Source organism: Salvia hispanica, unplaced genomic scaffold (genome assembly GCF_023119035.1).
Source record: "Salvia hispanica cultivar TCC Black 2014 unplaced genomic scaffold, UniMelb_Shisp_WGS_1.0 HiC_scaffold_699, whole genome shotgun sequence".
NCBI classification, from domain to species: Eukaryota; Viridiplantae; Streptophyta; class Magnoliopsida; order Lamiales; family Lamiaceae; genus Salvia; species Salvia hispanica.
This window is the reverse complement of record NW_025952464.1, coordinates 13,631-85,719: the sequence shown is the minus strand read 5'-3', so window position 1 is coordinate 85,719 and position 72,089 is coordinate 13,631. Positions and strand designations below refer to the sequence as shown.

The 72,089-nt window shown below is 35.9% G+C and overlaps 1 protein-coding gene, 1 long non-coding RNA gene, 1 other non-coding gene and 10 pseudogenes across 3 annotated transcripts; 2 read left to right on the top strand and 11 right to left on the bottom strand.

The window, feature by feature from the left end:
- Positions 1-484: 484 nt before the first annotated feature.
- On the bottom strand, positions 485-2,066 carry LOC125199827 (annotated as a pseudogene).
- Positions 2,067-4,118: 2,052 nt separating this feature from the next.
- On the bottom strand, positions 4,119-6,950 carry LOC125199826 (annotated as a pseudogene).
- Positions 6,951-10,279: 3,329 nt separating this feature from the next.
- On the top strand, positions 10,280-11,336 carry LOC125199825 (annotated as a pseudogene).
- Positions 11,337-16,793: 5,457 nt separating this feature from the next.
- Positions 16,794-18,662, bottom strand: LOC125199824 (annotated as a pseudogene).
- A 1,113-nt stretch (positions 18,663-19,775) lies between these two features.
- LOC125199818 (5'-3' exoribonuclease 2-like) lies at positions 19,776-23,085 on the bottom strand. Its single transcript, XM_048097711.1, has 9 exons — positions 22,944-23,085; positions 22,635-22,760; positions 21,966-22,046; positions 21,783-21,871; positions 21,586-21,660; positions 21,331-21,392; positions 21,174-21,245; positions 20,703-21,062; positions 19,776-20,172 (listed from the first exon to the last, which is right to left on the bottom strand). Exons 2-9 carry the CDS (start codon positions 22,755-22,757, stop codon positions 20,093-20,095), a joined length of 942 nt encoding a protein of 313 aa, XP_047953668.1. The 5' UTR covers positions 22,758-22,760; positions 22,944-23,085; the 3' UTR covers positions 19,776-20,092.
- An 8,879-nt stretch (positions 23,086-31,964) lies between these two features.
- LOC125199820 lies at positions 31,965-32,573 on the bottom strand (annotated as a pseudogene).
- Positions 32,574-38,392: 5,819 nt separating this feature from the next.
- TRNAT-AGU lies at positions 38,393-38,466 on the bottom strand. Its single transcript has one exon. It is a non-coding gene; the product is annotated as a tRNA-Thr (tRNA).
- Positions 38,467-42,003: 3,537 nt separating this feature from the next.
- Positions 42,004-42,740, top strand: LOC125199813. Its single transcript, XR_007172631.1, has 3 exons — positions 42,004-42,123; positions 42,280-42,367; positions 42,448-42,740. It is a non-coding gene; the product is annotated as an uncharacterized LOC125199813 (long non-coding RNA).
- A 2,438-nt stretch (positions 42,741-45,178) lies between these two features.
- On the bottom strand, positions 45,179-47,798 carry LOC125199819 (annotated as a pseudogene).
- A 4,276-nt stretch (positions 47,799-52,074) lies between these two features.
- LOC125199823 lies at positions 52,075-57,929 on the bottom strand (annotated as a pseudogene).
- A 958-nt stretch (positions 57,930-58,887) lies between these two features.
- LOC125199822 lies at positions 58,888-62,270 on the bottom strand (annotated as a pseudogene).
- A 1,796-nt stretch (positions 62,271-64,066) lies between these two features.
- On the bottom strand, positions 64,067-68,887 carry LOC125199828 (annotated as a pseudogene).
- Positions 68,888-71,520: 2,633 nt separating this feature from the next.
- LOC125199821 overlaps positions 71,521-72,089 on the bottom strand; it is a 2,727-nt pseudogene continuing 2,158 nt past the window's right edge.

Genomic DNA, 72,089 nt, shown 5'->3' with positions numbered 1-72,089 from the left:
TCGATGCCTAGCGGGCGTGGGTTTGATTGAGGCACTTCTATGCCCTAGGAAGATAATTGTCTTACAAATGGAATGTTTCTCCTAGACTTGACTTAAGGTTCTTTTGTTTAATCTGTGGTTTACATTATTGTTTTCCATTTTTGTTGTTTTGAATTTCGTTTCCTTTTAAGAGTATTTCAATTAATTTGTCATCCCACACACACACAAGAAGCATTGTTCAAAAGTTATTTCTTTCCTCAAAATCGACTTCATAAACATCACAAATGAAAGCATATCAACACCTTGCAGAAAATACAACAGATGATGTCCTGTTATTCATCAGCATCTCAGTTTTAGCAGAGGCCAAAGAGGAAACGAATATCTAAACAGCACGACCTACTTATGTAAGAGCTCATCGAAGCATCATAACAAAAACATTCAAAATGGATGTTCATCAATAACATATGCAACTAACTAACAAAGCATCATGAATTCAAGAAGATACTTAGCAAGAAGGAATCCAGTTTTGAATAACATGAAATGAAAGGGCGGAGCTGTTAGCTACTAGTTCAACACCTTTGGCATACGACATAACAATTCATCAGCATCTCAGTTTTAGCAGAAGCCGGAGAGAAAACAAATGTCTAAAGAGCACGACCTACGTATGTAAGAGCTCAACAAGGCATCATAACATAAAGGTTCACAACGGAGGTCGACCAACAACTTATGTAAGAACTAACAAAGCATCAAGGTGAAACTGCACAAGAAGGAATCCAGCTTTTAATACCATGAATCGAAAGGGCTGAGCTTTTAGCTACTCGTCAACGCCTTCTTGGCAGCGTCCTCTTCTGCTTTCATCTTCCTCTCCCACCTTCTCTTCTTGTAATCATCCAACATCTTGGGCATCTCTTCCATCAGTCGAGCAGTATTGGCTCGCTTCTCGGCAGCCAACCTAGCAACCTTGTGACCTTTCCTCTTCATCTTCATCTCCTTCCTTTCTGAATCAAATTCCCAATCACCTCCAGCAAGGAGGACCTCTTTGCGGATCTGAGCTCGGCGGCGTGCACTGATAGCTAGAGGCTTCCAAGCACCAAGCTCCCAGTAACCCCACACCCTTTGACAGCTCATCCCTGTATTTTGTCAGCTTCTCTCTCCATGGGAACTGGTATTCCCCAACAGCTTTTGCAACAGATTTCACTGCTTTCCCAGCCATGACTGAAACCATAGTAGTCACAAATTTGTACAAAATGTGAGTGGTTCGTGGTGTGGCATCATTGGACATATAGACAAACAACTATTCTTCACAATGAAGCATTTAAATCATGTTAATGAAACTTCAATCATAATGCAGCAACATGTGGCTCTCTAATTAACGCTATATATATCATATATGACACACATCAATTTGACATTTTCACAAACAGCTTAGCTGCATATCTTCACAATCTACCATTTCAACCACAATGAGGAAAATTCAATCATAATGAAACAACATCAACCATTTCTGGCTCTTCTAATTAACGTTATATATATGATACAATTCAATTTGACATTTTAAAAACAGCTTAGCTGCATATATTCTTAATCAAGCATTTCAACCACAATGAGGAAACTTCAATCATAATGAAACAAAATCAACCATTTCTGCTCTTCTAATTAACGCTATATATATGATACAATTCAATTTGACATTTTGACAAACAGCTAAGCTGCATATATTCTCAATCAAGCATTTCAACCACCACAAGGAGCAGCATGAAGCATTTGTGGCACTTCTAACTAACGCAATATACATGAAACACTTCCATTTGCGTTCGATTTTAACTATTTTCCCTCTGATTTACCAGATAATTAAAAAAAAGAAGAAGTCAATGTCGGAAACAATACGAAGCCTTTTAATCGTACATCAAATTTCAATTAATCAGATTCACAACAAAACAATAAGAAAAATGAAAGATTAGCTGAAGATTAGACCTTGGAGTTTAAGAATCGCGAGCTGAGGAAGATGGAGAACAGCGGCTCTGTCACTTATATTTGGCAAAATCTTGAAACCCCAATTTATTAATCGAAACAGAAAGGAGTCTATTTCTCAGAATTATAGCAGTATGAAAAAACTAAAATACTTGAATATATTAGTATAAAATTACATACCACAATATTATTAATTTTATTTTTAAAACAAGAAAATTAGTCTAGGATCATTGTATTGAGGCATAAATATTTTGCATAAGTTCTGTAATTTAATTATTAATTGGGGTAAATATGTACTAGTTCATTATAGAATTAAAATAGAGTATCCATTCGATTATAAATCAACATTTCAAATATAGAAATTTTAACTAATTATAAAAATACTATGTGACAATATTTAAATTCATTACTACTTTAATGATTTAATCCTATTATATTTGATAAATTTCATTGTCAAAACTAGGTTTTATGCAATGTTTTTTCGATAAGGGAGAACAATTCACATAGTAGAAAGAGTAGTATTTATAATCATTTAGGTGCAATGTCCGGGAAAATTACACTCCATCGATCTCATTAAGATCTCATTTCTGACGAAAGTCAAGAACAGTTAAGAAAAGTTGATAAAAAAGTATTAATATTAAGTATTCACTTGTATATAACTTTTAAATATAATGAATAGAATATAATGAAATATGAGACTCTATATGGAGTACTCCCTTGTCCGCCATTAGGAATCTCATACCTGAGTGGCACGTGTTTGGTAAAGCAAGAAATGTGCTAAAAGCTTATCGAATAGGGTCCCACTCAGATATATTAGCTTTTAAACGAAAGTGAGCTGAATGAGTTACTGTTCTGAACCTCTATTACCATTTAGATAAGTTGAACTAACTCCTATTCGCGGACGGCGGAATACCATTTATGGTAAAAAAGTGAACTGAGACTCCTATTATGGACGTACTTAAATAAAAACGCGACTCCTATTCATCTGACGGAGAGATCAATTAGTCCTATTTAGGACGAGGGAGTATCAATTAGAGTGAGACAAGTAATTTGTAAGGAAACATGTGAAACTTCAACAAGGTAATATATTTGGCAGTTGATAGTGGGTGATAACTCATCTAGGGATGGAATTTGGAAAAATGTCTAGATGAGTTATCACCCCTACCAAAGTGTTTTGGAAATAAATTGAATGATGGGTGGTAAATATAAACCAAACACATTTTTACTTTGACTATTGAGCCAGGGAAGACGATATTATGAACCTCTTCCCCAGATTGTTCACACTTGTTGTTCCATAAAGATGATCACGTTGGGGAAATGGAGATATGGGAGGATAAGGTTTGGAGATAGAGACTTTGTTGGAAAAGGAACATGTTTGGTCAGAAAGAAGAACTTGTATCATGTTGTGATAAAGAGTAAATAGGGTGAGCAAGGGTGTTGTCTTCCTATAGGTCTAGTTTATTATATAGAGGTATCTAGCTTTGTTTTACAAGTTGGTCGATGTGTGGATAATCAGTCATATAGCGCAAGTTTGAGATAACTAATGTGATTAATTTCGTGGTCCCTTGAAATGATTTGCTTGTGTGCGCTTTTTCAGTACTAGTTTCAATATCCGTTCTTGTTACCTCATGCATGCGTTTGTATTACCAGAATTTAATCAAGATAAAAACATATAGACTTAAGTATGATATGCCCAAATTGGAAGCCACGAAAGAATATTCAAAAATAAGTTAAGAGCACAAATCATAATGGCATTCAAGAGTCATTTGCAAAGTATCAACAAAACCACGAAGAGCTCACTCTCAATTTTGGGCAAAAAACCAATATCGCTTTTTGTTCACGAAATGCCCTTTAATGAGGAAAGTGCACCTCATATCATCTCTCGGATGCTTCAAAAATCAATTAGTCAACAGGAAAAGAACAATCAGTTGTTCATGTTGTGCAATAAACTAGGGTCAGCTCCACCCCTATTTTTTCTCCAGTCTTCTTGTGTCTTGATAAATTACAAAAACTCCTTCATCCCGCTCCTTGTGCTGCATAGACATTACTGTGTTTAAGGGGAAAAGACCATCACCAAAGCACAAATAGGGCGTAATGAAGGAGTAAATAACCAAACCTTGGCTGTGAAAACTTTCTTAATGAAAGGTCACAAGCTATTCGAATGGTCATCAGCGTGGTCTCCATTCCCCAAACCCAGACTGGATGGTCGAGTCCTCAGGCAACTGACCATCAGCCATTTCCAACCGACCTTCTCTTGCATCATCAAGATTGCCATTTACATGGGCTGTGGATATCCAGTGAGACCTCATTTAATGAGGTTGCGAGCATTTTCCGAGCTGAAATGTTGCCACTGGTGCTAGGATCACCATTTGAACCTATCCACAAACTCCAATCGTTACGCTCCTAATCATGTCCCCCCTGTGAAAAAAAGGAAAAATTGTTGTTGCTTTCACCCGGTCAGGGATTTTCAGATTAAAAGATTACTTGGTAACATCAAAAGAAGTCAAGAACAGAGCTGGCCTGATTTTCCAAAAGCCTAGAAATGATGTCTCAATGATTCCACAATGAGAGGGATATCATTTGTTAAACGCAGAACCTGAAAAGGCAGACATAGAGAAAACCTTGATATTTGCTTTAAAAACCAAAAGAAAACCTTAATATTTGCGTTTAAAAACAAAAGAAAACCTTGATATTTGCATTGAAAACCAAAAGAAAACCAAACCTAGTGAAAGATTTATGTGATCTCAGAGGGGGAAGATGTAACAACCACAGCTTGTCCACTTTCAATATACTGAGTAATTTAATAACCAGAGAGTTTCTTTCAAATATCATGAAATCTCTTTAGAGGATGCTTTGCAGCAAAAGGTCAGAAAAATAAGCAGTAAACATTCATTTTGAACAGTCAAATTAACTTTCATTTACAAGAATATTTTTTGCAGCAAAGGGTCAAAAATGTCTTGGTAAATTAATAAAATATACAATATGCATTCTCCAATTGAAGAAAAGTTCATCATAAGACTTTGTTTCAGAGTAATTAATGTGAACAAATTTCATTCTTGTTTTAAGACTACAGAAATAGACTTTGTTATAACTTGAGAAGGTATAAAATAGGTTACATAATACATAAAACAAAGAATAAAAACCAATAAACTTACTCGTGGAAACCGAAGTTACCAAAGAGATGGGCCCCCGGCCATTATCATCCATCTGAGACAAAAAAAAGGGATTTTTCACCAAATTAGCATCGCTGAAAAAATCCTTTGATTCAGCATCATTTGCATAGTGAGTTCAACTTTATATAAGTTTTAAATGAAAATAACCTGAAGTAATAGTCTATTTTTTGACTATCATTTTTGGGTAATGGATTTGGAGATAGATTTGGATTTGGAATGGATTCTCATTAGCAGGAGGGAAAATCACAGGTGGCGGAGGGGGAACCCCATGGGCATAGTCCTGAATTTTTCCCGGGTGGCATAGGTGGAACATACACAAAGGGAGGCTCCATATCTGAAAGTTGAAAAAAAAACGTTAAAGAACATAAAGAGTCATACTGTAAAAAAGAAACAAAAACCACCCCGGGGGGACTCACTAAAGCCCATTTGTCCGGGAAAAAAGATCAGGGTGGTGGTGCCATAAAGGGGGCAGCACCAGGGGGCAGTGGAGGGGCATATATCCCATGGGTGGGGGAGCCAAAAAGGGGGAGGAGGGGGGACCGATTTCCCCTGCGGTCATGATCACGCTTCCACCATGGTTGTTTTGGTACTGTCCATCTCCCGAGGACGAGGGCCAAGTTGTTGCTCCTCCTTGTGTTAATCCTCTGAGTAGGATGGTCATTTCCGAATGAGATGGCCCAACCTCCTCCGAAAGGGCCGGGCCCCTTTAAAAGAGTTATCTAGAACAGTAGGAATAGCCCCAAATGGTACTTCAGGAAATGGGGGTGGGGATTGGGAGAGGTAGTGGATTAAAAGGACCCTGAGATGGTCCACTCACTGAGAAGCTACCCCCTTTCCACCTCCACCACCACCTCCACCACCACCACGATTCCTCCTTAGCCTAGCCGGGTTTGGATTATTTTCCGGAATTACCATGAACATTATTAGCATTATTATGAGGTGTTCCCGTTTAGGAGGTTTTGATATTATGGGAGCCTGTTGAACAAAGTAACATATCTCAGATTAATCAAAAACCCCCCTCAATTATCATAAAATAATATAATCATTCCATTTATTGAAAGATAAAAGGTTGTAATTTCAAAAAGGGCATATTTACAGAGCATTAGACACAATTTCAAATAGCATAACTTGTGAAGAATTTTATAACTTGTGTAATTTCACTGAAACCCAAAGAAGATATACAGATTAATCAAAAAAGGCATTTTTTATCATACAGTCAAAATTTCAAAACTTTATACAGATAAAATTTTTCCCCAAAAATATACATTAAAAAACCAATGCACAAATTAGGTAAAAGCCTTTTTACTGAAGGTGTGAATTGATTAATTTAATGGCAATGCAAAAAATTAGGAAAAATCACTTTAAAAACGAAACCCAAAAAAAGATGAATTAAAATCAAAACGTACAGTAACCTGTGAAGAGGGGACTGATCCGTCAGAGACGACAGAAGCATCCGAGGACGACGACCGGGAACAGAGGGGGTGGTTTAGAGAGCGCCGGCCAGGAAGGCCCACCCATAACAGTAACCGGCTGTTTTAGGGGCCCCGGTTCCAACCGGCCCCCTGAAGCTGTCGCCTTTTTCCCGGCTGAGATTCCGAGTTATCAGAAGACAAAGCCTCCATCGGCGGAGAAGCCCGGGGAGGCTGAGGCGGCGGCGGCAGACGAAGATTCCGGAGAGGTAGAGCGGCGGGGGTGCGTTTGGCCGGGGTTCCGGCACAACCGAAGCCCAGGGAGAGGGAGGGTGCGGCGGCGGATTGGGGACTGAGATGGCCTGCCGTTGGCGATGGGGTCGGTGTCTGATGGAGGGGGCGAGGAGTCAGTCACCATCAAAGAGCCGAGAGAAATTTGGGAAATTTTTAGAGGAAAAAACCCAAAACCCAAAAGCGTGAATGTGTGGGGGGGTCAATATATAAGGGATGGAAAAGAAAGAGGGCGAGGAATTAAAAACGGTTAGGGGGGGTGATCGGGGGTGAACATTAGGGGTTTTGGGGGCCTTTCTTTCTTTTCTTATTTTTTTTTTTTTTTCTTTTCTTTTTCCATTTTTTATTTCCTTTCTTTTTTATTCAACCCTTTTTACCAGCCTACTATTTCAATAATTTGTTACGCAATCTGAGCAAAATTTAGGACCCTAACAGATTTGCCTATTAATTTACAAAATCTAAAACATTTTGTAGATTTTATTTACATAATCCAATGGTAAAATATTTATCGAGGTTATGTTTCTTTTCCCCCGTATCATGCACACATTCTGTTTAAAAAAAACGATGAGATAGATTAATTAAAATGGGGTTACTTCTCAAACCAATGTCCCTTAATTTTGATTTTAAAACGTGAATGGGGGGTCTTTTAAAATAAACCAGCTTCATACAAGCCCCTGACATGAAGAATATCGGGGGCAACCCGGGGATAGGCTTATACGAAGGTTTTTGGTATTTTAATTACAACCGGTAAGTGGTTGAAACCGGCCCTTTTGGAAGAATATCGGGCAACAAAAAGGAGCCACCCCGGATACAATTTTTATCCATATCGAAAATCAAACGAGGCCCAAAGTGTCCATCTAAGGTCATCCCCTGGTAACACACAAGGCTTATGATTCCCCATACTCTTTTTGGGGTTTCTTTCATCTATTTTCCGTTTTTTTTATTTTCATGCTTTTTTGTTTTTTTTAGACTTATAGGGAAATTGAGATGACAATTGTTTAAATCTCATTTAATTGCTAATTACAACTAATTTAAGATCATAGGATTTTACAAAACTTTATTCTCAATTTTCCCTAATTTTGTTTTTTTAATTAAATTGAAAAGGGTAAAAAACTTTAAAATTTGGGTTTTTTGGTTTAAAAAGCAATATATGTTTAAAATATCAACATTTTGGGAATGTCAACCAATCTTTGATGATTTAACATTGTTTATATTAATTTATATTATTATATTGACATTTTTATATAGATGTTTCTTCCTGCTTTTAAAAAATTAAAAAAATTTTAAATTGTTTTCAAATTTTGACGTAACATATGCATGTAGGATATCGTTTAATTCTTTAAATTTGTTTAATTTGATATATGTTATATGAATTTAAAGTTTTGGGATTTCTTTTAAAAGTTAGTTATAACTAAACATGTAGTTAATTAACATTAATACCCCTATTGATATTTTTGGAATTAATCCTATGACCTTATTGACGTTTTCGGTGATCGTAATGACGTTTAGGGTGTATGATTTAAGCCCGCTAATTTGAATATCTGATATTTATTATTTAGTTGTAGTTAGCGATTAAGTTATGAGTTAGCGATATAGCAGGCTATAAGCATCTTTAATAAATATCAATATTTTTATTACTATAAAATATCTAAATATTTTTTCGCTAGTAAAAAGGATAGAAAAAGGACATCCATAGTAATTGACTTTATTTCAATTACAACCATACTTTTCGGTTGTGATATCATCCAGCAAATGGAAGCAGTCATATCTAAACCATAATTTAATTGCATAGTAATTTCTAAGAACTCGTGTTGAGTTAAAATGAGACTATAAATGGCGTACAAATAAAGTATAATGTTAAACACTTGATATTTATAAACTCAAAATAAGATGACTAAAATTTTCATAAGCCGAAGTCATAAATTACATAATATAACTTGCCAAATTACTTAAATTTTTTTCTAAAATTACTAAATACTAACATCTTCCTAAATTTATCTCAAGGAGGCGTGATTAGTTAATGACATTGGTGTTCAATGGTAGCGATTGGCGTATCCGGAGTTTTTGATTTGGGAGTGTTCGAACTCAGTCCACAAGGAAGATAGTGTGAGTTAATTGCCACTAGAGCACTTTGTCGTTTTTATTTTACTAATTGAAAATAGTATTAATATTATGATTTTTGGGAATGCAGTTATTATCTCACATTTACCCCCTAGATAAGCCACACAGATGGTAGGACATCAGTTGTCATCAGTTTACCAACTAATAGGGAAAAAATATTTTTCATGGCCATCGCAGCCGAGCCTCGAGCCGTTAAACGACCTCGAATCAGTAAAGCAGTACAGCTTTTTGACCCACACTTGGTGGAAATCGCAGCAGGCCTTCATCCAACAATCCTGCACTTGAGTCGCGATTCCACCTCGCGCCCCGGGCTCCACTGTGCATCTCTATTGGATCGTTATTCTAATTATTACACAACATATGATAACTATAGAATAAAATATATTCTAAATCAATAAGTATGTATCATTTGATTTGATTCTTCTGTATATTTCCTTGTGGCTCAAAATATATCTTCATTTTTACCAATTCAAACCTTTATAATGTTACCGAAGCTTCTCTATATCTTACACGTACACAATGTTAACGAGGAAGGAATACACACAAAACATGTAAAAGACTATAATTGTGGGTGTAGTGTAGCATTGTAGTTGCCAACTAATTTCTTGTTCATAAATACTTCACGTCTCTTCTTATAAACTCTAACCAAACCAAGAAAATTATAAATAAGGCTTCTTCTTTTGGAAAATAAATTTTCTTATCCATTAATTTGTTAGGATCATTTGTCTGATTAAGATGAGAAAGATCATATGTTGTAAGCTCAAAATACCAGCTTCATAAGTAACGGTTAGTTCTTTTTTTATTACATAAGTATTATTTATAATTCACCCTATTTTTCTAACAACTAGCTTGATATGTTTAATATTTAGAGAGTTTTATGGTTTATGTTATGACTAGATGTGTACATATCTTTTACAAATTATATGAATGATTTTTAAAGAAATAACAATCAATTTATTAAAACAATTGGGAATATTGTATGCTTGTCATCCTTGTGCGCAACCTGATCATGATAATTGAACTTTGTATCGTTCCAAATTTATTGAAGTTGATACTTCTTTCAATCACGCACTCTCCAAAATTGATACTATTATGTGTTATTTTTGGGTTTGTGATGATCAAAATTCAAAATCGATAAATTTCTATTTTTAGTAGTATTATAGGAGTAGTATATAGTTTCCTTCTTCGATACTAAAATTTCTTGTATTAAGCATTGGCCGATCGACATACATTCCCACAAACCTCTATTACTATAAAAAAGTTATTATATCAAAGCAAAAATATAACGTCAAACTCATAAATTTTTGATTTATCTCATAGAGATTTATGTTCTAAATGGAGTATGTACTCAGACGTTTGAAATGTATGCTTTTAGGTTCACATCGAAGAGAAGAGTATGGAAATACCTCAACCAAAAAACCAAATGTGAAGGAGGAATACAAGGAAGCCTTTCGGACCAAGTCTTACATAGAAATATCCGACAAAGTCGAGGCCATCTTATGAAAGCAACAACTCATGACGTGGAGGAGAATCTCCCCCGATTCCACGTCATCACCTCCCCCCCATTTCCTCTCATCCATCTCTCCCCATACCCCCACCTCCACCTCCGATTTCAACCATTTTTCACCAACTACTTCGAGATCACCTAGGCCCGAATCTCGAACCCCTTCTCACCAACATCAACCAAGCACGCAAGAATCATCTCCGAGTAAAAAAAGCCATCAAAGAATCCCCGGGCACCGACGAATCTACCACCTCCCCCCACAAAAACCCACCCTTTTTGCAGCGCGGGCCCTTCTCCTCTGCCACGAACCCCGAGAGATTCCTTGATTTACCGGCCATTTGGGCCCTGTTCCAGAGCTGACACGCACGTGCAAAAAACTCAAGAGGAACTCTGACCATCAAGCTCATCAAGAAATCCCTTGCCAGTCGGGTTTTGATGGGATTTTGATTAGTCTTAGCCCCTGGGGCCCCCACGAAGCGGCCGCCCACCCGTCTTTTCGCTAGTGGGAAAAAACATGAGGCGATTGGAGCGGAGGTCGCGAAACGGGGGGGCTTGGCTGCAAAACTGGATGTCGCCGGGGGTTTCATAATGATCAATGACTTCGCGACGATGGGGTGATTGTGAAGAGACTTAGGATGAATTGAGCATAGGAGATTTGTTGCGGATGTTTGTGTTAGGAAAGGGGGGAAGGGGACGTTGAGGGGAAATGGTGAGGGGGTTTCAAGTGCATGAGTCTTGCTTTGTGGAACAGTTGGAGGGGTTGGAGAACAGATTTGTTTTTTGTTTCTTGGACATAGATGACCCAAAAAGGCTTCTTGTAAGAGAGATGGTTAAGTGATAATTAGTGCCAAGTTGTGTTTGAATGTAGTTTATTATGTGAATGTCAATAGTTGGGCTAGAATTAGTTTTTATGAATTATTTGGAAAAAAAGGGGTTAGTATATATAAATATCAGGAAAAACATAGAATGTATAATAAAATAATGTTTTTGATGCCTAGATCTTATCATTTAAACACCCCGTTTGTCCATTACACATTTCATTTTGTTGTTTTGATCTATCATTATTGTTGGTCTCATTTCATTTTTACTAGTGGGTTAAACTAGATAGTTTTGGGATTTTGGTTTAGCTTTAGTTTCCTTCAGGGGTTTTTTTTTTCTTTCTACTAGCTTGTGGTTTGGTCTGGGTTTTAGAAGTATTGTCCAATTTGTTGGACGCAAAGTCGACACATACACGTTTTTCTTGTTATTTTTTGGCGGCTTTTTTCCTCTTTTTTGGGAAATTACTTTTCCTTTAATCCCAGTCCAACAAATAAGAGGCAAATTTCCCTAAATAATTTTTAACGAATTATTGAAATTCATAGTGGTTTAATGAGCATTGGTGTGTAAATTGAAATCGATTTTTGGGGTGGTTAGATCATGTTGGTGGGGGCTATTTATTATATTACTTTAACAACTATTCATTAATTTAATGAATTCAAAGAATAAATCCCCCACCCTTTGGGGAAATTGAATTAATACTAGTAATTTTGAAATTGAAAACCCATTTTTTCATGATGCATTTACAAATCACAATCGCATTTCATCAGTACATATCAAGCATCTATACCGACAAACTACAAAGCCAATCTATACAACAGTAACATAGCATAACAAACGAAACATCCTGATCAGTATAAATCAATTAGGAACTCTGCAATTCAACCTTATCTTAAGTCCCACCACCACTACTAATGGAGCCATCTTGATCATGGACTTGGCAAATGCCTAAAAAAAGTGCTCTTGAGAGGCTGCATAGTTTCTTACCAATCCTTTGGTTTTAGAAGTTGTGAGCAGCGTTTGGGTCGGAAAAAAAAAGGTTTTTCCTTGAATAAGAGTTTGTAGTATGCATTGTCGAATACAGTTGGTGAAGAGTCCATGTTGGCCCCCCGGCTCCTGACCTTGTTGTGCATGGGGCAAGTCCTCTTCAGGGCCCCCGCGAACGCAGGGCTCATTGTTGGGTCGCTGTTTAAGCTGTCGGGGTTTATCCTGTTCGGGAAGGATGAGAGGGGAGAACCCGAGTGGGGCCCTCCTGAAAAAAATTGTTATGCATGGTTTAGTATACGGACAAACAAACATGAGAACTCATTTTAGAACTCTATTTATTCTGTTTGGAGAAAAACTCCATAATCTATAAACCCAACATCTGTTTTTTTACCCCCGACGTGGGACAACACTAGAGTTCGTAAAATAGGGGGATGAGTGGCTTTTTAACTACCTGGAGTGCAACTAGGTCCTCCCAAGAAATCTTTGGGAAGCTTTTGATTTAAGATGTTGAATGTGGGAAATGGGAATTTCAATGAGTCATTTGGGCCCTTTTAGTTTTTTCCATCTTTTCCTCCTTTAGGCACATCCCAAGTAGGTCCTCCCGACTAGTTAATTTAACATAAATCAAACCAAAAAATTAATCACACTATAAACACAAATTCCCATTTTAGTAATTAATCCGGTAAATTCCTAAAAATCAAATTCGATAAAAAACCAATTGAAAAAAGAATTTTAAGATTGTTCCAAAATTTCCCCCAAAGCTGATTTTTGGGGAAAAGATATCTAGCTGACAATCAAATTGGCAAACACTTAACACCTCTTTGCTACCCATCAGTTTGAGATATGCATGTGTCGCCAACAAGATATTCACATAAAACTTTCTGGGTTTTTTAACTAATTTTTTGAGTTGTGGGGCGGCCAAAATTTTAACCCAAATTTTTTTTTTAACAATATTCCCAATAATTAAGATGAAGCACCACATCCAATAACTTAATGAACTTACAAGTGCAACAGCATCTCTAGCGAAGAGCCAAAATGTCAGCACAAGAACCACCCCAAAAGGCACATCCTCTCCAATTCCTCCTTTGCATTATCAATCACATAAAATATGCAATGAAATTTTTGGGAGCCCCATTTTTTTCACCTTCTTTTCCCACTTGAATTCAGCAGTACAGAAGCATCAAAACCCTTAAAAACATACAAAAGTTACAAAAAAACAATTCTATCAAGAAAAAAAAAAAAGAAATTTATTCATACCCTAATGAAACAGTCAGGGAAAGTGCATTCTGAGTAGGCTGCTGGACGTCTTGTCATTGATCATCCCCTTTATGCACAATCTTGAGACCCCCTTTCCCCTCCGGGCATGTTTGCTTATAGTAGTCCACACTCATTAATTTGAAGAGCTCATGAAAATAGATGAAATGATGAGAGTAATATGATCAAGGAAGCCATTTTTTTTTTTAACCCTTGACCTTGGTGAGTATTTGTAAGGACACCCCCCCCCCCTCCGGGGTGGGGGGAGGGTAATGGCATGTTAGTTGAGCTAGAACCACTTTGAGATTCACAAGAGTGGTTAAAGGGGAAAATAAAACAATTTATAGTAAGTTTATATTGCAAGCCATTATGGGAATGAAATAATGTAGTTGGGACTTGGGTTAATTGCTATAATTAATGTGACTTGATGAGTAGTTCAATGTGAGGGACATGGAATTTGGTTAAAAAAAAAGGAATTTTGGGTTTGTTACTAAAACCAACTGACCCTACTGATCATTAACCACTTCACATAAAAAATTTTTAAAAAAAAATTTAAAAATAAAATATAAATATAATTATATATAAAATATATTTTATATATTTAAAATTATAAAATCTATTGTGAAAATAAATATAATTATGTACAAAATATATTTAATTTAATTATAAAATATAAATAATATTCTAAATACTCTAATTTTCTATATTAATTGATGTTGAAAGTCGAATTATCCCAAAAGTAAGGATCTTCAATTTGCTCTGTTATCGAAAATGAGTCCCGACATCGTTATGGAAATTCGTCATACGAAAATAAGGTATACCAAAAACTTTGGTAAGGTAAAGGCATGACTTTTCCCTCGTATTTGATAAGTAGTGTAAATTTGGTTTGGTTCGGTTTCGCCCAAACCGGAACCAACGAAAACCGAATTTAGGTTAAAATTGAAACCAGACCCAAACCGAAAAACCGAAAAACCGAAACCCAAAAACCCCAAAACCGAGCTTAAAAAACCCAACTAAACCGAAAAAACCGAAATTTCAAAACAAAACCGAAAACCGAAAAAATAGTATATTTTAATATATCTAATTTATTTTATTTTATATACTAATAGAATATAAATATATATAATATAAAATTAATATATAATATTTATTATATAAAAATATATTAGAAGAATATATGTTATATATATGATATAATATACTAAATTAATAGGATAAAAATATATAATAATATATTTAAAATATAATTCGATTTTTTTTGCCAACGAACCAAACGAAAACTAAAATTTTTTGTATTTTTAAAACAACAACAAAACGAAAAAACCAGACCAATTTCAAAATTTCGGTTTGGTTCGTGAGATATTGGGTTTTTCGGTTATTTCTCACCCTAACAGTAAGTTATACGGTATGTGGTTTTCGGAAGTTATACGTCCTCCCACCAGAGGGGGTTTGGGCATGCTAATTATCATAGAGTTCATTTTGGGGATGAGTTTTGGGATTAATCTATGACAAACCTCATAATCGCGTCTGTTTTCGACTTGCACACCCTCTCAAAAACGTGGGCTTATGTTTAGGGTTTACATAGTTGAAACTAAAGTAAATGACAAAATTTTTTAGATTAAATTAATATGACTAATTAAGTTTGTCATGGCATGTTTAATGTCTACTTTTGCCAAGAAATCAAATAGATATTTATAGTTCTTAGTTATGATTTGAATTATGATTATTATTTGCGTATAACTATGTATAAAAATTAATAAAATATTCATATGGATTATGGACCCACACTAGCGGTGTTCATAAATGTGGGGCTCAATCATTTGTATGTAGCTTATAATAAAAGATTTCAACATTTATATAGTTCTAGATTAGTGTAAACATATAAATGAAATAAATTGCGTGCAATTAAAAAAACAAACATATATCCTTGTTTCATTTAGTAATTAGTCTAAATATAAGGTATGACAGTTTTGACGCAACTGATTATTATTGACAAGATTCGTTAATTTATTCAATTTGGGGAAAAGGGAATATTGGAGATAATGGTTTCCCAATTAATAAACTCCGTTATTAGTGCTAAAACATTCATTTTTCCCTTCAATAATTTGGGGCGATTTAGGTGTGTCGTTATCTCATATAAGTCGCATAGTTGTTAATATTGATAAAACAGAGATTTGAGTGGTACTTAAATTACAAAATAGATAGGTCATAATTGAGATTTATTTGGAAATTTCTCTAATAACTAACCGTATAGTATCAATTGATCTGCGTGCATATTTATAGTAGTATCTTAATTTAATTGTAACTTTTCTTTGGTGCAAAGTTAAAAATGGTTTGGACTAAATTGAATTAATATGTTGCAAAAACAAGAGCAGTCTCTTGAAAATGCTCTTAATATCTGCAGTTGCAAAAGTGGAAATTGAGGTGGGAATGTACTTAGAATGTCATTTGTTAGTAATATTATATTTATTTACATGCATTAAAATATTTGTAGCATATATTAATTAATTTTTAAATATATATGTTAATTGTCTTCACTATGTAAATAAAATAACATAATTAAATTTATATAATATATATTTGGTATTTACTTTATAAAAGACTTTGTATTTTAAAGCAAATAAGACATCATTGTTTATTTTTAACACAAGAGCTCAACCACTTCAATGATTTTGTTTGTTCCATCATCAATGTTTACAGAAGTCTATTTCTAAGTTCATTTCCTTACGAGCATTTGGGCCTACTAGTATTATGCTAACCAAACCCAATCATTTAAAAATTCCTCATAAAGCACATTAATGTGAAAGATAAAAGGTGTTTTATTAAGTGTGCAATTGATTGGTCATACAAAGAATATTACGATTAGCGGTTTTGGGCTCATCTACCGCCTAAAATGAGTGTTGAGTTTTGATCATATTTGAGTGTAAATAAAGTTTAAAATATAAGAAGTTATTGCTGCATTTTTCAAATGTTTGTGCTGGTTTAATTATAAGGAAATCCGAATATAATCTTTTTCTTAATTACGCAATTTATATGTTTGATTTAATTATAAAGAAAGTCATTTGATTCCTAAATTAATAAAAGATTACACTTTTAAAATTTGGAAATTTTAAACGATACTTAACTCTCTTAGGCCAATGAAAATTATGGTTTCAGCATTGTGAAATATAACTAACGTAGCTGATATTCTTATCGTACCACTTGTTATTAATAAATTAATCGTCGTTTCATTCACATGATATATATATTTTTGCTGAACAAACGACTGAACGAGCCAAGATGAAAAAATAGTAGTAACACTTTTATTAGAGTTATTCATCAAATTATATAGCCTAAACACTAAATTACAAACCAATAATTTATGTTTCAAAAATAAAAAATTTGCCATTCCTCTCAATCACCATTACCAAAATGCATATCAATTCCTTTAGCGGGCTGCTTTTTTGTATAAAAGCACGCCACGGCCTTTTAAGAGTAGCAAAGCCCAAAATGCATTGAGCGAATGTACTAATGGGCCTAGAATTGGGTTGGGCTTGAAAACGTCTGACCAAAAGCCCAATTAGAGGGCACAATGTTGTTGAAAATCTTGGTGATTCCATCACTTGTTGTGACCTTGAATGAGATTGACTGTCCATTTAATTTTGAGTTTGATTGCCAATTTGCACCCCAATTTCTTGACATGGACATCCACCCTGTGTTGCTGCCTTTAATTTGGACCGATTGTACTGAACCGGCGTTGGCGACATTGCTGATCATCACTAGCTCGAAGTAGCTCGGCCATTGATCGTGAACCGAACCCCACCGTGCTTCTTGCATGGAACCCTGAAGTATTTTGGAATTTCGACAAGAAATCAGGAATTTACACGGAAAGAAATTGAGAACATCGATCGATAAGATTTTACTAGACGATAAAGTTCAACTTAATTAGTAAGATGTTTAGCCTCCAATTAGAAAGTTATTGACGAATGAAATAAACAAATATCTTAAATCGATCTAGTTACTTCACCTATTGCCATTTAATTAAAAAGAATGATCTCCCTACGTCCCAAAAAGATGTCACACTTGTGGGACAACACGAGATCTTAGGAAGTTTTATTTTTGTGTGTTAGGTGAAAAGAGAAAATATAATATATTATTACGAGAGAGAATCTTTATAAAAATGAAAATATGACAAATCGTGGAAACCAAAAGAAAAGTGAGACGTTTTTGTATTACCTACGGGTAAATGACGGGGACAATCCCGCCCCTATATATCCCGATCTTTTCCCAAGCCGGCTGCGCCATGTCAAAGTGCTGGCGCGGGGGGTTTTGCAACCCCCGTTGTCGCTCGGGAGATCGAAGTTGGGCGGGCAGAAGTTGGTGGCAGTGACGGTCACTGACCCCCCCTTTTTTGCACCACTGAGGATCCGCATTGTAGTCACACATTATCTTGTAGCATTGCCCACCGACGCCCCGTCGTTGAACAGCGCCGTGCTCAACGCCGCTGTCCTCGCCCCGTACCCGGTCAGTACAAGTTCCCGTACCCACACGCACCTCCTATAAACAAAACAAAACAAAACAAAATGATAAATTAAACATCACTTCACTATTCCATTTGACTCAAATATAACACAATCTATCTATATCTATACATATATAAAAACACAATTATTACACACCCATGGTTCCCGAGGCGTCGGCGCCACCGTAGAACGTGGCGTGGGCGACGTCCAACCGGAGGCAGTGAAGGCACTAGCATTGATGATGAAGCAACACAACACCCTCCTACCCCCCTGCCGAATCAATTTTGGAATGAATCATCTTGAAATTGTGTGACACTTAGAATTGATAAATGCTGTGGGATTTATAAGACTGAGAACAGAATCTGTGGGGGAAATAAAATAAATTATCTCTGTGAATTCTGAATCTCATTCAATTATTCCCACGTTCTCATCCACATGGAGGGGGGCTGTGAATGGATGAAATAATTTGGTACACACAGAATTCAATGCAAGGCTCTATAGATAGAAAATTGTTCAGAGTTGAGACAGTGTGAGAGGTGGTGGCATGTGGCTTGCTTTGACCATATGTAACGCAGACACAGTCCATTCTAATCATGTGTAACCCACGTGCTTTTTGAGGTGCGACTTTGTCTTCATATGCTCTAATTATATCCATCTACACCCTCTTTGTTCGCATTCTTTTCTTACAGTTTTTCTTCTTGTAATCATGGTTACCGGGGATTACTACGACAAGGCGGATTTAGGCGGGATTGGAGTCGATCAATCCCATTTGACCTTATGGAAGCTTCACCTCGACTCACATCGTCGAGGCATGAGTACTGCCCGATATATTTCTCCTACTATTCCTAATGAAAGTATTTTAAGTCTATTTTCTAAATATTGATGTTCGTAACAAACAGGTTTCGCACACACTAAAAAGATAATGTTACTTAAACCATTTTTGTGAAACAAAGTGCAACTCGACGTTTCCCTTTGTGAGCAATAGATCAAGTTCGAGTCATAATTAAAGATAGAAATTAACAAAAATTAAAAAATAATTAGATTTATTGGTTATGTACAAAAATAGTATATATATGAGGGAGATCTCATGCTACAACTTTATTGTTCCTTTCCACTTTAAAAAAGGTGAAATTATGATGGTCTTCAACTTGCAAATAGTATACCTTTTGTTGGTATGGAATGTAATGCAATTTAGAAATGGAAGTGGACAAATGGGCGACTATTGTGATTGTTCCATAATTGAATATAGTATATGATGATTTAAGAAAAATAAATAAAATAGTGGTGTAATTTCTCCATTTCTTCGTTTTCCATTGGGATGCGTAAGAAGGAATAACATATCTCATGTAAAAGGGATTAGGTTTATCACAAGTTGTCACGTTCTCGAACTATCAAAAACTTATCCATGTGAAGACACCAACGTAGGCAGCAATCCTAGAGACACTACCAATACATCATACATAAAAGCATATTCTGATTCTCAAAGTTCCAATCATTGCTTCAAACTATTTAACTTTGATAACAGTCCCTCCGTGAATTAAAAACTATTTTTACAAACAAATGGAGTATATAAGTTATACTACTAGTATTCAATTAACCTTTTCAAGCAGCATGTCCCAGTATCCCAAAAGAATAAGATATAATTTTCTAGACACACTTATAACTATTTTGATTAAGAACCTCAAAAATTTGGTAGAAAGTTTTGAAACCAAATAACATGGGTTTTAAGCATCAGAAAATAACAAGAAACCCATACAATTCAAGATTCTTTACCTAGAGAGGAAGTCAATTTATAATAAATCAGCCAGCAAACTTATCCAATCCAAGCATACAAATTAAAGAATGTGCTTCATAACAATCAAGTCACACTTGATCAAAGCAACTAAAAAGCTATGGAAGTATATAAGGTGAATGAGAAAAACAAAAGGCTCACCACGCAGACGCGGCACAAGTTAGTCTTTCTACTACGAATCATTACACAGATGACTTCCTACTGTTAATTCTAGCAAATAGTATCTCGGAAATACATAGAAAGGGAGATGAACAACGTATTGTCCTCACGCAATAAACACCGAGCTCTGGCACTCAACTAGTGGCGGCAATGGCAGGGCCGTTAGGTCTGAATCCACGACCTCTGCCACGGAAACCCCTACCACGACCACGGCCTGCGTCAAAAGGAACTCATCAATTACCATACCATAGAGCTCAACACTAGCAAAACAAATAACTGCTCTACTATTGTTTTGAGATGCACGCAATTGAGAAAGAGGCGGAGATAGGCCAGAATCATTGTAGTGAAAAATCAAAGGGTTCTTGAACACAAAAGGACAATGAATAAGAGTTGCTGACCAAATATATGTCAAAATTTGCAGAAATAAATGAGGTTAGTGTTTGGGCCATATTGAAAAATGCATGCAACACAATATTGGAAATCGACTAAAACAACTCTATGAAATCAAATATTTCTGAGAAAACAGCAGTTAAGAGCCATGAAAAAGAAGAGCATCGGGAGTGGGCGTGCTTGGGCTCAGCCAAGAAGTGCTTCTTATTATCTAACAAATCAATCAGAAACTATTTCCCAGCCAAAATTAATAAACTTTTAACATAATAATACTAAGAAGTAAGAATGACAACAACAACAACAATAATAATAATAACAATAATAATAAGGGAATAGTTTAAATGGCTGCAGTACCTCGAGGTGCATCTTGGTTGTAGCGAGGTGCATCTTGGTTGTAGCCACCAGCATCATTCTGAGCATCTGACTGATAATATCCACCCCTGCCACCACGGCCACCAGACTCATACTGAGCATCTGACTGATAATATCCACCCCTGCCACCACGGCCACCAGCCTCATACTGAGCATCTGATTGATAATATCCTCCCCTGCCACCACGGCCACCAGCATCATTCTGAGCATCTGACTGATAATATCCTCCCCTGCCACGTCCACGGAAATTGCGGCCTCTACCTCGCCCCCTGCCCCTAGGGTAACCACGATTCCGGTCATAGCCCCCATCGTCAAACTCAGCAGTCATGGCGTATCCATTCCCTAAAGTAGAATGCAGGAAAAACAGATTATACAGCTGCAAAATTATAAGTTTCTTTAAACTTTAATTGTGTTTATCTAAGAACAAGAAAGAAAAGGTTTCAGCTGTAATACCAGCAGGACCGCCTCTAGGCCGTCCCCTCCCTCTACCACCTCTGCCTCTTCCACGGCCCACAGGTGACCCCTCTACAGAGTAAGAATATTGCAAAATATAAGCTGTCATCAAACTAAAAGGTACGGGACAAGACTAAATCAAAAAATGTCACACCACCTCCTTCATATTCAAGCTCTGTTGACACCTTCACCTGGTCAGCTGGTATGGGGGGTTGATACCTGTATCACATAACAGACAATTATCAAAACAGCTTCCATAAATTAAAACACGATAAAATAATGGTTTAGAAATCATATTTTAGATATCCATAATTTTGAAGCAGATCTATCAAGTTGCTAAAAATTAGATAGCACCTCAAAGTATAAATCAACATAAAGATCAAGTCAACAAAAACGTATAGATGCTACTCACCCAACATTATTCAGGTCCAAGTCCTTTTTGGAGAGAGTAATAGTGACCATTGACACTTTCCTCGTCGTTTCCAGACTGTATGATCAGTAAACAGTGTCAATTAGTCCAGTAATATATGTATGTTTCACTGTGATGATATAAGGATAGGAAATAATATTTTGAACTCCTACAACATAAAACATTTGAAGTAAACTTACGTTTGGAGGCCTTCCTCCAGAGGTTCCCATGTGTCAGTGATATCAGTGGACTGAATTGATGTAATTTGGTGAAGACTAACAAGTCTCCTCTGAATTAAGAAAGATACAATAAATTCAGACCACCATCAGCAATAAAGAACAAACAGTTAAGGAAAACCATGAAAAATCATCAGCTAAGGAGACCTTGATTAACTCCACAATTGTGACAGTTTTATTGATGGCTCTGCCCATTGCCTTGAATACTACTTCATCTGAGCCCTTTTCCTACAGTTATCACATAGTACATGAAATATATCAGCATCTGTATGAAACTATGGGCATAGATCCAAACATTGAGTGTTACAAAAATGACAAAGTATGTGAATAATCATGTCAACAAGACAACAAAAGTGCAGGAGAGCATGCAATCCCACACAGAACAGTTTATAATAAATATCACATCATTACTCCATGTAACAAGATAATTATTCCCGAAATCCTTTCTATGTATCTTTCCTTCATAGCAAACTGTATAAAGGCATTCACACAATCGGCAATTACATGGATTTTACTACATATTTGAAATTTCATATATATACACTACAAGCTGAAGCTATATTATTCATCACGAAATTTAAATCATACAAAATCTACTTAAGAATCATATAACCAGTTTTGAAGCTTTTAATACAAATAAGTACAAAAATCATACACTACTAGTCTAACAAAATTTGCATAAACAAATGCAAACCGCAATAGTTGAGACTGTGAAACTACACGCTAAATAACCTCACTTCATCAACAACAAACGCAGTGCCGATACATAAATTCACGAACCAATACACTATCACAAACAGTACCGCATATTCATACCTGAAGCAGAGTCATGGCGTAAGTGATGTAGCTCCGCATCCTGCCCTGGCTTGTAATCCGAATTTCATTCTCGTCGATCGGCGTCTCCACCTTCGGCTTCTCCACCTTCTGGTACCGATCCATGCTCTACGAAATCCAAAAAACATAAATTAAATCATCTAATTAGAATTAAATAACAAAACCTCGAAACTGACAAACTAAATTCAAGCAGTATGTGAAACAAAAAACTGGAAATAAAAGCGAGCATCAGCTAGGGTTTTGCTGGTGAAAACAGGAGGAACGGATCCGCAAAATACACACATGGAATACCTTGACGAAGTGTACGTGTACGTATTTGTGTACGGAAGGATGAGATGGTAAAGGGATAATCCCTCTTCTCCGGCTTCGTTACTTCTTTGCTTAGCTCACGAAGATTTTGCTGCGTGCTCCGTAGCTATTTATAGTCCGAGCCCAAAAGCTGTGCCCTAGCTCAATTTAATTGGTCAAACCGGTTTTGGGTAGTTGCTTTTTTATTTTTATTTACTCTTAATTAATTCAAGGTGTCCTATAATTTTAATAATCAGTTTTAAAAAATTATAATCTTATCCAATTTTTGAAATATTCTGATTTCTCATTCATTATTAAGCGTGTTTTTTATTTGGTGACACGTGTTTCAAATTGACGACATTAGTATTTGTTTAGTATATTTAAAATATAATAAATTTCGCACGTTGATCTTTTTATAGATTTTTTCGAATGACACACTGGATAAATTTTTATTTTACAGTCAATTTTTAAAATCGGATCACAAACGCCAAAAATCATGATTTTTCTGCATATTTTATAGTAATTGGTATAATATCATTCATTGATATATATTTCGTGATATTTTGTTACTATCACAATAATTTGCGTTCATATTGATTTTTAGATTGTCTTTAAATTTGTTGTTGTAAAAGAAAAGAGCAATATTTTCTGCCCAAAATCTGGCAAATATGCGCATTGATGGCAATTTATTAGACATGATTATGAATTGTAGTCTAATTTTGTATGGTTCACATAATTTGAAATAATATTGAGTATGAAAGAAATAAAACAATACAAAATCTACATTTTATACAATCTATGCTGGGCTCTTAATGGAGTTATAGGCATAGAGAATTGGGCTGGGCTCTTGAATCTACTTCATATTATAAATGGTTTCTACAAAATGGGTTTTGATTTTGAAAAATGAAGTTGCCCCATAAGACAATGTAGATGTAGCCCAATAACACTCGGTCCCAGTCCCATGAACCTAGTATGTAGTTATATTTCGTTATGATAATACTCCCTCCGTTTGGTATTAGTAGTTCGTTTTTCCACTTTGGTATTAGTAGTTCGTTTTTCCACTTTAAGATGTCGTTAATAGAAGTCTCATTTGAATTTTCACTAACTCGTCTCATTAACATTTCATTACAAAATATACTTATAGAAGTATGACTTGCATTTCATTACTTTATTCAATTCACATCGCCTAAAACATGTTTCAAAAGAAATGAGACTCTTCATTGTGGATGGGAGAAGGATAATTTATTCTGATAGAAACTTGTGTTTTGATATGCAAGATAAATTACCACCACATATGTGTTAGTCTTTCAGCCTACCCCTCTCCATATTTAGTTGGATTAACATTAACCTACCAAATTGGCGAGCATCCTTAATTTTACGAATGTTAATAGGGTCAAGCCATAAGTTTTATGAATGCTAATCAGGCCAGTCTATCAACTTTCAGATCGGCCCTCCTTAAATTACTTATATTAGACTATAAATTCATTGAACTATAAATTTCAATTAAAATCTTCTAATTTTATAAGCTGTCCAGATTAATCCACGAATTTCGAACCGAACTCACATTCCTACATCGCCAAGTGATATGCATGCTAAGAAAGTAAGACATTATGCATCATTTTAATTTTTGCACTCCTAATTACTATTATAACGAACAATATCATTCGCAACTACCATATTCGCACGAGTGATAAAATCATTTAAAATAATCATTGCTTATCAATTATTAATACTAGTGGACGGCACTATATGACTATATCATCGTCGTGTAATATATATATATATATATATATATATATATAAAAGTCAATTTTCCTATGTTCAACATTTGGATATTATCAAATTTAAAGTACTACTTGTAATATATATATATATATATATATATATATATATATATATATATATATATATATATATATAAGTCAATTTTCCTATGTTCAACATTTGGATATTATCAAATTTAAAGTACTACTTGTAATTGTATAATAATATATCACAATTTAAATAACCGATCCACGAGTAAAGTTCAAAGCCTGCCGTTTAGTATGACTTTGTTTTATCCAATAATATTAAATCACCAAATTGCAGGCCACATCCATTAATTTCTATATTATCATCACGTTGAAAAAATCAAATTCAATTATCTATATTTAAAACATTGGAACCACTTTCACGAATATTGTGGCAAATAATCTTGAATTCTTTTTCAATTTTCCAATATAAACACAACTACGTATAGACTATACAATTCAGTCTAATACTATGAACTAGTATTATGTTGAATTGTTGATTAATTAGGCAACCGATTTGCATAAACTAATTGATTTGGTGGATTTAGCCCCGAGATATTAACATTTCAATTACTCCATTTATTTATCATGTGATACAACTAATTGCAGAAAGTATATACTCCATGTATAAAAATGTTATTCTACATACATGTAAGCAATCATTCTTTACTATCCCCTTGTTTGGTTCACATTAGCATTGTATCGTTTGTTCTAATACATTATAGTTTATTTTGATGCAAATATCTCAAAAGTGGCCATCGATGTCTTATTATTTTAATTTTCTCTATAACTTTAAATAAATGGATGAAATACCATAATTGGACTTTACATGGTATGTAGGTATAAAATTTAATACTATTAATCATAATTTTTAATATATTAAATTAAACTAAATATATAGAATAAAATAAATAACGGTAAACATGCATAAGCGAACACCTTGGCCTAAAGGCCCTACCAAAAAATTATTTTTCAGTTATATAATCATATCAATTGGTTGGTATTTTTGGTGTAAGATTATCATGCAAAATCCCCATTCAACTAAAAAAACAGAGACATATTATTCTATAGTAATGTGTGACAAAGACTAAGGAAAGTACTCCTCGTCATTAAGAGTGCCATTTTAGAGCAGGGTTAAGAATTTAAAATGGGTAGAAAAGTCGATAACAAGGTCCCACTAGATATATATTAGTTTTAAATGAGATGTAGTAAATGAGTTAGCGGAAGATGAGATCATATTACTACTATTTATGATAAAAGTGAACCAGACTACTATTCGCAAATGCATCTAAAATCTAAAACGATTCATATTCGCCATGAAGGGAGTACTATATTATTATTATTAGGAAATATAGTGCTTGACCAATTTAGTTACCTATTACACCACCCATACAGACAAGTCAAATATACATCCCCAATTCCATTATCTCGTCTTGTTGTACTTCCTCATTGATACACACACCCGCATGTATGTGTGTGTTTTTTGCGCACACATATATACACAAACATACACATTGAGAGAGAGAAAAAAAAGAAAGAGAAGTGGTGTCAAATGGAGAAAGCAGCACCAAATAACAAGAAGCTCAAAAACAAGATTCTGAAGCTTCTTCCAAAGGCGATCTCCTTCAGCCCGCGGCGGACCCCCGGGCCCCGAGAGGCCCAAAACCCACCACAACAAAGCCTTCTCCGGCCCGATCATCCCGGCCGAGGCCCGTCGCAAGCTCAGGAGCTTGGGAGACGTTCACGCACGAGCCGACTTCTCCGAAGGTCACGTGCACGGGGGGCCAAGCACAAGGGCAGGATTTCCGAGAAGACGAAGAAGAAGCAGGTTTCTGTACCGAAAGAGTTGAAGCCCGTTTCTGATCTCCCGCAGGCCGTGAAGAAGGCCAAGAAGAAGAAGAAGAAGGCGGGGATGATAAAGAAGTTTTGAGGGGAGAGAGGAAGTGCGTTGAGGTTGAGCCCGAGGGTGGGAGCGCGCCGAGCCTGTGCCATATGAGGAAATTCGCGAGCAGCCGCGACACGTTTGCGAATTTCGATTGGGCGACGGGGCGCAGATTGCGCCGGAGGATTGCTGCGATGGAGAGAGGGCGTATAGGAGGGTGACAGATGATGACGACGAGTGCGGCGTCTTCTCGGCCAATATTGAGCGGCGGCGAATGGGCCGAAGAAGGAGATTAATTTGTGGAAGAGAAGGACCATGGCTCAGCCTAGGGGTCTTGAGTTGGATTTGGATGAATAGATCAAATTAATTAGGATAAATTATGCAATTCTCTTTTTCTTTTTCTTAATGATGATATTTGATTTTGTTGTTGTAGGTTCATTTAAAAGTTTGTACTATAATTATGTTGTACATATGGGTAGATATATTTTTGAAACTATACTTTTTTTGGGTTTTAACGAGTTTGAGTTTTGTTTACTTGATCTCGTTCGAAGCTAGACTTTTTTTATTTAAGCAAACAAGTTTCAGCTATATATTCTTTAATTGGGTTAATTAATTGTCAAGTAGCAATGAATTTTCATCTATTTTTTAGTTTAACGTGTTATTTAAAAATTGTGAATATATTATCATTCTTCAATTTCTTGTGATTAATGTACATAACGGCATCCCCCTATCATTCCCGATCATTGAAATATTGATATTTATTCGTGACATATCAACTTGTTAATTTAGGAGGATGATGTGTCCTATGAATTTTTAAATGGTGACATATAGCACCGTTCAAATCGGTATTGGATCTATAAAATTGACAAAATCAACAAGTACAAAATTTCATTAAAAATATTAATAATTTAAATATTCAAGAAGATAAATAAGAAATATATCTTCTTAATAAAGTTATAAATTAAGCAAAATAGTCAATCTAAAAGGATAAAATAGTACTTAATAACTTATTTATATTTGTACAGTAATGGTTCGCTAGAATATGGTTATAATATTTATCGAAACAAATTACATTTAGTTATGTGTAATATAGGGAAATAGTAAAATGACAACGCTATTTTGGATGACACGTACCACTTATCATGACCATTAGATATAGGAATCGTATGATACACAAATTGCCACATGGCATCATATATATATACAAAAAATATGGGATTAGGCGTGGGAGGGGTATTAAAGGTATGCCACTAAACGGTTTTATTCTTCCCTAAATTCAAGCAATTAATGTGATAGATAAGGTAAATTATTATTCATATATTATTATGGCACGTTTGTTTTGTACAAAATATAGTTATTTTCTTATAATGTATTATATGATTTTCTTAATTATTATTTTTCATTGCTTAATTTTTTATATGCAGCATATTGTTTCCTTTTATTTAATATTGTTGTAGTATTATTTTATTGGTGGAGTTTATATTTAATGATTTATTGTAATTTATTGATTAGTTGTTTGTATTACCAATTTCATATGTCAGATTGTTTGATTAAATATATTATATTGCTTGTTTATGAGTATGAAGTTGCATATCATTGTTTAGTGATTCCTTATTTGTCATTTTTGTGCTAAAAATAATAATAGAAGCTATATTTCATGCCTTATATACTTTATTGCTTATTAGTAATAGATATCGATTTGTGCTTGTTGTGGTGTAAATTTAACAATGACTTTGCATCGCATTTTGCTTGATAACCATATAGATTTCGGTAATATTCGCAATTGATTTTGAAACTACAATTTCGCTTGGTTACATTTGATGAATTGTTTGGGTGTGCATTAACATATGCTTATAATAATAATTGATCCCTTATGTGTGATTAATGTTCTAAATCTCAATGTGCTGAATGACAAACATAACTCGATATCTACAGTCATCTTCTCCGGGATCTTCGTTTGCCTTCCTTTTCCTAACCATCGTAATAAGCATTGAGTCCTGTGTTGAATGACAGAAATTATTAGTCAATTGGCCGTTCTCAAATTTGACAAGATACAAGCATATATGTATATATGTAGCAAGCAGATATACGATAGAACACAAGCAATTGAATTAGCAAGCATATATATGGAATCACATAAGCATTTTTCATACTAGTGGCAAGCAACTGGAATCCTTTTTGTAACCATTTTAATTAGACGACCAAAACTATTAGACTAAAAGCTCAGTCTTAGGGTATGTCAATTGTCAAGCAGCAAGCAAATACTCCTCTCATTCCATTAGAAATGAAATGTTTTCTTTTTAGTTTGTCCCATTAAAATGAAACGTTTCCTAAAACGAAACATCTCTATCTCTACTTTTTCATCTCTCTTACTTTACTCTCTCCTTATTTACTCACAAAACAACACTACATAAAAACATGTGCCAATTCACAAATGTTGCATATTTAATGGGACAGAGATAGTATATAGTAAGCATATCACGATAACAACATAGGTAATTGAAGTAGCAAGCAAATATATTGGAACATACTAGCGTTTTTCGAACTTGTGTCAAGCAATTCGAGATAATTTTTTTAACTATTCTAATAAGCAAGTCTCATATTCAATAACCAAAATTATTACATTGTTGGCTTATTATCGAGTATTCCAAGCATCAAGAGATATGTAGAAAGCGATATATACTAAAACACAAGCAATTTTAGTGGCAAGGGATATATGGTCACACACAAGTATTTATCCAACTTGTAACAAGCAATTCGAATTTATTCAAAATTGAACCCAAACAAAATCAAAACTCAAAATCAATATAGTAACGATAGAGATATCAAAGCAAACAATTGCATCCCGGCAATTACACTCATCAACAATGTCAAATCAAAAGAATTACCCAATCTGTATGACCGGGCAATCAAGAACATTAGGGAGCTATGAATAGATGTAATGAGAAACAATTAGAGAGAAAGGCTGGTAGTTACTCGTAATCGATGGAGAGAACTGGTGGAATTGAGAATTGGGGGTGACTCGGAACCCGAATTGTATGGCGGAGTGAATTGGTAGAAGAGCGCCGATTAATTGGAGATTTCTTCCTAGGGTTTCTGGATTGAGAGAGCGTCGTGATTAATTGGATAATAGGGGAAAGAGAAAGATGGGAGAGAGTTATGGCAAAGTGGGAGAAAGAAATTCAAAATCAAAGTGCAAAATAACAGGGATTTTCAAATCATGCATTAGTTTCTTATATGAAAAAATGACTAAAATACCCATTCAAGCAATATTCTGTAACAAGCAAGCAATCCGGACTCTATTTCGTAATCCAATCTCATCTATTCATTTAAGAAATCGGATGGCTTATAATGAGATAGTTTATTTTAACTATGTTGTCACCGCAGTGCACCCGTGTAATATAACATCAAAGAGGGGGTATGTATAGTACTACTATAACTTGCCACCACGTTACCGATCTCATTCTAGTTTATTATCAATCTCTCTTCATAAATATGCTCCAACAACGATAGGCCAGGAAGAACATCTAAAAGCAATGCCTAAATAGTGATCTTTTTTTCCCTTTTTCTCTTCTCATCCCAATCTCTAGCTAGACATCTTCAATTGATAATTACAATATCTAAATCAGGTATGCTATTCACTTTTTTTTCCCCCGCTCATCCCAATCTCTAGCTAAAGTATCATCGATTGACTACAATACCTAAATCGTTTCTTTTTCACTTTTCTCTCTTCTCATCCAATCTCTAGTGAGAGTATCTTTTCAACATTTTCCTTTTTTATTCGACGATTGATAATTGTAATATCTCAATTATGCTTCTTTTTCACTTTTCTCTCGTGTCATCGCAATCTCTTATATGAAAGGTTCTTACTAGTTTTGATGAAATGCCTAAATATTTAAATTTACTAATCTAACTTTGTGTCTATGGTAGTAACTCCTCCGTTCTGTTTTGTGTCAAATTCGTCAAAAATATATTGTAAAGATATTAATAAAAAAATATGAGTATATAATAAGTTTATTATGAATATATACTCCTTTAAGGTATTAGGGTATTTTGTCAGAAAAACTTGAAAATAGTAAAAAAATCTTCAAATGATATTAACTCATAGTTGATGGACCTTAAATGATATTTTCAAAGTTCACGGACCTAAATGATACTTTGGCAAAGTTCGTAGGACAAAAAGATGTTCCATCTTTTCAAATGTGCGAAAATAAACGTCTCTATTTACATGAGTCGTGAGGAGTACTATTAAAAAATAATTTCTTATAAAAGATTATTAATAATAGTTTCCAATCTATTTTTGTAATGACTCAAAATCTTATTCTACTAATTGAAAGGAAAACTTACCAGCTGAGTTAGGCATTGCCCAAGTATTTAATGAGTTTAAGGGAATAAATTTTATGCATTAGTTGTTGATTACCCGTGCTTATGTGGCCGACACGTTTACTAGAAAACATGCTAAGAAATCAATCATTCTTTTTGCGAAATTATTGGGTAATTTAGTGAAGATTCTGGTGGCAACCATGGAGTTATTTAGGATAATTTTCAAATTTAACACGCAATTTTCAACATTATGATTAATACCATCTTATACAACTTTCTACCAAATGCCGTTGTCTCAATAAAAGTTTCTCACAATCAAGAGATTGTTTTCAATTTCGGTAAATTCTGTTTTTACTTTCTACCGTATAACTTCTATTGATAGAAATAAAATAATAGTAGTACGGAGGAGTACTATTAAATAGAGGATTGCGTATTTTAAATAAGAGATGAATAATTAAAAATGAATCAGACTACGAATTGGGAGTCACAGATGGAGATATCCTTGAATCAAAATGCATAGGATAAATTGATGGAAAAACTATGGAATTCAATTAAATTTTGGGCAAATTTAAAACTAATTTGAAAATTTGTGAAATTTTTATTTGTATTTAATATAATCGTACGTACATTACCACAGTTAAGTTAAACAGTAGGAGTATAATTTATCTGTAAAGAAAAAACATCATTTAATTGAAAATATCAGCAATTGCAATATATATATATATATATATAAAACAATGCAAAAATTCCAATAATTCAACAATACATCATATGTTGCTATTAAATATTTCGTTGTGGAAGAATAATTTTGAACTGTTCCAAAATTCATGTTTGTTCCACTGATTTTTAAAGCTGCGTGATGCAACAGAATTCCACTATTTTTGCATGATTAGCTTACTTAGCCCGGCCTAAAAATACTTTAATTCCAAATTATAGAATCTCCGGCTATATAAAAACAAAGAGTAGCAAATAAAATATACATAATCCGATAAAAATAAATGTGTAATAAATGCAGAGGGCACACCACCATGATCATCATAATCATCATCTCATACATAGAGTTCAAATACAAAAATGAGACGATTCACATGAGCATTTAATTTGCGGTGGCACGACACGACGTCGTCTACTTAACGGTGACCTTTCCGACCATGCCGGCCCCTTGGTGAGGAGAGCGTAGAAGGAGTAAGTCCGGCGCCGTGAGAGTGACGGCGTAGGTCTCCCCTTGGCGTTGAGGAGGTCCTCCTCGGACATCGAGATCTTGGAGGCGTCGACGCCGGCGGGATCTCATCCTCGTCGAACACCACGTTGTGCGGGAACCCGGCGTTGTTCTTGAACACGATCTTCCCCCGAGGCGACCTCGAAGTCCTGCGGGATGAACACCAGCCCCCGTCGTCGCTCCCGAGGGTCACCTCCAGTGAGGGCGTTGCTCGCCACGATGGCCGTGGCGGCCGGGCGGCCACCGCCAGCCCCAAGTCCTCGGGACGCCCGCACGGACGCCTGGGGCGGCCATGCGGACCGAGGCGGGCTTGGCGGAGGAGCTGGAGGCCCCGGGACTTCAAGCCGGTGAAGGATGGGATGGAGACGGCGGCGGAGGTCATGGCGGCCATTTTTTCTTGTTAGTGATAGTGGTGGTGGGAAATCAGCAAAGTTGGGATTAAATATTTGGTGGGGGTTTAGTGTGTGTGGTGTGTGTTTTTGTGGATGAGATAAGGAATGTCTGGTTGAAGATATAGGGATTCATCTCATTGGGTGGTTTGGATACTACTACTATCCAATATCATGGGATGTGAGGTGGGAAATAATTTAATTAAATCATGTGTATATTGATTTGGGGAAGAGGATATGAGATGTGGATTTCATCTAATTAAAGGTGGATTTTATTTTGAGATTTTAGCTATGTAAAAAAAGAAAAGTAGTGAAAATTACTACGTAAAAAAGACTTGTGGCATACCACGATTTATCAAATTATATTAAGAGTAATTGCCAAAAAAATTTGAATTTAGTTTAACCAAAATATCTAAAACCAGTAAAAAAAATCGTAAAATTTGTATTTTCCCATCCAACACAGTGAAATTTTTTGGGGGAATAATATCTACTCATATACACACTAAACTACATTGTTATACTTAAACACAATTTAAATAATGAAAAAACCAATATTTCAAAAGAGTGTGAAAATAACCCGAAAGTGAAAACAAGCCCATATACGAAAAAACCCTCTTACAGGAAGTAGAAGTGGAAATAGGCTTCATTTTGAAAATAAAAATAAATTTAAGTAGAAGCAATGCCTCAGAAAGAAAGAATATAGAAGTGGTGGAAAGAAGTTCTACTAGTAGAAGGAAATTGAAATATTTTGAAGAAATATATAGGGGATTAAGCAATAGATTTTTCAAGTACAAACGGGCAAAGGTGTAGTACTTAGTGGTACAACACAAATACAACATTGTGGTTTTGCCAAAAGAGTCGTACAATTCGAACAAGGACAACGTTTATTGTGAAATCGTAATTAACCACAATTTATTCCCTAATAATTTCTATTTATCTTAATTATGGAGTAATTAATAAACCAATTGCAAACGTTGGTAGTTAAAGGGTTTTTGTATAAATATTTTTCCCAAAATTAACTTTTTTCATTTTCTCGAAATTTATAAGTTTTAAAATGGTGTTATCCACCCCACATATCGCTATAGACAATCGATTTTATTCCTTTGGAAAACAAATTTTTCCCCCATAACTTAAAAACGATATCGTTAACTAAAAACACCAAAAATAGAGGTATTCGATTTTTTTTTGTGAAAGTTCCTAACATTTTTGTAGCTCATTTTCTTTAAATTTTGAGGGGGCCCAAAATTTTTTCCCAAAACTCTGGTTATTCGGCCAAATTGTCTTTCAACAAAACCCCAGACATTATTTATGTGAAGAATAGAATGGTGCAAACCAAACTGGGAATTGGAAAAACCCAAGTATACTGATATATATCAAACCGCTTTACAATGCTATTTATTGGGAAACACCAAGATCACATTATCACTATCTACAAACACTATGTTTACAGTCAATAGAATGTAGAACAAAGTTGAGTATACAAATACAAGTCAACCTCTCATATACCCGGAAAGATATCATCCCCCTTGTCCTCGTCCCGCCCATGTCAAAGAACTTGAAGCTCATGCCATCTTGATTTGATTGAAGTTTGGGATCCACATAGCACTTCATCTCGGGAAAAGATTCAAATTGTCCACCAGTTTATGAATACATTGCATCCACAACACATATCCAAAAAACAGAACAAGTGAACAAAACCATATAAGTGCATCTTCACCCAATGAATCAACACCAGTATTGCCAAAAACTATTGATCAAAAAAGGTTTTAACCTTCCAACTATCAAGAATACTATAGTACGTTACTATATAAAAGGGCTTGAATTGTGAAAGGCTTTGATAGAGGGAGCCGAAAAAAAGGAAAAATCTACGACCACAATTTGGTTTAAAAATAGAGGAAAAAGGCCCCAAAAATTTTGTTTTTTCAAATTTGGGGGTTTAAAAATTATCTTTTTTATTATTTGTTCAAAATGAACTCCGACTCCCCCAAAAGACGGAACCGCAAAAAAGCGGGCAACCATTTTCCCAACCTCGCCGGAATCCCAACCCATCTCCCCCCTCTTCCGGGCCCCCCTCCCGCCCGGTCCTCCTTCGATCCCCCCCTTTCACCCCCGCCCCGATTCCCCCCAACGGGGACCCAAACCGCCGATGTTTTCCGGAGAGTACGAGACCGCGGAGGCTTTCCGAGCAGCCGGCGGGGGATGGCGCGCCCCCACCGGGCAGGGCGTCGAGGAAAGGGGGCGGGGGGTGGGCCGCAAGGAGGAGGAGGACGGGGCGAGGTTCGAGTTTATGTAGGCGGGTGGGGGCAGCGGGGGGGGAGGGGCGGTGGGGTTGCGGATCGTGGGTGAGGAGGGGAGGGTTTGGGGAGGGGGGGCGGGGGACGGGGGGACTTTGGTGGAGGGGGGGATTGGAGGTGGCGGAGAGTGAGGGTGAAGAGGGGGGATCGAGAGGAGGGGCACGAGGCGGCGGAGGTGGGCCAAGAGGGCAATGGGTTGGAGAGTTCCGGCAGGGTTTGGGGGGGAAATGACGTTATGTCTATTATTGACGGTTCCCTCAATTGGAGGCCGTCAGCGGGTTCTTTAGGAAAATAATCAAAAAAAAATAACCAAAAGATAAAACACCATTTTGGGCCCGAAACTTTTTTTCTTGTTTATATTTAGGTCCCAAATCATTCAAATTTTGGATAGGATTATGGTTCGCTTTTTTTATGTATATTCCTCTCTCATGTAAATTTAATCCAAGAAATATAGTGAAATCTTGGTTTTCATCACCCCGACATAGATACCATACCTATCATATCAAAAAGGTAAAAATTTTATGATTATTTCGATTATGTTCAGATTTCTTCTCCAAAAAAATAGTACTAGAAAAAGGCAGCTCTTTTTGCAAACAAATTGGGGAATGGGGCAAAAAAACATGAAGTTTGGTTAAATTCTGCCACCGAATTCTTTTCCCGGAAAGAAAAAAACTTAAAATTCATAGTTTTGTCGACAAATCTAAGCTTCGGAAAAAAGGGAAATTTTAAACCCAAAACATAGTTTTTCCGGCAATTTCACTTTTTTTAAAAAATCCGAACAAAGACGGTGCCGTCGGTATGGGATGTGGGTTGATCGCCGGGTTGTGCGCTGGCCACAGACGTTGCACGTGAAGGCCACGCGCATCCGCCGCCGCGGAGATTTAGTGAAGAGTGACCACGGGAAAGTGGACACACGCTCCATTCCGAATAAAGGCCCGACCCGGCCGGCGACGACGGGCCTTCCATACCCGACCGGTCGTCCATCCCCTCACGTTGGCCGCGCTCAGAACCAGCCCCATCGCCGCATCCTACAAATCCCCAAATTCGAGATTAATCAAATTTGCAGCTCAACTGTTCGACCAAATTACTGAACCAACTATTTCAACTCAATATAACGAATTTTTACCTCCGAAAGCGTATGATTTCCGAGGATTGGGACGAGCTTGAGATCGGGATCGCCGTTGCCGTTGCCGCTGTTTCTATCATCTACATCACAATAAGATCAGAAAAATCCGATGGTGTAAGAGGGGGAAAAAAGAGAGAGAGAAAGGTGCTGACTTTTGGCGGAGGTGGAGAAGCGCAGAGCTCGCCGGGAAGAAGGGTCTCTGAATTTATCGGTGGAGAACATCGCCAGCGATACGGCGGCGGCGGATGTGGTGGTGAGGGCCTCCATTTTATGCGTGATTGAGTGTAGAACGCTTCTATGATTCTAATTTGGGAAGGGGAAAAATGTGATGGAGAGATCGAAGATTGAAAAGCTGAATTGGATTGGGTTTGTGTTTTATATACAGTTGAGGAGGTGGTTGATCGCCGCCTTTGATCGGAGAATGAAGATGATTTTTTGAGAGATTTTTTCTAGGAATTTTGGAATACTGGTGTTCTGATAGAGACAGGAATACTGGATCTGATGTTGGGCTTTATTTGGGGCCCGATTTAGTATGTAATTTTGGGCCTTTTTTTAATGGTTAGTGACTCATAAAACAGTATGTCTCCACCATTGACCAATTTATTGGGGGGAAATGCCTAGATAAGAGTGGCGATCATATAAATTGAAACTCATTTTCATTTTGGCTTCTTAAATATTGTGAGGTTTGGAGAATATTTTTAATTTTTCGATCAACAAGATTCACAACGAATGCATTAACCTGCTAGATGAACGTATCATTAAATTTCCCAACACTTTTAGCCAAAAATTCCATTTAGCTAATTCTAGAGCGATTGATTTTATGAGTAAGAGAGCATCTTTCGTGAACACCTATATCAAGCATCACTGCGTATAAACTATAGTTGGTGCTAAAATATTTATTTATTTGGGCAAATACATGAAAGATAACAAATTTGGCAAATTTTTGCTTGGTCCTTTAGTTTTAAAAAAATCAATCGAAAAGACTATGAAATATTGATTTGTGTGCATATCTCATAGCAAAACAAATGGTGTCAAAGATAAATAGTTAAATGATATCGTTTATTCATAATGAAAAAAATGCGTCGTAGTTTAACAATATGTTAAATGAGTCGATTCATAAAATCGTAATTCATATAATTAGTTTTACAAAAACATAAAGCATTCATTTTATTCTTTGTTCATTTACTAACAAATACTAGTAAAGTATTTACTAAAAATATAGAGAATCAAACTTTAATTAAATGCACCTGTCCCACTCTTCACTCCTACCTCTTCTTAAATGCCCATATTTCCTCCCATTTCAACTCCACCGTTATGTTATCACTCTCCATATATATCTATATATCTCTCAACATTCTCTGTTCATCATCCTATATACCACAAATATTAGAGAGAGAGAAAAGTGGTGTTTCTGTGTGGAGATGTTGAAATAGTCACTATGATGTTGGTCGGCTTCCGAAATGCATTATATTCATCTTGACATTCAACGTTTCGATTGAGCCGTGTCAATATCTTAGTGCGTTTTTCACTTACCATAATTGTTCTTCATTTTGCTACCATAGTATATTCTCAGCTTCATCAGGTTTGGGTTTTATATCTATTTAATTTTGAAGAAAAAACACAGACATATTATAGGAGTATGTATTTTAATGATTCCTCCTTCGTTGTAGTATTATTTTAGAAATTGTATACTTCTACATGTTTGTTTATTTTGCTTGAATACCATGGCTGATACAACCTTACTACTTACTACTGATCAAAATAATGAATATAAATATATGGATTTTCTTAATTACAATGCTAAAACATTATTCTACCGCTAGATAAATAGTGGGCACACCTTTCTCTTTACAATTGATTTTAATTGGATTCGTTTTTTACTACGCTTTAAATCTATGGATTTTCAAGATATAAATGACCAAATTTCACTCTAAAAGTATATTTTATTGTATATTTGTGATAAAATCATACTAAAAATTGACGCATCCTATCTTTATTCCAATTTATTGCTATTTTTATGGTGAATATTTATTTCAACTTTTCAATTTTCAACTAGTATTTGTTATGTATTTCACCATCTCACGCACTTCCTTTATGTAGATTTCAAATTTTATTTTTTATAAAAACAAAAGAGTTAGTTGAAAAGAGTAAATGCGAGAGGTGGTATTGTTGGCACAATCCATAAATGTTAAGAACAACTTACACTGCAATGATTTATGACACAAAAGAGAATCTCTGCAAAAAATTTGTTTGTCAAACCTTAATAAAATCATGCAGACAAATTATCGCTGTGAATATAAATCTTATTTTAATAGATATATGGAGTCTAAATTAATAATAGTCCACCATTGCTAATTTTGCTCAGATATTATTTATAGTATTATAAAAAATAATCTAACAAAACCTTTCAATTTTTATACAACAACATTTGCTTTCATTGAGAGTTGAACTCAAGACCTCCCGCTTACTAAACGGGTGCTCTAACCAACTGAGCTATGAAAGCTTTTGGTCAAAAATTTGATGTTTACGTTCTTCATTTATTAGAATATATGAATGCCAATTATAATTATGATTTCATTTAATTCTTTATCAGTGTTACAAAATACACACCGACCGTATTTTAAAGATTTCTTTTCTATACAAACAATGTTATAGATTACAAGGCCCAAAAGATAAAATTGAGATGTAAATATTTCATGTGACTAGGCCCATGATTATAAACGAGCCCAGCCTAACAATACGAGCCCTATTTCCTCATATAAAAGAGCCGAGCATATGAATGTTGAAATTATATTAAGTGGGCAAAAATTGACGACAAAATTTTAAAATTTGGTCCAATTCTAATTAGCCAGAAAAATCATAAAATTTAGGTATTATCACACAATGAAAATATAATTTGCCTATATGTATTTTTGATATTTTTCAATTAAACGACGTTGTTTAACTCACCGATGGTTGCGTCAACATATGATTCCCGGCCCCTGACTGCCATATCAAACATAATATCATCAAAAAAAATTTGTAGACTAATTGGAAACAAATTCAAATTTCAAGATTTTTCTAGCTTATTTTTGAAATTGTGTCAATTGTGGAGTAAGTACTTCATTTCTCCGTCAATTAAAATATATGTTGTCATTTTGATCCATTCTATTATTATTATTAACTCATTTATCTAGTAGTATATTTTAGTACTCCTCCTAGTTTTTATAGTTGAGTCATTTTTTCATTTTAATTTTTTCATGCTTGAATCATTTCCATATATGATACTAACTTTTTTTTCTTCTTACTTTCCCTTCTCTTATTTTATTCTCTCAACTTTATTTACTTTATATTTTATTCTCTCTACATTTTTCTCTCTCTTATATTTTTATCTATTTATTTTACACATTCAATATTCATTTCTAAAACTTAATGCAAAAATTCTACATTCAACCATGAAGAAACAGATAGAGTAAGTTTTTCAGCCCGCTTTTCACAAACATAAAAAAGCGCAACTACAATAGGATGAAGTAGTTAATATTTTTGCAGGAAACAAGGATGATATTATGAAAAAGAAGAAATAAACATCGGGTATTGGAAAATGAAGAGGAAATCTAGAGCGATATGGAAGAAAGAAAATATATTGAAAAGACCAGTCGAATAAAGGCTACGAATTAACTATGATCACTATAAACAGTCATCGTCAATGTACTCATCATTTAGGTGTTAGAACTCCATGCACCTCTCTCTCCACTCTCTCAACCATTTTTTAATGTTACAATACAAAAGTGTCGATCCTATAACTACATCATTCACTAGTGTAGTAGTGCCACTTTTTTTTCTCTCACGTGATAGACACAGTATAATCATTATGCATGTGAGATTATTAGTGAGAATCAATTTTATTCATTGGTTCATACATTTATAATGGAGCTCCAATCCTACTCAAATTTTAAAAAATTCTACTACTACGACTACTTTAGATGTAATTAATCTCAGATTCTCAGAGCAAAATTCATTGTTTATAATTAATGTAATTAATGCTTATAGTTTTGGAAAAACACTAATTAGCGCAGTATTCCCTCAAGAAATATACTTATTGATGAAAAATAATTAATATAGAATCTTGAGTAATAGTAGTACTGTTCATGAAAAGCCACTGGTCATTTTATTTTAGGGTGTCAAAGTTGTTCTGACACAGGTGACTGAAATTGGATTTTACAACACAACTGTCTACCGGATTATTTAAAAGTTACCCACAGCTATGCTTAGCTGATCTTTCTTAAAGTTAAACAGAAATGAAAATTTTTAATTTCAGTATTTTAATGAAATCCATTTGAATAATCCATATCAAGACTATACTCTTGATATTTTAAAATTCAATAGATATTCGATTACTTATAGTACAAGATATTTTTTAATCTATTTATGGAAAAGTATAATTTACTGAAAATATGTTCAAAATAAAATAGGTATATATCTTACATAAATTCATAATGATGTAGCAGAATATTTTTAATAAAGTCCAGCAATTTGATAGGATACTTTTTCCTATTTTATTATAAAAAACCCTGAGTTTTTAGAGGGATTACACCAAAGGGAATGGATTTCCTACTGTGCTTCAGTACACAATAGAGGGTGTTGTGAGCTATCGTAACATGTAGCATTTTATTTATAAAATAAAATATTAAAATAGACATTAACCCTCTTTCATGGAGGAAGCACAACAAGGGATCTATGCACTTCAACTTCACCAAGCCTTCAAATTAACATGGGCCTAAGAGAGACTTCTCGCACACCAAAATTACTAGAGTATTAGAATAATCCATCAATTTGATAGGTAACATTTTTCATTTGAAGCCTGAGTTTTTAGAGAGTTTTCACCGAGCTCCAAAATTAACATGGGCCTAAGAGCATCCTCAATGTGGCTCATTGAAAGCTGAACTCGTCCCGCCGGACGAGCTAGCAATGAGACCGGGTTGCATGCGTCCAATCTCGCCCGACAACTCGCGATGGAGGGAGGCCGGCGAGCCGTGCCTCCACCTCTCCACGTGGTGAGCTGGGATTGGCGTGTGACGCCTGCGCTATCGTAATTTCGATTTTAAGTTTTTAAAATCCAAATATTGAAACAAAATAAAACTATTTAAATTAATTTTTGAAAAATAGCCGTTAATGGGCGTTGGAAATTTAAATTATGTAACTTTTATTTTATAATTTTATCAATGGAGTAATTTCTAGAATTTAATTATGTAATTTTTTTTTCTAATATTTTGTTAATGCACTTTCTAGTTTTTTATTGTGTCTATTAAATTATGCTTATGCAATCCGGAATAGCTTAATGAATGAAATGTTAAGGATAGTGATTGTGGATGACCTAAGAAAGAGACTTCTCCCACTAAAATGGCCCGATAAAGACCCTTATCTTGCTTTAATAAGATATCTATCAAATGCTACATAAAAATATTTAGAACTTAAAAGTCTCATGTGAACTTTATTGTAAACATTAAACATGTAATTGACCATTCATTTTTCCTATTCTCACATCTTTCTTCCCAAACCCCAAAACCTATTATGTTCCTTTCTCTCTATAGAGATAGAGATAGAAGAAAAAGTGGGTGGATATAGAGATGGTGGTGGGCGAGGGTGTTAATAATGACACAAGCAAGAGCAATAGGGTTTTATCATCAGAAACGAGGACTTCACAATCATCATTCTTTCCTTCTAAATAGAGTATACCCCAAAGAATGAACCATCTAATCTGATTTAATCACTCATATATTATATCCCTCTCTCTCACTACCACTCCCATTAATTATACCCTCTCTCTCATTTACTGTGCCTCACCTCTCTTCTTAAATAGAGCCACCAACTACTCCTTTTTCTCCATCTCTTTCCCCATCTACTACTTCTCTCTCTCTCTTGTGTGTGAGAAAGAGAGAGGAGGTTGAGGGTTTTGTTAAGGGCAAATTCATGGAGGGCTTATCAAAGGGTTTCTAACAGAGCTTATTGGCATTCTGTCCACCTCCTCCTATCATTTTTTGAGAAAAAACATTACATAATGTGAAAATTATATATAAAAAATTGTTAGTTAGAGGAGGTGGGCATACTGCCAACTGATCTATGTTGGTTTCACTTTGTAAAACCCTCATGAATAATTTTCCACAACTGTCTCAAAATCAAGGTATGTTTGATCTCAAATTTTGTTATTTATTTATTTTATTGTAGTGGCTATAATAATGGCTTGTTACAAGTCATGAACCCTATATTTATATTTCATTTTGTTTGTGAAAGTGTTTCAAGAGTGCTGACTGATTCAGTTTTTGTTGAATTTGTTTAGGTTTTGTTGGAATCTCTATGTGAAAATCCAATCAAAGGCAGATGAATATATATGGAGGCCTATTATCGTTCATTAATTTCCTCTAATGGTTTTTGTGTTTGTTTTCTACAAAACTGAATATTCTAAAAACATCAAGAAATATTTTTGAGTACAGAAATGTGATTGCAGGAAGGACGTTGATGAAGATTTTGCCCTTTTCCGGAAAATAAAAGTTAAACATGGAAAAAGCTTATGCAAATTACACAGAGTGGTAGGGCAAAAAGGAAGAATATATTTTTAGTGCTTTTGGTTTTACAGTGGTTTTAATGTAGGCTCATGATTGATTTTTCTGACAATTTAGATAAAATAATCGTAGCATTTAAGGCGTTTTAATTTGTATAGGTTATTAATCTTCTCAAATACTACATGGCTAGTTCAAGATCATTTGACATCCATTTTTAAATTTCAAATTTTAAAATATTCATTAATTTCAGAAGTAGTATCTTCTTGTTTAATGTGGATTTGAGACCAATATAAACTATTATTGCACTTGTTATATGTGAATGCATGTTAATTGGGTGTTACTTCAGTTGATTAATTTTTTGAGCCTGATGTTCTGAGGAAGTAATTAATGTTTTTAATTTTATATATCTGTATTTTCAGTTTACGTGTAGGGAAAGAATTTCTTGTTTAATGTAAATTTGAATAAGACAAGGACTAGAAATTTTTCTTGGATTATTTCGAGTATTGGCAAAAAAATGGCAGGGATGTAATTCAAAATAATTCTCAAAATTGTGTTTCATGTAAATAGTTTTGTAAATAATCTTACATAAAAAAGGGAATAGATAAAGGATTAAGAAGTAGCTAGTAGTAGGAAATTGGATTTAGAAAATAAATATTTGTACATTCCTTAAAGGAAATTGTTTTTTCCAAGGAAAGAATTTTACTCGAATTAAAAAGTTCACCCCATATAATCTTTCAAAATTATTCCACTTTATTTTTCAGCATGTTTATTTTACCTATATGATTTGCATATAATTATATTATATCCGTAATGAACTTTACCTGGTGTATTAGTGTATATATGTAATTATTTCCAAAAATATTTTTTCAATCTCAACCCCATGAAGTTCAATTATTTTGTCGAGTTATCAGTGGCTGAAATCATTTTAAGTGAGTTTGGAAGAGGTAAAAATTTCTTTATTGGTTAAATAGATGATAGAAATAGAATCCACTCTATCAAATCATTAGGGCTTCTGTTGTTCCGATTTTTTCCATAAGCACGCACGCAGCTTTTATTCATATTTAAACCTTCTCTGTCAACTCATAATAACTTTCCCCTTAAATGTGGAGCCAAATCTCTAATCATATATACACCTACCCCTTATTAATATCGTATATATATTGATCGTTACCATTTTCATTATTTATGCACAATAATGATGATTTTAGATAAAGCATTCATTTCAAACTGAAGTGTGGCCCTTGATTTCATTCTTGATATATAATGTCTTTTTTTCATTTCGACCGTTATCATATAGTATAGATTAAAAATCAAATTTTGTCATATCTTAATAATTATTTTTATCAATATCTTGTTCGGGTGTTAGGAATTATATATTCAAGGTTATTAAATTGACACAAAACATATTTTCACATGCAATTTCATGTGGCTACAGCCTACAAAGTTAACTTATTTTATTTGCCAATTGCTCGTGTAATTAAATGTGGCTTAATTATTTGTTTATTCAACAGTATTATTCAGAACTAATGATCAATTAATGCATGAACTTTCACCTATTTTATGTTAGCATAATATCTGAAACGTTGCAGTAATGTGACATTTCAGTTTTAGTTGGCAATTTTATGGTTATGATTATGAAGAATGACTATCTCTATCTCTTCATTGTGGTCCACAATTTGAATTTCTCTTGGTTTGTTACATTCATCACATTAAAAAATTAGGTAGTTATAGTTTGTTTTATAATTAAGAACAGCTGTGCAGTGAGAATTTCCGCAATTAAAGGTCGTTCCAGGTCTCAAACACACTAATACTAATTTACACGCCATGTATATATGATTTACAAGCTATTATGAATTTACCTAAACCACGCCAAAATAACGGGGGAATAATCTAGTACTTGCAAATCTTGAACATATCAATACTATCAACGAAGTGTGAGTCACGCGTCATGTATGTTTTGCAAGCTATTACACACAACGTGATTTTACCAAACTATGCCGAAATAATGGGTTAAAGCAAACATTTGCCATGGCGTAAACGGACCAACTTTCCCTAACAAGGCAAAGCAATTTACAAGCTAGCAAGTGTAGCCATTTTCCATTCTTATATATAAATTCTGATGAAACATCATTCAATTGAGTAAGATGTTTGCAAAATCCATTTCTAATAATCCTACCAATTAAAGCCCCCATGACTTTTGCTCATTAAATGTCTCAACAACTCACTACATAATATTCTTTCATGAAAAATACAACACATCATCTTCTTATCAAGTAAAAATAGCTTCAAATAAACAAACATGCCAACTTCAACCATGATGATGCGTGGTCTTTTTTTTTTTTTTGATATATATAAAATTCGACTTACAAATATTTTGGTAGTATATAAAGTCTTTGTGAAATTTATAAAATCACCACTTTACCATGTTAGTTAGTATGCGTTATATCAAGAATTGCACAAATATACGATAAAGCAAGCAACAACAACACACATCATGGAAAGTTATCGTAATAACTAGACTTCGATTACCTAGGTCGATCTCAAAATTATCTATAACCGTGGATTACAAACTATAACGATCGTCACTTTAATCCGTTGATTCAGATTCACAAAATATCGAGGAAAAAAAATTATAAAAAGAGAGCGAAATTTGTTAATTCTAAGCACGAAGGAATACATAGAGAAATTCCATTCGGATTACAAACTATAGCCATCACTGTGTCTAATCTGTTGGCTTTGTGAACGGCGTAATCTACTGGGCGCTCGTTACAGGGACTGAGTAACGGAACGGAGACCCTACGAGCGATGATGATGATGAGAATGAGCTTTGATTCGAGAAGAATTTCTGGTTATACAGATCATGGTGAGCACCCACTGATCCTCTGCGGCTGAGCATGGCGTGTGACTCTGCCAGAGCGCGTTGTCTGGTGGCATCGTCTACGTACAGAAGATCATCGATCCTTGCCAACAAGTTGAAGGCTATGCTCTCCAGCACCCTCGAGTAGCTTTCAAGAATCGACTGCCCAACATCCTTCATCATAGCAATAAGCAGAGCCATTTGAATCATTACTCGGACAAATTCAACATGTGTTTAATGCATCGGATTCATAACACGAAATCCTTACCATGTTATATTGAATCTTGTTCGTGTCGAGAGATGTCTGAGGAGGCCGGGGAAGTGGAGCTTTAAGTTCTTGAGGAGCGTTTCAGCGCGATGAGCAAAGAGTTTGCTCTTTTCAGCATCACCTGTGGGGCCCTTCACCGTGCTTCCCCAGAATAAGCTCGTTTTCGAGTGGTTTAGCTTCTTCTTCTTATTCTTCTTCTGATATCTCAGCTTCCAGAAGTGAATGGCGGCCTCAAGCCTATTTGCTACTTCCATAGTAGTATATTCTGATGAAAGATCAAGTAGCTAAGAAGACGATCCGGGGAGAACTGATCTGCAGTTATGTAACGGTATAAGACATCGCTAAACACGCCTTGTCTGTCTGACAAATAGAACAAACAGTAGATCAGTAAACAGCAACATAAGATTCAACAGAGGATTCAGCAATGCATAACTAACAAATCGAGTTTAGATAGTAGCCGAAGAGACATAAATGAGATACCTTAGGCAAGCTGTCGAGGTAGACTTGTGGCACTTCCATATCTGAAAGAACACTGCCATTGATCGCGAGAGCAGCTTTGAATATCTGCTGCGTGCATTCCTTGCATGCTGCAAAACCATTCTTGACTCATCCGAAAGACCATTTGCCGGAACCTTTGGGAAAGGCAGCCACCATTTTTCCTCGAGTGTTGTGGAAGGCCTACTTGAAGGTGGCGAACTTTGATATGGTTTGATGTGTTCAGCATCACCAACGATGATACCTCGATCAACATAACGAAACTCAGTGTCGTGAAACCTGTCTAAAATGCTGATCAACATCCCGTCTAGCTTCTTGAGCGCTGGAAGGTTCAGGTACAGGTCGGATCTCTGCTGAGTCACCATGATCTCGAAGCTCCCACCACCAGGGAATTCTTGAACAGACGGAATAAGCTCAACAATGGAGTCGCTAACGCACAAAAGCCACTCCATCTCTCGCTGCCACATTGATCTTCTCTGTGGAGCCAGTGGCTCCAACTTCCAGAGCTCTCCAAATACACTAGCTGTAGATTTACAACGAACGAGTGTAAAGAGTAGATACAACGAAACCATCACACGAACCACATTGTGAATCGAGTTAGTGAAATGTACTGACCAGCAAGATTAGTGATTGCGTTGGAGATTGCTAGAGCACTGCTTACTCCCTTCCCTCCACCAGACATGTCCTCACCGAGTAACAACTTTGAACCGTTCCTTCATGAATTCAACCTCTGTAACCATTCAATCAGGAAAGACTTAGCTAATCCACAGATCAAATCATCATAATTTTCTATCCCAAACCAAAATCAAGACCAAACTGTTTCACACTGCTCATTTTCTAATCGATTCTTCCTCGAGAAGAGACAAAGATCTAGCTTCAAACATTTTGCATATCGACATTGTAAATCTAACTAAAACCTAAACAGCAAACAAACATTTTCCTCGAAGAAGATGATATATGGACGAATTCCACACAATTCTTCATGTATAACACTACAATTATACGTACAATCGACGATTCCATCAATTAATCAATTCAACAATCAAATCAACTAAAAACCTAAAGTGAATCGGAAGCTGAAAACTCACCGGAAAGCTCAGGCGGCTCAGGCTTATCCGTATCCCGCTTCTCCGCCGCATAGACGACGTGTCTACCCCCGACAACCGGCAGCATGATCGGCGGCGGCGTCAAACACTCGGAAGCCAAATCGCGGCGGCGATCGGAAGAAAACGTGGCGGCACTGGAAGTGGAGCTCTCCGACTCACTGACGTCGGCGTCATCGAAACGGCGCGATTGCAGGTCCTCGAACTCTTCATCCGACGGAGAAACGACGCTATCAGTATCAGCCATTTCACAAAGCAAAATTCACCGATCTTCTTAAGCAGTCGAAATTGGGGGAAATGTGGCCAATGCTAAGCTTCAACGGCACAATTTCGACAGCGGCGTGGAGAGCGCATAAAAAAGCAAGTGCGTGTTAGTGTGTGAGAGAGAAAAGTAGAGAGCGAGAGGAAGAGGAGGAGGAGGAGGAGCCCCACCGTTACATGGTGGAGCTCGACTTTATACCGCCATTGTCGTCTCTTTAATTTCTTTCTCTTTTTCTTTTATTTTTTTTTCTTTTTAAGGGAATTAACTGAAATTGTTGTTGACTAAGATTACGGTTTTAGTCAAACATGCTAATGACTTTATATTTTGGGATAAATTCCTTGTTTTGCCACACAAAATTTCTTATTACTATATCTATCCATTATCCATCATTTTAATAATGAATACCATCTTTTGCCATACAATATTTCTTTTTTTAAATATTACTTAATCTATCCACTATGAATAATTTAAATAATGAAGAATAGGAGTTTTAATCAAAGTTAATAGTTTTAGCAATGAATAATAGTATGAATTTTAATAAAAATTAATTAAGTATGAGAAAAATAGAAAGAAAGATTAGTTAATACTATTAGTGTGAGTGAAGAAAAAAGCCCACTTCATTAAGATTTGAGAAATATAATTAATTGAAAATTGGAAAACATAACTATTGATTGTGGTATTAACAATACAATCTTCGTCCAAAACTCTAATGGAGTTATATCTTTTTTATTTCATTTTGATCCTTCTAAAAAATTTAATCCATTTTCATTTTCATTTTCAATGATATTGCCCTCCACTTTCATTTTTTAGGTTCTCTTTTAACTTTACTCGTAATTTTATTAATCAGATAATGTTTCACTCCAAGAATATTATTCTAATACTGTTTTATACCATATAGCACAACACTATCATTTATAATCACCATTTAATTTATTAACTCAAAACCAAAGCAAAAAAATTATAGATAAAATTTAATCTATTGAATAATCAACTTTAATAAGGGCATCCGAATAATGGGCGGACGATGCATCGTCCGGATCGTCCACATCGCATCATCGTGGACGATGGGAACCCATCGTCCGCGGACGATGCTGAAGGATACCCATCGTCTGCATCGTCCGCCACGTGACGGCGGACGATGGTCACGATCGATGCGACGGTTTAGTTTTATTCCTCTTTCACTTCATTTTTCTCACTTCACTCTCATCAAATTCACTACATTTTCAAGCAAAATGGATTCGAGATTATCCGAATAGTCCGATGTTCGGTGGTGCACGATGGCCGTAGTAACCCGACGAATACCGGCCATTCGACACCAACGCCGAGTACGATCCCGACTTTTCCACCGACTCATACGGGCGTCCGACATGGAACCGTCTCCAAACCGCCCCTCCGCGCCGCCGCTTCCGGGTCCGCCTCCATAAGAAGCCGACCAAGGCACGAGCCCGAGTTGCCTACAACGGAGGTATGTGAAGAGTTCGCCCGGAAGGACGAACTACTCCGACCCCGAATCCATCGTCTTGACGAGATGTTGGATTGATGTTTCGGAGGATCCGTGTACGCCAACAACCGAGGTGATGCGTATCGGGAGCGCATCGCCGAGAAATACAACGCGGCCAAGCCTACGAACGCGCACAAGCACCGGGATCAAATAAAGAAGCGGTAAATTTGTTCGTGGCGGAGTACGAGAAGTACGAGAGGGAGCAGGCGTGGCGAGAGTCTCGCGGATGTGCGGGACAAAGCGATGCGGTCGTACTTTTCATTGTACGACGATTTCAAGCACTACCACCCCGGGTGCTCTTGAGGGACAAGCGAAGTTCGTTGGTGGTGTGATTCCCCAATCGACGGCGGCGAGGAGGAGGACGTCGAAGCGCACCTTCAATGATTATACAAGTAGCGATAGCGCGCGTCTCCGATGGACCTCAACAGTCCGGTGTTCTAGGATGAGAGTTCCAGCACACCGATGTCCTCCGGCGTCCCCCGCGTCAAGGCGCCAAGGGCAAGGGCAAGGCCACATCAACCTCCGTCGCGCCGCTGACCGAGGCCCCGTCGCCGACTCCCGAGTTCGACGCCATCCGCGACTTCGTCCGGCCCATGCGTACGCGGATTGGCGGCCTCCTCCGACTACGGACGTTGTTGGACGCGCACACCACCCTCATGCGAGCGACCAACCCGGCTCAAATCGAGGGATCCACGGATGATCGATGGTCTCACAGCAAGTTGGGACTTCTCTAGACTAGCCTCCTTTTTTGTATTTAGTGCTTTTTTTATTTCTTATTTTGTAACTTTTTTTTAATTAAGTAAAATTAGAATTTCCCTTTAATTGTGTTGTTTTTATTTGTTTATTATTTTTATTTACATTTGCAAACATAAAAATATAAATACAAAATAGTAAAATGCTTAGCGCGTCGCTAGAGCGACTATAGTCCACCCCACGCGGGAATAGGAGGAGGATAAAATGCGATGTGGCGGTGCATAGGCGTCGCTTAGGACGCTTCCATTGTGGATGCCCTAAGTTCTAGTATCAACAAAATTTAAAATTTGAAAGCTCTGAAAAGCAACATTGATGTAGCACTTCAGCACTATCTTTGTTGTAGATGAAATTATTGCCAACTTTAGGTGAAATTTTGATATGCAAAACTAAATGCATATTCATAGTCTCAGCCATTATCAAAAAGCATCTAAATTTGTCAATGAAGTTCTTGCACGAATTGTGTAACGGTTCATTTATTATCTTTGGGTAAATAAGATCACATAATATAGAAGAAGATATTAATTCAAGAAAAAGGGACAAATGGTAACACCGCACATAAATATAGTTGGGCTACTAAACCTAACTAAACATAAACATACCCTAAAATGAGAGTTTTTACGAATCATGGGCTGATTAACTAATTTAATTGGGGAAATGTGTTGAATTGAATAGCACATAATTCTGACTGCGTAGGTTTTCAAAAAGAAAAGAATAATTAATTAGTCTATAACTAATTGGTAGTATTTACAATAGCGTTCTACCAATGGCCACGAACATTTGTTGAACATTTTGAAGTACTATATTATTTTTTCGCAAATTTCAAAATTAATACTATACATAATCATAAACATATATTTTACATATCGATGATTGATTCCAACTACATTTAAATGTTTAAATATGGACGATTGAATTACATACAATTGTTTATGATTTAATTAATTAAGGCTTCAATTTTTGACTGATTGAGGCTTAAATTGAAGTTTGCATCATCAACTAAATGTCATCTAATCGGCCATATTTCGTATCATTAAATGAATGTCACTCAATTGCCCGCATCCTTTAATCTACACCGGAATATGTCATCGATGTGTAATTAACATCTCAACATAAGTTCATGATACTTATTATATACCAACTTCTAAATTTGTGTAAAAAATCAATATTTCCAAAAATTACATGATATTAGGCGCTATAATCCTTTTTTATTTGAGGAGAGATTTTACAAATTCATCAATGTAATGCAATTATTATAATTTATATCATCAAATTTTGAATTGCATAGTAATCAAGTACCAATATAATTTAGTACTGTGTTTGTTGAAAGTTTGTGGATTCAATCATAGAGAAGAAATTATTGTTTGAAAATTAACCCAAACAAAAAGGAAATTTCAATTACAAAAAGTATTAACTGAATGACAAAGTAATAATACTACTCTCACCTACAACGGAATTAATATTGTACTCCATTATATACAGGTGTAACAAACATATACATAAAGCATTTAATTTAAATTCAGAAATAAACACACATTACACCAAATAATATCAAATATTCTGCACTCAATGAATAGTGCATTATTGCAAATTTAATTTGTGGAGCCATTGCCTATTGGAAGGTTGATTTTAGTGTACCAAGAATTTAATTTTTGAAGCCACCATGATCACTAAGAATTTAAAGTGCCATTGAATTTCTGAATTATTATTTTATTATAACAGAGGGTTTGTTGCAAAGTAATTGAGGGCAGTTATAAAATTTAAGCACTCATCAATATTTTAGATCCCAGCATTATATTTTTGTTGATGCGCTATTTAATTGATTGTAGGGTTCTTCTATATATGTTAGCAAAATGCCATCAATGCGTACCAATAGAATTGAAATATTTATTGATCGATAATATATTGAAAGGGAATGATATACTACTCCATACTAGGAATGTTGTAATTTTTTGGGCTATAAATTCTTAATTATTATTGTTGTAATCTTTCTCTTGATGATTTTATATTTGTGATAAATAAACACACCCATGTGTCATTTAAACTAGAAAATAATATGCAACTCTTGGAGAATTAAAAATCACATTTTTCCTAAATGATTATTGGTTTTTATTTGTACATAGAGAACTCACTCATTTTTAGGATGCCGTCTTATCATATTTTCACAAGATGACATGAAATAGTTATCTAAAGGCCCCGTTTGATAGGCCGGATTAGCCAAGATAAGGCCTTTGACTATTGGTATCAAAGCGAGGCTACGTTTGGGAGGGCCCGAGGTAGAAAGCCCTCAAAATCACGGTTTTGGGCTGATCGCGATAGCCAAGCTAGTTCACACATTAAACCAAGGAAAGGACTTCATAAAAAGTCCCAATAAAATAGAACCAAAATTGAATGTTTACGTTTGAAATGAAAAAAAGAGAGTCTGAAATGAAAGTTTGGCACAAAGAAGCATTACTCAGGCTTGGAAGCAATCCATCTTCACATCTGTGACATCAAGTTGCAATATTTCTGCTCTGCATCCTAGGATCGAACCGACACTGAAAAAATAGTGTAAAATGGGTGAAATGAACTGATGTTGGGATCTGTCGAACAACTTGAAATTCGATATAATACTAAATTTTTAGAGTAGCTATTGAGGTTTCAGACATTATACGTATCCAACCAAGTACTAAGATAGTAGAAAGAAACACTGGTCTGGAGATTTAAGACGAGCGAATCCAGCTAAAATCTAAGATATAGATGATGACTACATAAAAGTGGTTTCATACTTGGGATATGTACGTCCGAGATCTCCATGAACGAATTCCTTGATGTAAGTTCCAGCCTGGCCGCAGATAAAAGCATCAACTTATCAGCTTTTTTCCCGAAAATTCAAGAAAAAGAAAGATGCAAATTTCTACTATAATTATCACTGTAATGGGATAAGTCAATCTTACACCAGTGTAAGAGATTACTTAACCTGAGTGCACAAGTGCAAAGAAAATATTGAGAACTACCAGCTATCTTCTCTATTTTCATCCTGAAATATGAGATAAATGTAAATAAATCTGCAAAGGAGAAGTATAGTGAAACATTTATGTAAAAATATTCTTACCAATGTATGATTTTTTCACGTTCTAGTGGACTTCGACGATGGAGGACTCTCACTGGTGTTTTCTGCAAAACTTTCTGCACAAGAAAATGGAACAGCTAACCAGCTGTTTTGCCAAAGAACAAGCTCGAGAATAAAAACAAAAACGACGTAGATAATAAAGCAAACCAGATCCGTGAACGATGATAACTTTTGCTCATCTTCATTTTCAAAGGGGCGAGAAATCCACACCAGTGCAACATACTGTTTCTGCAAATACAAATTGAAACCTTTTAGGACTACTGGTCATTGCGAGTCTACCGCCCAACTATTAAAAGCTAAAGGTATACCTGCTTTTCTGCTTCTCCTTCACGCATCAGTTCCCAACCCTGACTACCCAAAAACCTAAGATTCTTCACTTGCACCTGCACAAGCCAGTACGTTTTTCTTCATAATTCATTACATGTATGATGAGCAGGAAATACATGATCAACTTTACTAGGGCATACAAGTTTGCTTTCCAAGCTATTTATCTTCGTTTCAATCTCCTTTATCAACAGATCAGAAGGGAATTGGCGTGCATTTAGGATCTCAACCAGAAAAGGTCGCCCAGTACCCAGCATGCGCACCTGCGTAGATATTTACTACATGCATGTAAGAGAGCTACAAAAGAGAGGGGCAGATGTTCAAATAAGAACTGCCAACTATTAGTGGTGATGATAAGATTGAGTTCTCTACATCAATGTCTTCTCTCCCGGCAGCATGGAACTTGTACTTGTCACCCTGGCAGATGGGGAGGATGTTGCTACCAACGATTTCCTGCAAAACAAGGAAAAAATTTATGTGTCTAGTCTAGATAGTCCAAAATAATCCCCAAATTTCAATCTTGAAGCTTCTTCACCTCAACAGATGCTTCACCCATTCGTTCATCATCTATAATCCAGCGTGACTGGCTGACATTTCTAGAGTACTGTATCAAAATGAGTAATAGCATAATTCAGGGAATTTTCGCCCAGGTTAACCCAAACTGAATAGACCTTTTAACAATAGCGAACATTATGAATAAGGTGGACTGCAGATATGACAAATAAGCATCTAAGTCAACTAAATCCTAGAATGATCTATCACAAAAGATCTCCAAATACCTCCCCACCCCACATCTTCAAAAGAAAACGTTGACCTTTGTAATACATGGACGCTATTTTATGCAAGTAATGCTTATACTAATTGAACTTGATATGATAGAGCTTATTCATATGGGTTTATATGCTGGTCAACTTAATAGATTTAATGAGCAAAATCTTACATTTGTAACTATCACTGTTCCTGCTCAAAAAATTCATATTCAGTGAAATAATGAAAAGTGTAGAATAACGCCAAAGTGCCACCAACCCATCATTATAGATGAATCTCAAATGGCATAAGAAAATGAACCCAAGGCTTTTAATGATCAAAAGATTGACTGTCATCAGAATTCAGCATCATACATATTATGTTTGTGATAAAGTTGTTGCACCTTAAGATATCTCCCACCAACATAGACAGAAGTCTTATAGCATTGAAAAACCAAGGAGCAGCACCCATTTCCATTGACCTGAAAATAAATCATCACCCATAAAGCGTTGAAATTTGAAATTCAGTAGGCGTGGCAGTAAATAAAATAAAGAACTTAAGCTCCTTATACAGGATAAGTTGGAAAAGAAGGAAAGAAGGAAACAAGAAATCAGGACTCACACACCTTCTCTAGTGGGAATTTTGACAAACCCGCCTGATCACCTTTGCACCCATTTGAAGATTTGGAAGTGAGGTCATGGCTTTCAACCTTTTGCAAGTCGGAAGAGTTCTTCAAGGTATCAGTGTCATCTGTCAATTTAACAGGAAGAACATATATAATGTGCAGAATCCAAGACAAAATATTTCACACGACCATATTCACTGCTATGATGATTCAATGCCTATTCTACAACTATAGTGCTCAGTTTAACATATGGCATAATAAAGAGTTCTCAAGCATTTATTGAGTAAATACTTCACAAGTAGTAATTGATAATGCAAAAGGGACCAACCTTTTAATAAGCATATGCTAAATACGTTTAATACTACAGTGTTATAATTTCAATCACATATACAAGTTCAGATTATTATGACTCTGCTAGTGCACCGGGATGATATTTGCACTACTGCGTTGAGGATATAACTGGAAGGAGAAAGGAAAGTGACTTGCCTATTTTCCTCCTCTTATAGCAGCCATTGCTCTCACTAATGGGCTCTTTCTCGGATAGTGCATCAGAAAGTGTGTATGTTAATTGAACTCGGAGCAATTCTCATTACATTTTACATCCTGCAATAGTCACCAAAATATAAACAGTATACTGGGATAACTACGAAAGAACCAACAGAGGCCAAATGCAAAATAAGATTTAAAACACCACTAAGGAAAGACTCAAATAATACCAACAACTTCTCCAAGGGATTTGTAATTGACAATTTCAAGAAATCTTTCACTGTAATGCCTGAAGATGGGAACTTTTCTGTGAACCAAGATTCAGAACTATACTTCTCTTTTATATATGACCTGAAAACGAGCAATCCATGGTTACTTTTACATGAATTATATCTTTAACAATACAAAGATTTTCCCAGCCATAATGATATTGCATATCCAAGAATCTAGATCACTAACCAAACTGCCTGCTCATTATCGACCACAACCGGGGCAGGGACACTTGGAGACAGAAGCTATCAATTTGATAGCCCCTTGGTTTACAGGGTCTGCAACTGCTGCAGCAAAATCGCAAGCATGACTCTTTTCACCGAAATTCCATTGTCATCAATATATAGGAACTGCAAAATGCCTAGACAAACCCTGCAAACCTCCTGTAAATCTTGTTCTACGTTAACCATATCTTTACTTTCCCCAACACTACCATTAGCAGCTCCAGCATCACCATGCTCTGCCACTTCGAAGAATCACATCCAGAAGAGGTGTTGTAACCGAAGGACGAGAACATATATGCTCGTGTAGACCAAATTGCTTAAGTATACAGCGTGCACAAACCTGCATCAATAATGAGAGCTTTAGCATACAAATCATACATCATGTGCACCACCACTATGTAACAGTCAATCAATTTCGGGATCTAAAATTAGGTCAATTACAATTTCCAGTCCATATAATTGGATTGCATAGAGTGAATTTGGGAATAGTTTGTCTAATTTCTATAGAAGTATTTCCAATTGCAATAGCAAAGCGATCAATTACAAACTGCTGCGCTCTTGTGAACTAAATTGGAAATTAATAAAGCAGGAAAAATAATATAAATGGTGAGGGAAGAACTAACGCCATTGGACAGCAAGTCCTTGAGGACTGGCGGCGGCAGAAAAGCAGGCGGCGCGGCGGAGGAACACTAGGTCGTCATTGTCAGTTCCAGCGGCGGAGCTAACGGCGCGGTTGTGGTATCACTGTGAAGTGCGGCGCCGTTGCTGGCCATTTGATTCCGACTATAGGGAGACGGCGGTAGTTATTTCCTCTGTAAATTTTGTAAACGAATTTTACCAAGTCAACAAGAGATCACCATTTTATATAGTACACGTCATATTTACTATTTTAGCCTCCTTAATTTCACAACTCCTAATATAAGAGCATCTTGATATCTTGCGTGCATGGAATCAGCCAATCGATAAAAATAATTCAAAATATAATACATTTACTAATTAAAATTGCGATATACGGAATTAAATTTACGACAGCGTATACGGAAAAATAATCCATTCCATTAAAAAAAAGTACTAAGATTTTAAAAAAAAGTACATATTTTTTTTTAAAAAAAGGCTTCGAAAACGAGCCCCGCCACTCTCTACTCCTCATCGCCGTCGCGCTACCGCCACCCGTGGTATCCGAGCCCTGTCGGAACCTACCGTGACCTCGCGATCTCTAAATCAGATCTGCTCTCGAGCATCTCGTAAAGAAACCTCTTCTCCGTGGGGTCGGTGGCGTTCTTCCACTCTCGGAAGACCTTAACATGCGAGCCGCGTTTGGTTACGCGAATGGAGAGTGTACTCGAGTGGGGGCGAGTGGAGAGGACCGGACCTCGCGGGGCGAGGGGATCCGCCCCGCGCCCACTGCGTCATGTCAACCGGGCGGGCGACCAAGAATGAAGGAGGGGATGGAAACTCCCCGTCCGGGGAGGTCGTGGATCCCGGCCGCCGCACGTAGTCGCGCTATAGTTCGATGTGCTTTTTCGGCCACCCGCGTCGTACCCGCCGGAACTTCTCGAGTCCTTCAACAACAAGAAGCACTCCCGGAAGGTGAACTCCTATACTTCCCTCCAAGGGAACCGACTGTGGCTATCCTCCGGGCGTCGTCCTCGGCCCGCCCACTTGAGCCGACGGAGGCGTTGGCGTACAATTCGCAAAACGGCCCACCGCGGCCCAGGGGCGCTCCCACCCTTCCGGGCCTCCTCGTTGTGAAGTCCTTCCGTGCGGGCGGTGCCTCTTATAGGCTGGCCGATCTTCGCCCACATATTGACGACCGGCCGGTTGTTCGCAACGTGGATCGTCGCACACCTCCAACCACCCCCTTTGGGCCCCCCGGCGTACTCATCCTCCGTCCACTTCCTCCGACGGTCAGGCCGCGGTGCGATGACTCGCCGACCGCCTTGCCTTCCCCTCCCCTCGTCTTCTCTTCGGCGCGGCGGCGTCGCTAGAACAGAGTATCATCGTCCCGAGATCGATCCGTATCATGCGGTAAGAGAAGGTCATCGCGAGAACCGCGTCTCCACGGGATCGACGTGTGAGGCGAGCCGTCAAAAACTGCCCAGGGCCGACTATACCGCGTCCCTCCCGGTGACCCGCCCCCCGCCATATCATCCCCATCATCGTTGCACGATCATCCCGCTGCCTATCCGGGGCATACCCCCCCCCGGGCGCGGCCGCCGCCGCCCGACATCCCCACCATACCCCCCTGGTTCCCCCCCTCGCCTCCCCGGCGCACCGCCCATCATCCCCATCATCTCGATTCCAAGGGATGCTAAACCCGGGCCCATTGCCCCCATCCGAGATCCACGAGCGTGGGAGTCCGAGATCCGCTTCGTGCCGACTGGACTCGTTGTTGTGATCCATCACTCGATGATGCTCTTGTACGAAAGTTAGAGATAGAAACTCGTTAAAACAAGTGGTGCAAATGAAAATGAAACGAAAATCGCGTTTATATATGATTTAAAAAATAAAAAAATATCGAAAATCGGCGGCGATCGCTCGCCGATCGGCCTCCAAATGGCGGCTAGTTCGATCGGTAACCGTCGGCCAAAGGCATCGGGTGCCCACGCCCGATCCTGCACCAAATCGCCTTCCGATTGAATGGTTCACTAGCGATCGGCTAACGCGCAATCGGCTAGCTTGCTAGCCGAGCATTGCGAATGCTCTAACAACTCTCTACTATACATTTTTTATTTGAAATAAATTTTAATGGATAGTTAATAAAATAAAAAAGATAATTATTAGTAAATAATGTATCATATTATACTTTATTAGAGAAAAATAATTTCTAAAATTAAAAAGAGCGACTAAAAAAATAAAAGAATGCGTACTCGATAAAAAGTTAGGAGATTTTAATTACGAAGTATGATTTACGGTTAGAATAAATATAGTACTAGTAGTACGATTTTTGCCCCTTAATGTACGATGCGAAACGTGAACTCGAGGATTGAGGTGAAACAGAGCTAAGATGTAAAAATCATTGCAAGTCCAGACGCATCTAACCAAGTCGCTGAGTCGGGCAACATCATTGCAAGTCCAGACGCATCTAACCAAGTCGCTGAGTCGGGCAACATCATTGCAAGTCCAGACGCATCTAACCAAGTCGCTGAGTCGGGCAACCTGTCGTACGCACGACTAGGCTGCAATTGGCCAGTTCACACAAACATGTTTTAAATCAGTTTTTCGAGGCAGTTTTTGGCATTCTTCCACGGTGAGACAGAAAGAAAACCCAATGAAGAAAAAAGAGGAAGGAGAAGGAAGACTACTCCGGCCAAATCCCATCCAACCAGAGACAGATAGAGTACTAAATTAGGAATAAGACTTGATATAAAACAACGTTTTTGAAGACCATCATATAATAGTTTTCACACACACAAAGTCGAAGAAATTAGAAAAAAATAATTCGACATGCCCTAGTTAAATGAAAAAAAAAGAAGAGAATAATCCCAAAAGCACAAGCAAAAATAATGTTTCGGTGAACAAAACTGCACGTCCCCTGATATTTGAACTTTGCTGAAACCACCCTAACACATCAAGAGACAACTGCGCACATTATCTTCACATCCTGTCTTCTCTTCTTCGTGGTGCACAGGTGATGATTTCGTCAACCCTTAGGATCATCTCAGCAGCTTCGGTTGCTGAAAGCAAAACAGCATGCTTCACTTTGAATGCCTCACATATCCCTCTCTCAGCCATATCTCCGACCTGTGAAAAACAAGTGAACCATGACGATTGAGAAAAGCACACAATCATGTTCATTTTTGAGATTACAACAAAGTTTTATAGCATGTTGTGAAGGGGTTTTAACTTATCGGAATCGTGAGATAAGCCAATGATAACATGAGACTTACAGATCCAGAGATGACGTCAATCCCAGCATTGGTCCCTTCCTTGTGGTGCTCTGCTCGGAGTTGAGCAACTAACTCAGCACTGTCCAAGCCAGCGTTGTCAGCAATGATAGTTGGAATGGCCACAAGCGCCCTTGAAAAAGCTTCAATGGCATGAGACCTCTTTCCCGGAGTTACGCCTAGCAAGTTCATCAACTGCTTTGCCATTACCATCTCAGGCCATCCACCTCCAAGCAACACCCTGCTGTCAATTACCGTCTGTGATAGACGCACAAGGCATCATGCAGAGATCTTTCAGCTTCATCCAACATATGAGGGCTGCCAGAAGTACAAACGACAAATATATTAAATTTGAGATGAGATGTAAAACCATAATTGATATGACAAGGAATGCTTCAAAGCAGAATGTAACACTCGTCGAATGACAGTACCTTGCACCTCTCAATACAATTGTACATGCCTGGCCCATTTCAACACCAGAAAAGTGAATCAACCGGTCCTCGCCAATCATAATTTCTTCAATGAGCTTGCATTGCCCAAGCTTAACTGACTCTGGATTATCGAAAGTTGATGCAATATCACCACCAGTAACAAGTGCCAACCGCTCAATACCATCAAAATCAGCATGCTCTATTGCAAGTACTCCAGCATCAGCAAATAATTCCTCTGGAAAATTGTAGATCAGCTGGCGATTACGAAGCAGTTTATCCCATGATTTATAATCTTTTGCACCTTCTCCCTCATCTTTTCCTTTTCAGCCCCTTCAATCTCAGCGACCTTAGCCATCGAATCAACTCGTACACGTGCCCCATAAATTTTCACTTTATCTGTATCCATTGCCGTATTTGCCACCAAAATCTTTGCATTCTCAATACGTTTTGGTTGGCCAACACCAATTTTTTTGTCCAAAATAAATCTGTGGAGAAGTAAGAAACATTAAATTGGAATTTAAACAGCTTCTGAACCCAATCTAAAATCAGATCACAGCTGAAAGCTGAATTATCACAAAGCAAGAAAAAAAAATGTAAATTCTGAGAAGAAGCAATAGTCCGTTAAAAAGAAAGAGAATGAAAAGAAATTTGGAATACGACTTACCCTTCATCCAAAAAGGAATCTTTTAGCGACCCTCCAGGCTTCTTTATGATTTGAATGGATTCCAAATTCGTACTACCCTGTAATAAAGAAACGACTAATTTTTATTAGCCATATATTAACAATTATAAAGGCTGACAATTAATATATATATATAGGCATAAGAACCCAATACCCTTACAAAAAACATCTATAGACACATCTTTACAATCAACTAAGTAAAACATGATCATACCTTCAGCCTCATAACTGCATCAACAGCCAGTTTGGCAAAATGTTCTTTGTCCTGAGAGAGAATTTTGGAACTCAAAGTAGTCATTGCAATCTTCATTAAGTCGGACTTAAATTTGTCTGAAAAATATACGATGTAATGAGAACAATTATAAGGGTTCAAATCACAACACAAAAATAGCAATGCTCAACTAAAGCTAAAAGAATATAATCACCTGCATCCGATTTATTATCTACAACCTTCTCGATCAAAGCATTTAATGCACATTCAGCAGCCATACGGTACCCTGTTATAAACAGAGAAATAAAGGAATTATCAACTTTAATGAGAAGGATTATAGACAAACCATTCCAGCCTCTAATTAAAAAAACTTACTATTACCTCGAAGTATTCAGCGTGGATATATTACATAATTATAACCAAATCATACATTCAGTTTGTTTCATTTCTAAATTCTAACTCACCAGATATAGCGAAAGGAATAGAATTATATATTCTATAGTATGATTGAGTTAGTATAAAAGCATGTGACAAACCTGAAATAATGGTCATTGGATGAATTTTGGAATTGACAAGCTTCTCTGCTTCCCTCAAGAGCTCCCCAGCTAAAACAACAACTGAAGTTGTACCATCACCAACTTCATCATCTTGTACTTTTGAGATATCTGGCAATGTATTTAAGGCTTTGCCAATGATCAAATATTTTTCTCTAGGCCTCTCATTCAAAAGAATGTTGACCTCTGGTTTACTCCAATATTATAAAAATTTACCTGAAGCATATTTTATTTAGCTGACAGACTCAACGTCCTGATCATGGGATCTTAATAATTAATTCATTATTATGAGCATAAAGTGAGAATTTGAGTTCGTAATGGTTGAATACTTGGCTGCAAGCAACACAAAATTTTACCAACACCACCACCATTGTATATAAAAATAATGTGCCCAAGAACACAAGCAAAATGAATCCTATACTAACCAAAGCCAAATTGAACTTAACTAATGTAAAATGCAATAGTAAAATAACATCAAGGATACCAACAAGGACTTTAGCCGCAGGGTTGTCAATGTGTAGGGACTTTAAGATGGTGGCCCCATCATTTGTCACCGTGACACCATGGCCTCTGCCAGTGGATTGCAAAATTTTGTCCTACAACAGAGAAGAACTTTTCACTAGATTACAATAACTACAAGAGGTATTCCATACTAAGAACAAGCTCTTATACCATTCCCTTAGGTCCCAAGGTTGTCTTAACCAAGTCAGCTATAGCCATGGCTCCAATAAAAGAGGCCTGTTACAAAAAGACAGAACTTAGATGTTAGATACTCTTTAAACATAACCGACAAACTCATTCAGAATCACCCTCTTCACTCAATATGGTACATATGAGCAGGACTCAATCAGCAAAATTTTGCTTGTTGAAAGGGATTGGCAACACATCACAACAAAAAAACACTTCTTAACAGTCTCCCTTCTCCTCTGGCCTCATTTTTGAAAAGATTTTCTACCTATTCAATCACATCCAGAAGCATTGTTAGAATCGGGATTAAGATAACAAAATAATCTAACAATGCAAGAGCAGTCAGAATACATCATCCCGCCATCCCAAAAGGTCGAGAATGAATAGGTGGAGCACCAAAAAAGAAACCCAATTTTCTGGAAGAAAAAGAATAAATCTTTAATCACGAGCACTTATAACTTTAATAAAGCCCAACAAAACCTTTAAAACTTGTTTTTCGCCGAACAATTCCACAGAAAATAGATTTAAACCCCTAGTAATCAGTAGCATTTTTCAACATACATGGCCTACAAAAATTTCACCATGTGCACCCCAGCTAAATAATAGAGTAACCAGAGATCCACATCTACAAAACTTTCCCTTTGAAATGTAATCTCTCTCGTTCAGATGTATAACAAAACCACACCAAACCCCTAGAACAGTCTGAATATATCCTAAATAAACGGGAAAACAAAAATTTTTTGCTAGATTTTGATGGAGAATTAAATTAGCAGTTTGAAAACCCCTAGGAAAAAACCCATTTGTAGTTGAGGAAGAGAGCGGAGACTATGTAGAAGAGGCTGGGGAAAAAAAGGGGGGTTTTAAAATTTCTCACTTTAAGTAGAGAGGCTTCGGGTTTTTTAATTATTTTATTAATGATTTTTTTTTTTTCTCTCAAATAAATGACTAAAAGATACCAACTTTTTTCGGTTTTGATCAATTTTTTTTTAATTTTTTTGGTTTTACCCCCAATAAAACCTAATTTCACTTTACTTTTACATAGATTTCAAATAATTAACCTTTTGTAATTACATTTTTCTATTAAAAAAAAGGGGATTAAAATTAATTTTTTTTAATTTATGTTTCTTAAAATTAGTGTCAGTAAAAAACAATTTTTTAGTAGTGGAAAAAGAGCAAAACCCCTGGCCATAGGGAAAATTTCAATTTTTTTTTTCAATGGGTATTTAGTTAATAAAATACTTTTAGTGATAAGTTACGTGCAAAATTCGTTTTTTCTAAATTTTTTTTTGTCTTGGAGTACCTTTTAAAATTTGAATATTTTTTTGAAATTTCAAAAAACAATTATCTAATTTTTTCCAAGCTATGCAATGTTGATGTAACGTTAAACATTAGTGGGAAAGAAATGTTATATAATTAATTATGAAAAAATAGACAATTAAAAAAACATTTTTAACCTAATAAATTAATAAACACCTTTTGTTTTTACCCAAATTTTGTAAAAAAAATATAATTGAAAATTTTCCGTTTTATTTTTATAATTAATAAATTTATATGATAAAAGATTATATCTATAGTATTTTGAAAATTATCTTTTTCGAGTATATAATAAATATACTTGCAGATGGTTTTTTGGAACCAACTAATAGGTTTTTTCATATGAATGATGCTTGCTTAAATTTGTCTTTTTGTACTATACGATTATCTATTATTTATTTTACGGTATTAATTTAGGCATTTGATCTGAGATAAATGGTCTGAAAATGCTCTTTTAACCAGTTTTTCCATTGATCTGTTTCATAGCGAAATTTCTTATTTGCTAATTTCGAATGAACCATTCCTTGTCTTTCAAAGAATCCTTTATTTTAGACTTAAGAAAAGGTGTATTCTTTGATATTGAACAATAGATCTTACCGAGTTACTAATTTAGATTTGTGATAATTTGTAAAATTATCACTAATTTGGATTTGTGATAATTTGTAAAATTACCGAGTTACATGTGTTTGTGACATGTAGGATAAGTGATAAAAAATAACAGATAAATATAAAATACTAGTATTAAATTCATCACATAGTAACCGTACAACTTCATTGAATACAAAAATAATTGTACTATATAACATATGAAACAGAGATACAACATCCATGCTCAAATACAAAGAATAAGGTAATCAAACCCTGATATATATAGATAACAACATTGCTCCTAAAACCTCATGGTGCTGAGCTAGCACCTCCAGAACCCAACAATTCAAAAACCTTCTATTTCTAACACATACACCAACTCATGGCATGCCATATATAGCAAATCAAAGCGGCCTCGTCGCCTTCCGCTCGCCCTCCACAGAGAAGCGCGTTCCTTGGGATGGGGTATTCGTCTCTCAATGACGTGGACAGCGTGTATACCCTCAGATACAGCTGCTGCCCCAGGTACTGTCGGGCCCAGAACTCCGACCTCAAGTTCCACATTCCCACGTTGTCCAACGCCAGATATATCGTGGTCCATGACTTGGGATACACCTGTCCGCCAATACTGATAAGGGTTTTTGTACAACGATTCACATAAAATACAAAAAATTCGACAACATTTTTTTATAAAAAAATATGCTCCATTTTTTAGTTTGTAGTACTCGTTTCTCACCTGGACCGTGCAACGGAGACTGCATCACATGATTGTATTCGTTACGACTATCGGAACGCCATTGCCCTCCGTCCATTCTGATATTCGTACAAATCAACTCAGTAAGAAAACGGGAAAGACACAAATCACACACACGCACACACACACTTACCCGACTACGAAGAAGGAATAGCCACTGAGGTGATAGCTCTGCACGATATCTTCATCGTTTTCGAACACGATCTCGATGTAGCTTCTGTAGTCAGCACCTATCACTCCCGTGTCGAGGTACACTCCTCCATAGCTAGGAGCATCCGACACACTCCCAACGCGAAAAACCCCATCTATCTTGAAGTAATCCGCGACTTTCAAAGGGTGTCGGCGGTTTATACGACACACTGTTGATAGCATACCTCTGCTTATTGTCCACCTGACCAGCCGAGCTAGCCAGCCTTATGGTTCTGTCGTGTTGATCATACCGTAGTGGTAAGAGCCCTGTGGGTTCGGTCTTGGCCGCTCGCTGTAAGATTAGTCCTGATGGACGAGCTTGGTTGAGGGACCAGTCGATCTCAACGGTTGGTCCCCGGGAAGGAGCCCGAGGGCGGGCTGTTCGAGTATGAGTAACGGAGGAAGCCAGTGGTGAGGAGGACCGGGGTGGTGAACCGGCTAGACACAGCAATGTAGTGCTCTGTGGGCTGATCAGCCGTGACGAGCACGGACATGCACTGGCCGACGTGGATGTCGAGAGAGGAGTAGCTGATCTGCAGAGTGTGAGTTCCTTCCACCTCAACCACCTTCATCTTGTGGCCTTGAATCCGGAAGTTGAGAGAGTTCTGCAATCCCACGTTGCATATCCGGAAGCGGTATGTTTTGCCTTGTTCGGACGTTGAAAGATGTCGCATTTGGGCAGCTGCCGTTGATGAGGATCGCGTCCGGAAAAGGCAACTTGTTGCCGCCGTCGAGATTCCCCAGACCTAAGCAATTTCTTGTGAAGTTTAGTCGAGTCGATTCGTTTCTTAATTTTAAAAAACAGTTGGAAAAACCACTAAACACAGAGTTTGAAATTTGAACTAATGGGCCCAAAGACAAAAGCTGGACCAGAAAAGCATCCAGCTGTGGATGGCTCAATGGTCAAGGTTGCTGCATTCGTAATTAAGCTTTTCAGAAAATGGGCCTACACAAAGCTACCGACACTCCAAAAAGCCCATATCCCGAGATGACATGGCACACGAGACTAGTTGAACTTTCTTTTAATAGATGAAAATGCAAACTCAATGTCTAATAATTATTAGCAATAAAAATAATCTATCATAAATATGATAAAATTACAATTTCGGTTCAAATAAATGGAGTATCATTCATTTGTAGTGGTTTAGCAAATTTAATTCATTTATACTCTTTATTTGAGTAAAATCATGTTAAAAAGTTTTAACAGTTAAATAAAATCATTAATTTATTTATTATCAAAATTATAGTTGCATGTGGCAAGAAAGTAGTAAATGATTTCAATCTAAAATCAAATCAAATTATTTTCTGTGATGTGACTGACAATAATAAATCAACAACCGCTATAATGGAAGTAGCTCAATTTCAAATTTCAGATTTAATACTAACAAATTTCACATCAATATTTTTGGGCCAGATTTTGAAAAAACAAGTATGTTTAGCTAAAATGTGGGGTCATTTATTGAAAAGAATTTAAAGTTTAAGTTACAAAAAAATGAATTATAGTGTGCATTATTTGACAAAAAATTAACATGAGTGATAGAAGTAGGAAGGGAGACTTACAGTGTGATTCGTTGCATACCAATCTCCAATCAAGGCGGTGAAGTCATCGCGGGATTATCGAAAGGGACCGGGATTCCGGTCTGCTTAGATTTTAATCCCGCCGAATCCACCAGCAGCCTTGTGGAATCAGTGATGGGAAATATGAAAAGCTCCCTATTTGATCCTTCATTTGTAGAATGTATGTGAAGTTCCCTCCCGGAGGGATCGGACATGTTGTTCCCAACACTCCATCTTCGTAAGAGTTCCTCCTATTCTGAATCCATTCCTATCATTCAAAGTTTACAGGCTCGAGCTCAGACACGAATACTAGTAATATTAATTAAATACACTAACGATTTACTTAAAAATATCACAAGACTTGGATCAATAATTGGAGACTATTTGGGGCAGAACTGGAAATACAAGAAATAATGGGGTTAAAATCTATTTCTGACAAACACAAGGACTAGGATAGTAATTTTAAAATTGAGTGAATAGAGAGACAGCTCCATGTGTTCGACTTTATGCCACTGTCAGAAACAGAGGCAAATCCAATTCATTAAATTATTGATGAATCAGAATCCTTGTCCTTTTTATCTCAATCTAGGTCCCTCAATTTTTCGCTTTTTTAAATAGAACCCACGTTTATTTTATTACTCCCTTAATCCAACTACACATAAAGAATAAAATAAAAAATTAAATTTATTAATTTTTGTCGTAAACTAAATTTACCCAATTATAGTATGAACATAAAAAAGAATACGATTCGTAAAAAAAAATGGAGAATATTTTATACTATTTGATAAATTTAGACAATTTATATAATTCAAAATTGATAATGGCTGGAAATAACATAAGCTTTAGAAAATGTATGTCACTACAGCCCATGTGACTTTTATCTTGTTTCCTGAATAAAAATGCATGTGGCCTCTTTTCAAACTAGTAGTACAACATTTCTGCTAATAAACATAAAAAAGTACTATAACATTCAAAATCAAAGCCATTCCAAGGATAATAAAAGTTCAATTTTCATCTTTCCTCTTAATCCAAATATAATGCTCAAAACTAGAAAAAGAGCCTGAGAATTGTGGCACTAAATAGAGTATAAGTTCTTATTTCAATTACTGTATAACTACAATTATTGGAATTCATTTATTGCAAATTGCATTAGTGGGTGAATACGTACTTTTTTTCTAGTTTACTGAATCGAAAATGAAATAAAATACACATGTTTTCCTATCCCTCGATTCTTGTATTTTTTGGATTTCACACTTATCTTGTTAAAATTCAGGACCCTATTTATCGTAAATGAATATCAACCATGTGCTTCTATCCACTCCACTAAAATTCTTAAATGAATTGTATTTTCTAAAAATAATATTTTGACATAATGCTCTTATTTTTTACAGTTCATTATTACAGAATAATTTATGCTTTAACTAATACTAGTATATTCTTGTGCTATTTGGGATGCAGATTACTCAAATTATATAAGTTAAATTTTAATCAAACACCCTTCCTAAAAATCAAATTCATTAATAAGCTTTGGATTCTAAAATTACTAAACATAATGTCTAATAAACGACGAAATAATACCCTAAACTTAAGGCGGAAGTAAATCACTAATTGGTGGCTAATCAAGGGCTATATTCTCAATATCAAGGCATAATAACTACGCACATATACTACACATAATCAATAACTCCAATTCATACTACTCCACTAAAAACGTGCCTCGTATTTCTTTTTTCAGTTCCTATTTACCTTTTAATACTTATTTAATAAATACGTCTACATTCCATTAAAACTAGTTAATATCCGAAATAATAGGATTACATTTGGTATACAAATTAGAGAACTAAGTGAGTATTTGGTAAGGAGACTGATCTCACAATCCATTGTATAGTTGAATTGTAGAGTACATAAAAGTCGAATTCACATTTCAATAATATTTGAATAAGAGTAATACTAACTTTTTACTAACCACAAACAATTAAATCGTCACAAACCCAATAAATCCAGTAAATAAAAGCAATTTAACTTGATTAATGCATAAAAGCATTTAAATGCGCAATAATCTCAGAAAATAAAATTACCAGTGAATGAGGAAGGGCTCGTCCAAGCTGTTGAAGACATTGACGATTATGTTATCGTTGGTAACAGAGTTGATATTCGGCCCAGGAAATTGCCCATTTATCAAAATACCCTATTACCCAAACAAAAACACCAAATAAAAACGAAAGTCACCCACATTGCGTCGCGAATTGGAGAGAGAGAGAGAGGGAGAACCTGCTGGGGGAGGCCGAGCGGCCAGATGGTGCCGTAGGTGACATTCCAATTGAAGAATCGGTAGGGATCCTCCGCGGCGGCGATGGCCAGAAACGCCAAAACTACCGCTAATCTTAGCGGCATGTTTGGGAGAGTGGAATAGAAGAGAGAGGAGAATGGATTGGGGATTTTGGATTGGGATTTGGAGGTGTATTTAAGCATTTACAGTGGCTGCCGAGAAAGAGCCTCGTATCTAGCTGTGATAAATTCAATAAATTAATTTAATAATAAGACCATTATTTTATGGATAAAAAAAGAGTAAAGTTATGAGATTTGATTAAATTTTTGTCCTACCAGCTTTGAAAACTATTGGAGTTTTTAATATGTAATCAATCATGTTATTACAAAAAATTTTAAAAAATGGTGAAATTGCATCCGATATGGTGGCCTTGAAATTATACGTGGACGTCGATGTTGATTAGCTAATAAACAACGTCGCTTATTTGCAATGAAAACGATATAGTTTGGAGGAGTATATCAATAATGTATTAGACGAATGAATTTTTTATTTTTTTATTTTTTGTGTCGAGAATTTTTTTGACTGATATTTCAAGTTTTAAAGGTGGTCAGTGCTTAACCAAATATTCTAATATTGAGACAATATGCATTGAAATAAAGAAATTTTTGGAATGTGTGATGATACTACTTGCTAATTTTATTACTGCGACTCTTTTCGAATAAACGCGTAGATTGACAACTCATACATCGATAATAATAATAAGATGGAAAAAATCGCTATGAGGATATTTATTTAATGATAAATCTCCTAATAATTAATGATGGACTATGATTAGAATGTATTTAATGGTCAAAGAGTCAGATTCTGAGATTTTTTTATTTCCCGAATTATAAAACCAGTATGTTTGATTAATGGTTCATCTAAGGGTAAGTTAAAAATACTTACTAGAGTTAATTTATAGAGATTATGTTTTACTTGCAAATCAAAGTACGTATATGATTTAGGCATTAGTACTAAAATTTAAAATATGAGTACTATTAATATCATATTTAAAATTAAAACAAATGTGTCGGTGGTGTCCCATGCACCCACCCCACATGACTTGTTATCCTCATGATAAAATACTAATGTGTTAATTATTTAAATTAAATGCGATTCATAATAAACTTTATGTCTTACCTTTATATATTCCCATTCAATATTTATTTGCATAAATTTTTACTACTATAATTTTCATAGTGTGGTATTCAAACATCGATTTTATAGTAACTATCCAAAAATAATTATTAATTCGCTGATAAATGGTAATGCAGTGAAGATTATTTGTTTTATATCTCCGAAATCAAAATTATACTACTACGATTTAAAAAACATTTGGTCAATCATGAAAATACAGGTCAAAACCGTCCCTTTCCAAATCTATCTCACTTGTAATATTCGCAATAGTTTTACTCAAATTTTCAACTCAATCTACCAATTTGGTTTCGATCTTAAACATTTTACTTAATACAAGTTGTAAAAAAATGGCACTCCATAAGATTGATACAATATTACAATTGATAAAATTCATAGTTGATAGTTTGGAATATAAATGATAAAATTATTAAAGACCGATATATAGATACAAGTATTATTTAACTATGGATTTGCGTTCCCATAGGCCATAATACAAGTTGCAACTTGCAACTACATAGTACTATTATAAAAGTACTATAATTATTTTATTCACAATTCAATATGACATTTGAGTTGTTATTATAGTACTAATCTTCTTCTTTGCTGACCTAACAGTAGACTACTGTCTGAATAAAGAAACAAAGCAAGCTCTTTATATAATTGCAACTTAAATTATTAGATGGTAAATTAGAAAAGGAACAATGAGAATCTAAATCTGACCTTTGTCTTTTAATATAAAGTATGTGTTCATCCTTGTCGAGTGGTGTTTTAATTTTTTGGAGGTATTACATATTTAAACTAATACAAAACAATCTGAAATTTTCGATTCCGAAAAGTTTTACTTTAAAATTTATAGGATTTTAGTAATTTAGTCTAATGCAACATTTTGTATTTATCCTAAAAAGCAATTTTATTACTTATAGTATTATGTAATTTTAATATTTATCTATTACCAAAATTTTAAGCAACATTTGTAACAATCTTTAAAACGGCACAAATTCAGGCGAAAGTAATGGCGAAGCAATTGCCATAAATAAAACGTTGGACGGCAGGCCTTGAAATTGGCTTAATTTGCTGAAGTCGAAAATGTGATTCAAAGCTCAAAATGTTGCCATGATCTTAAAATATTGCAAATATTTTAGTGTGAAAACGTGAATTTTTTCGTATGAAATCAGTGTTTGGGAAATTTTTATTGACTGGTATAAATACCACTCAAATTAATTAAGATTTTTTTTTGCTCAAATTTAAGCAAATAAGTGTAGAAAAATAAAACAGAACTAGATAACTAAAGAGAAAATAGATAGTTATTTTGCTAAAAAATGAAAATATATGATTCATTTAACTTGGAACGTATTGCAAAGCGACTTCAATAGAAAAACAAGACTATTTTCTAGACTATAATAAAAAATAAGACTGTTTTCCGTGAATGAAAACAGAGCCTGTTTTTTCCACAACTCAGTATGGAACATGGGCCCTTTCATGCTGCAGTTCACATTATCATTATTGCTACCTTTCTGACAACATAACATTGAAAACAATAATGCCAAAAGTGAAAATATACCCATTAAGAAGAAAACAGTCATTCTTTTAATATTAATAAACAAAAAGAAGAAAAGATGGTATACATGTTTTCTAGCTAACCAAAATTTCATTAGCCCAAAGAATCCTAAATAGTGTTTTTAAAAGTACAGAAAATACAAAAATATCCAAATAAATATATTATGCTTCTGCTTCCCATTATAAACAGTACATAGAGAATTTCAAACATACCAAACTGCACCACTGAATCAGAAGTCAAGTGATCCACATTGCTTGCTCTGCAAACTCTGTGTTCCATTAGTTTCTCTCGAATCTTGTTGCGCTCGGCATCCACGCTCGCGTCCGACCAATACCTTGCTTAGGCAAACCTCGATTAAGTCCATCGAGTAGAACGCAGCTTTACACCATTTCTGCATTTATAAGACATGTGTAAGAAACTTTAAACCCTCTCAATCTTCTGTCGGTGACATGTTATGGGTTGCAAGATGATGAGCTTAACTGCAGTTATTTAGCGCCTCAAGTAGAGACTATCGAAAAGCAAATGTAGAATATGCCAAAAAAAGGGGAAGTGTTGAAGGTTATATGCATCGTACTTTTTAATTTAAAGTATAACATGCCTAGTAGTTAAAGTAAATTCAATGCAGAATAGTCGAGTAAAATGAACAAATACGACCAACTAGATACTTCCTCCGTCTCATTCAAGCGACACACTTTCCTTTTTAGGA

Bases quoted from the DNA above. Each gene is read 5' to 3' on its own strand.
- LOC125199818 (XM_048097711.1), bottom strand. From the start codon at position 22,757: ATGGATCGGTACCAGAAGGTGGAGAAGCCGAAGGTGGAGACGCCGATC. The intron at 22,047-22,634 runs GTATGAATATGC...TGATAACTGTAG, and splicing joins ACGCCATGACTCTGCTTCAG to GAAAAGGGCTCAGATGAAGT. The intron at 21,246-21,330 runs GTGGTGTGACAT...CTTACTCTGTAG, and splicing joins AGAGCTTGAATATGAAGGAG to AGGGGTCACCTGTGGGCCGT.